Source organism: Scyliorhinus torazame, chromosome 18 (genome assembly GCF_047496885.1).
Source record: "Scyliorhinus torazame isolate Kashiwa2021f chromosome 18, sScyTor2.1, whole genome shotgun sequence".
NCBI classification, from domain to species: domain Eukaryota; kingdom Metazoa; phylum Chordata; class Chondrichthyes; order Carcharhiniformes; family Scyliorhinidae; genus Scyliorhinus; species Scyliorhinus torazame.
In genome coordinates, this window is record NC_092724.1 from 87764192 (window position 1) to 87836280 (window position 72089).

The 72089-nt window shown below is 48.8% G+C and overlaps 1 protein-coding gene across 1 annotated transcript; it reads right to left on the reverse strand.

Moving 5' to 3' along the window:
- Positions 1–12361: 12361 nt before the first annotated feature.
- On the reverse strand, positions 12362–40993 carry LOC140395350 (galanin receptor 2a-like). Its single transcript, XM_072482995.1, has 2 exons — positions 40531–40993; positions 12362–13930 (listed from the first exon to the last, which is right to left on the reverse strand). The coding sequence occupies exons 1-2, from the start codon at positions 40881–40883 to the stop codon at positions 13183–13185; spliced, it is 1101 nt and encodes a 366-aa protein (XP_072339096.1). The 5' UTR covers positions 40884–40993; the 3' UTR covers positions 12362–13182.
- Between the last annotated feature and the right edge of the window lie 31096 nt (positions 40994–72089).

The following is a 72089-nucleotide window of genomic DNA, read 5'->3' on the forward strand; positions in this document are numbered from 1 at the left end:
CTGGTAATGTGGCGACCAGAACTGCACGCAGTATTCCAAATGTGGCCTAACCAAAGTCCTATACAACTGTAACATGACCTGCCGACTCTTGTACTCAATACCCAGTCTGATAAAGGCAAGCATGCTGTATGCCTTCTTGACCACTCTATCGACCTGCGTTGCCACCTTCAGGGTACAATGGGCCTGAACTCCCAGATCTCTCTGTACATCAATTTGCCCCAGGACTCATCCATTGACCGTATAGTCCGCTCTTGAATTGGATCTTCCAAAATGCATCACCTCGCATTTGCCTGGATTGAACTCCATCTGCCATTTCTCTGCCCAACTCTCCAATCTATCTATATTTTGCTGTATTCTCTGACAGTCCCCTCGCTATCTGCAACTCCACCAATCTTAGTATCATCTGCAAACTTGCTAATCAGACCATCTATACCTTCGTCCAGATCATTTATGTATATCACAAACAACAGTGGTCCCAGCACGGATCCCTGTGGAACACCACTAGTCACCTTTCTCCATTTTGAGACACTCCCTTCCACCACTACTCTCTGTCTCCTGTTGCCCAGCCAGTTCTTTATCCATCTAGCTAGTACACCCTGAACCCTCTACGACTTCACTTTTTCCATCAACTTGCCATGGGAAACTATCAAACGGTACCTTTATGTCATAACAACCTTTAATTTAAACACAGAATTAACATCAAAGAAAATAGTTTTACAATGAACAGTTAAACAGTTCTTAAATAAATGAAAAATCTTTAACTTACTATCTACATCTGCCAGTATATATATTGCAACTAAGCAACAGTTCAAAATCCACTCATAAATAAAGTTAGAAATTAGGGTTACTTGTTGTTTTTAGTAGCCTTTGGAGGGAGATCCTTTCAGGAACAATCTGAAAATCCTTCTGTCTTGTCAGACCAAATCCGAAAGTGTGGAAAGTGTGAAAATAGGTAAGTCCCTTGGCCCGGATGGGATTTATCCTAGGATTCTCTGGCAAGCTAGGGAGGAGATTGCAGAGCCTTTGGCTTTGCTTGTTATGTCGTCATTATCTACAGGAATAGTGCCAGAAGACTGGAGGATAGCAAATGTTGTCCCCTTGTTCAAGAAGGGGAGTAGAGACAACCCCGATAACTATAGATCAGTGAGCCCTACTTCTGTTGTGGGCAAAGTCTTGGAAAGGATTCTAAAAGATAGGATTTATAATCATCTAGCAAGGAATAATTTGATTAAGGATAGTCAACACGGTTTTGAGAAGGGTAGGTCATGCCTCACAAACATTATTGAGTTATTTGAGAAGGTGACCAAACAGGTGGACGAGGGTAAAGCAGTTGATGTGGTGTATATGGATTTCAGTAAAGCTTTTCATAAGGTTCCCCATGGTAGGCTATTGCAGAAAATACGGAGGCATGGGATTGAGGGTGATTTAGCGGATAGGATCAGACATTGGCTAGCTGGAAGAAGACAGAGGGTGGTGGTTGATGGGAAATGTTCAGACTGGAGTTCAGTTACGAGTGGTGTACCACAAGGATCTGTTTTGGGGCCACTGCTGTTTGTCATTTTTATAAATGACCTGGAGGAGGGCGTAGATGGATGGGTGAGTAAATTTGCGGATGACACTAAAGTCGGTGTAGTTGTGGACAGTGCGGAAGGATGTTGCAGGTTACAGAGGGACATAGATAAGCTGCAGAGCTGGGCTGAGAAGTGGCAAATGGAGTTTAATGCAGAAAAGTGTGAGGTGATTCATTTTGGAAGGAGTGACACGAATACAGAGTACTGGGCTAATGGTAAGATTCTTGGTAGTGTGGATGAGCAGAGAGATCTCGGTGACCATGTACATAGATTCCTGAAAGCTGCCACCCAGGTTGATAGGGTTGTTAAGAAGGCGTACGGTGTGTTAGCTTTTATTGGTAGAGGGATTGAGTTTCGGAGCCATGAGGTCATGTTGCAGCTGTACAGAACTCTGGCCGCATTTGGAGTATTGCGTGCAGTTCTGGTCGCCGCATTATAGGAAGGATGTGGAAGCATTTGACAGGGTGCAGAGGAGATTTACCAGAATGTTGCCTGGTATGGAAGGAAGATCTTATGAGGGAAGGCTGAGGGACTTGAGGCTGTTTTCGTTAGAGAGAAGAAGGTTAAGAGGTGACTTAATAGAGACATACAAGATGATCAGAGGATTAGATAGAGTGGACAGTAAGAGCCGTTTCCTCGGATGGTGATGGCTAGCATGAGGGGACATAGCTTTAAATTGAGGGGAGATAGATATAGGACAGATGTCAGAGGTAGGTTCTTTACTCAGAGAGTAGTAAGGGTGTGGAATGCCCTGCCTGCAACAGTAGTGGACTTGCCAACATTAGGGGCACCTAAATGGTCATTGGGTAAACATATGGATGATAATGGAATAGTGTAGATGGGCTTTCGAGTGGTTTCACAGGTCGGCGCAACATCGAGGGCCGAAGGGCCTGTACTGCGCTGTAATGTTCTATTGTTCTATTGATAGCAAACTGTCAAAAACTACAGTCAAACCTGGATCCTTCCATTAATTACATCATCTGCATCCCATTAAGATGTCCCATGACCTGCTTAGCTAGGGCTAAATACAATCCCTCAGATTATCTACATCTCAGCGGGTAATTATAGGCCAGTGAGTTTAACTTCGGTAGTCGGGAAGATGCTGGAATCTATCATCAAGGAAGAAATAGCGAGGCATCTGGATGGAAATTGTCCCATTGGGCAGACGCAGCACGTGTTCATAAAGGGCAGGTCGTGCCCAACTAATTTAGTGGAATTTTATGAGGAAATTACCAGTGCGGTAGATAACGGGGAGCCAATGGATGTGGTATATCTGGATTTCCAGAAAGCCTTTGACAAGGCGCCACACAAAAGGTTGCTGCATAAGATAAAGATGCATGGCATTAAGGGGAAAGTAGTAGCATGGATAGAGGATTGGTTAATTAATAGAAAGCAAAGAGTGGGGATTAATGGGTGTTTCTCTGGTTGGCAATCAGTAGCTAATGGTGTCCCTCAGGGATCAGTGTTGGGCCCACAACTGTTCATAATTTACATAGATGATTTGGAGTTGGGGACCAAGGGCAATGTGTCCAAGTTTGCAGACGACACTAAGATAAGTGGTAAAGCAAAAAGTGCAGAGGATACTGGAAGTCTGCAGAGGGATTTGGATAGGCTAAGTGAATGGGCTAGGGTCTGGCAGATGGAATACAATGTTGACAAATGTGAGATTATCCATTTTGGTAGGAATAACAGCAAAAGGGATTATTATTTAAATGATAAAATATTAAAACATGCTGCTGTGCAGAGAGACCTTGGTGTGCTAGTGCATGAGTCGCAAAAAGTTGGTTTACAGGTCCAACAGGTGATTAAGAAGGCAAATGGAATTTTGTCCTTCATTGCTAGAGGGATGGAGTTTAAGACTAGGGAGGTTATGCTGCAATTGTATAAGGTGTTAGTGAGGCCACACCTGGAGTATTGTGTTCAGTTTTGGTCTCCTTACTTGAGAAAGGATGTACTGGCACTGGAGGGTGTGCAGAGGAGATTCACTAGGTTAATCCCAGAGCTGAAAGGGTTGGATTACGAGGAGAGGTTGAGTAGACTGGGACTGTACTCGTTGGAATTTAGAAGGATGCGGGGGGATCTCATAGAAACGTATAAAATTATGAAGGGAATAGATAGGATAGATGCGGGCAGGTTATTTCCACTGGCGGATGAAAGCAGAACTAGGGGGCATAGCCTCAAAATAAGGGGAAGTAGATTCAGGACTGAGCTTAGGAGGAACCTCTTCACCCAAAGGGTTGTGAATCTATGGAATTCCTTGCCCAGTGAAGCAGTAGAGGCTCCTTCATTTAAATGTTTTTAAGATAAAGATAGGTAGTTTTTTGAAGAGTAAAGGGATTAAGGGTTATGGTGTTCGGGCCGGAAAGTGGAGCTGAGTGCACAAAAGATCAGCCATGATCTCATTGAATGGCGGAGCAGGCTTGAGGGGCAAGATGGCCTACTCCTGCTCCTAGTTCTTATGTTCTTATGTTCTTATGTTCAGGGAACCTCCTTTCTATGAACAATATTCTATTATCCATCTCTCTGTACACAAGTAAATTGGGCTGGATTCTTCGCTGCCTTCCTCCGGTAGTGGATTTCCCAAGGCAATGGAGAATCTAATTTGGGGGGACAAATGGGATCAGCACCAGCTGCCGATCTGTTTCTTCTTCCCCGGACGACCCCTCCCCCCCCCAACCTTAGCGGCGGCATCGAGGCTCACACCCGACGTGGCAGGAGGATGAAAATATGTCAAATTGACCCATTTTCACCCTATTAATGGACTTGGTACCGGATTCTCCAGCCCTCTGGGTTAGGATTCACATGGGTGTGGATTAGCACTAGTATTTCCCAGCTTGACCCTGATGCGGTGGGCCAAGGGGATAAGTATTTAAGGTAGATGCCCCCCAAGTTATTTGGAGCTCTCCCTCCACCCCACAATACAAATCCTGCCCCACCCCAGAGACAGTGAAAAAAGATCACTAGTTGAAAACTCATCTGTCCCTAACAGCTGCTGCCTTGGGCAGATGAAATAGCAGCTGTAACTTTATAGAAAGCAAAAAACCCACATCATCAGGGTTTAAATCCCCTCAGATTCTTTGATCTATAAGGCTTCTGTGCACTTCAAAGAGAAAAGGCTTTTACCAGGTTGTAATTGACAGCTTCCAGGAAGCCATATGTCTGGATTGTTAGTTTTATTTCCCTTCACCCTTGAAAGGGTTTCAAGAACCTTGCTTTGTACCTGACCGCAATGTTTATAAACATCTAGGAGTTAATTGCTTTCACTAAGGGCAGCACGGTGGCACAGTGGTTAGCACTGCTGCCTCACAGCTCCAAGGCCTCAGGTGACTGTCTGTGTGGAATTTGCACTTTTTCCCCTTGTCTGCATGGGTTTCCTCCGGGTGCTCCGGTTTCCTCCCACAGTCCAAAGATGAGCAGGTTGTGTGGATTGGCCATGCTAAATTGCCCTTTGAGTTCAAAAAGGTGGGGTTATGGGAATGTGGTGACGGCATGGAACTAAGTTGGGTGTTCTTTCCAAGGGTCAGTGCAGACTCGATGGGCTGAATAGCCTCCTTCTGCACTGCAGTGATTCTATGATTCTACTTCCTCCTTTTTCAGCAGAAAACACTTACCTGCTTTTTATGTGGTCATGAGCTGTCAATCATAGCTGGATGATTACAAACATTGCAGTTAGATTCACAGCAGGGTACTTGAGATGAATTGAGGGTGTTGATTTGCACATGGGAGTATGATATCATTGCTATCACAGAGACATGGCTGACGGAGGAGCAGGACTGCCAGCTGACTATTCCAGGGTACAGAATCTTCAGGCGATACGGGTGATCGGGTGCGATGGTGGGGGGATGGTAAAAGAGGAGGAAATGTCACAATATTGATCAAGGAGTCAATTACTGCAGTGAGGAGGGATGGTATTTTGGCAGGATCCTCAATTGAGGCCATATGGGTGGAACATCAAAACGAAAAGAAAGTATTCACATTGCTGGGAGGATACTATAGGCTCCCAAATGTCACCACATTCCAGAGGACCATGAGCTGCTCTCCCCTTTTGAATGGGAGCTGCTGGTTGGCTGGGTGGCTGGTTCGTGATGCAGAGTGACGTCAACATCAACGGTGTGTATTTAAATGCCATATCAGCTGAGAATATTCAGCCTCGCCTTCTCAACCTCGCCTGAGGTGTGGTGACCCTCGGGTTAAATCACCACCAGTCATCTCTCTCTCAAAAGGGGAGAGCAGCCTATGATCCTCAGGGGTTATTGCAAATTTCATAGGCCCCCAAATAGTCAGGATGAGCTAGAGGAGCAGATGTGTCGGCAAATCTCAGAGAAGAGTAAAAACAATAGGGTAATGATAGTAGGGAATTTCAAGTTCTCCAGTAATAATTGGAATAGGCAAAGTGTGAAAAGCTTAGAGGGGACAGAATTTTTAAAGTGCATCCAGGGAAGCTTTCTGAGCCAGCATATAGAAATCCCTACAAGAGAGGGGACGGTACTGGGCCTAATTTTAGGGAATTAAGCTAGGCAGGTGGTAGAAGTGTCAGTGGGGTAGCATTTTGATGACAGTGACTATAACTCGGTAAGATTTAAGATAGTTATGGAAAAGGACAAAGATAGACTGGAAATAAAGGTTATGAATTGGCGGAAGGCTGATTTTAATAGGATATGATGTGGAGATGCCGGCGTTGGACTGGGGTGAGCACAGTACGAAGTCTTACAACACCAGGTTAAAGTCCAACAGGTTTGTTTCGATGTCACTAGCTTTCGGAGCGCTGCTCCTTCCTCAGGTGAATGAAGAGGTCTGTTCCAGAAACACATATATAGACAAATTCAAAGATGCCAAACAATGCTTGGAATGCGAGCATTAGCAGGTGATTAAATCTTTACAGATCCAGAGATGGGGTAACCCCAGGTTAAAGAGGTGTGAATTGTACCAAGCCAGGACAGTTGGTAGGATTTCGCAGGCCAGATGGTGGGGGATGAATGTAATGCGACATGAATCCCAGGTCCCGGTTGAGGCCGCACTCATGTGTGCGGAACTTGGCTATAAGTTTCTGCTCGGCGATTCTGCGTTGTCGCGGGTCCTGAAGGCCGCCTTGGAGAACGCTTACCCGGAGATCAGAGGCTGAATGCCCTTGACTGCTGAAGTGTTCCCCGACTGGAAGGGAACATTCCTGCCTGGTGATTGTTGTGCGATGTCCGTTCATTCATTGTCGCAGCGTCTGCATGGTCTCGCCAATGTACCATGCTTCGGGACATCCTTTCCTGCAGCGTATGAGGTAGACAACGTTGGCCGAGTCGCACGAGTATGTACCGCGTACCTGGTGGGTGGTGGTCTCACGTGTAATAGTGGTATCCATGTCGATGATCTGGCACGTCTTGCAGAGATTGCCATGACAGGGTTGTGTGGTGTCGAGGTCACTGTTCTGAAGACTGGGTAGTTTGCTGCAAACAATGGTTCGTTTGAGGTTGCGCGGTTGTTTGAAGGCAAGTAGTGGGGGTGTGGGGATGACCTTGGCAAGATGTTCATCGTCATCAATGACGTGTTGAAGGCTGTGAAGAAGATGACGTAGTTTCTCCGCTCCGGGGAAGTACTGGACGACGAAGGGTATTCTGTCGGTTGTGTCCCATGTTTGTCTTCTGAGGAGGTCGGTCCGGTTTTTCGCTGTGGCCCGTTGGAACTGTCGATCGATGAGTCGAGTGCCATATCCCGTTCGTACGAGGGCATCTTTCAACGTCTGTAGATGTCTGATACGCTCCTCCTCGTCTGAGCAGATCCTGTGTATACGGAGCGCTTGTATAGGATAAGACATGGCCTGGCCAAAGTGGATGGGGAGCTGCTACTTGTAGGAAAAGCAACATCAGAGCTGTGAGAGCCATTCAGAAAGGAAATAGAGAGAATACAGGGCCAGCATATTCCTGTAAAGGGAAAGGATGGGACAAAAGAGAACCCTGGTGGTGAGATTCACCAGCCGCATTTGCCCGCCAACTAGAAAATCCCGCCTGAGGTCAATGGATTTTTCCATTCTACGCAGCTCACCCGTGGCATTCTTGCAGCAGACGGGGTGGGATTATCCAGCCCTGGATGTCAAGAAATATACAAGATTGCATAAGTAAAAAAGGGAGGTATATAGCATATACAGGGGTCTGGACCAGGCGGTGTATACCTGGAAGGTGAACGCTGCTTCCGACTGGAACGTTGTGGTGGATGCACTATCTGAGCCTGTTTCAGTGCTTGTTCCCAATTGAAGACCTCCAACACCCGTGTCTCCATGTCAGAATTCGTATCCACGATCTTTCCATTTTGACTCTAACCTCTACTGGTATTGGATTTGGTTTGACTGTAACTTTCCTCTACCGAGGACCATTAGAACTGGTCGTCTGGACTGTAAGTGATCGAGGTGCTTTCTCATGATGCGACCTTGTGCCTGAACTTAATCTACCGGCCCTGTCTGGCGGATTGTTCCTGAGATCCACTGGGTACCACCTGAAAAGTTTCGAACATAAACTGCGTCACAAATGGTCTGGACGGTTTGCGTCGAATATTGCAAAGCCCTTGCAGCTCTTGGCTGTCTTGTACATTTCCGCCTACATCAGGGAAAGCTACTCTAAGACGGGTTCGAAGCCTCCGGCCTATTAGCAATTCAGCCGGCACCACCCCGGCCACAACATTCGGAGTGGTCCTACAGCAGAACAGGAACCTGGCCAGGCCCGTATCATCAACCTCAAAGAATGCTTTTTCAGCCCTCGTTTGAAGGTTTGGACCGTCCATTCTGCCAATCCGTTGGAAGCCGCGTGATACGGGTCCATACGGATGTGCTGTACCCTGTTAGCCTTCAGGAATCCCGAGAACACCTCACTGAGAAAAGGCATTCTATTGTATAAAAAATATATAAAATATGTAGAGGGACTTCGGCGAGGTATCCCCTCCGGATAGAACATAGAACATAGAAATATACAGCACAGAACAGGCCCTTCGGCCCACGGTGTTGTGCCGAACCTTTGTCCTAGATTAATCATAGATTATCATAGAATTTACAGTGCAGAATCATAGAATCATAGAATCTACAGTGCAGAAGGAGGCCATTCGGCCCATCGAGTCTGCACCGGCCCCTGGAAAGAGCATCCTACCCAAGGTCAACACCTCCACCCTATCTCCATAACCCAGCAGCCCCACCCAACACTAAGGGCAATTTTGGACACTAAGGGCAATTTATCATGGCCAATCCACCTAACATGCACATCTTTGGACTGTGGGAGGAAACCGGAGCACCCGGAGGAAACCCACGCACACACGGGGAGGATGTGCAGACTCCGCACAGGCAGTGACCCAAGCCGGAATCGAACCTGGGACCCTGGAACTGTGAAGCAATTGTGCTATCCACAATGCTACCGTGCATCTTTAATGCTAACCTGGTGGGATGAGAATGCAAGTCAAATCTGTGCTCCCAAAGGCCTATACAAAAGGGCTACCAGAGAGTAGATTTGGTCCTTTGAGCAGGTCGAAGTTATTCCTGTTGTCAGTGTGCAAGACAATCTTGGACTAGAGAATCTTTTTATCCATAGTATATTTATTCAAAACATAGAAGAAGGCACCAATTCACTTCTGCAACATTTACATACGCAATTGAACCAGGAGGAGGAGGTGGTGACTGCTCACAGTTAAATGCAAGCTTGTCACGACTGAGGTCACCCAGGTCTTATCTCATTCTCATATAAGCCATCAGTCATCCCTCAGCTAGGTTCTATCAGATATGGATACTCACCCTCAATCCCCAGCCATGAGATCCGATGCCATTAACTTAAATGCCCTCTCTATTGTAACATTCAATGACCTATCTTAATGTTGAATCAAAACAGATTTGTGCCCGAATTTATGTTGCCGATGAACTCCCACAGATAGCCCAAGTAGAACTGATACACAGCATTCCCTTGAACAAATGCAGATCGTTGAATTGACTGATCCAAGTTCTTTCACTGTATTCGAGAGTGACATTAGGCACAACAATTACCTCAAACAGCACATCACAACTAGCATCATGCACAATAACTGATGAGCCCCTACTCGGGCACAACCAGGCCTGGGTATGGGCAAAACAGCAACAGGATTGCAAAGACAGAGCTAACACTACAGTGATAGAACCTCACACAATAACCATTCTGGCATAATCTAAGCATTCCCTCCAATGATAATCAATCCCATACATTATTTCCTTCGCCTTTATGTTCCCAGGTTTACTGAGTGTTTTGTCCTAGCTTCCTACAATTGAGGTCCATTATTCAAACAGCTGTACAGTTCTACAGGCACCAATTCGCTTCTGCAACATCTACATATGCATGTGTAGACTGGCAATTGAACCAGGAGGAGGAAGTGGTGACCGCTCACAGTTGAATGCAAGCTTGTCACGACTGAGGTCACCCAGGTCTTATCTGATTCTCATATAAGCCATCAGTCATCCCTCAGCCAGGTTCTATCTGATATGGATACTCACCCTCAATCCCCAGCCATGAGATCCGGTGCCATTAACTTAAATGCCCTCTCTATTGTAACATTCAATGACCTATTTTAATGTTGAATCAAAACAGATTTGTGCCGAATTTATGTTGTCGATGAACTCCCACAGATAGCCCAAGTAGATCATTCCCATAGAAATCGGGCATGTCAAGAGCAAAATATTTTTTTCATAGAATTTAACAGTGCAGAAGGGGGCCATTAGGCCCATCGAGTCTGCACCGGCTCTTGGAAAGAGCACCCTACCCAAGGTCAACACCCCACCCTATCCCCATAACCCAGTAACCCCACCCAACACTAAGGGCAATTTTGGACACTAAGCGCTATTTATCATGGCCAATCCACCTAACCTGCACATCTTTGGACTGTGGGAGGAAACCGGAGCACCCGGAGGAAACCCACGCACACACGGGGAGGATGTGCAGACTCCACACAGACAGTGACCCAAGCTGGAATTCGAACTTGGGACCCTGGAGATGTGAAGCAATTATGCTATCCACAATGCTACCGTGCTGCATTTGTTTCTTTACAGGCTGTAAGCTCTTTACCTTGTCTGGGTGGCATTTGACTTCTCCCCATTTTCCCTTTGGGACACCGCTAATCTTACTCAATTAATTATGTGTTCCACTTATATCCAGTCTTCCACATATATCCAGTCTTTTCAGTAGGAAGTAACTGAATACTGTTTGGTAAAGAAACTCCAGCTAATTCACTCCCAGGGGCACCTGGACTTTATTTGCATCGACCCAGAACTAAACAGGGATTGAACTTGACAATTTGCTGATCTGTATGGTGTATTTTACATTGCAAAGTTCATTTACCATCTGAACAATGTGGACATCATGCCACTTATCAAAGGTACGTACAGGCTCTTGATTCCTCACATGTCAACTTAGCTCTTGCATTCTTTTTTTAAAAAACATTTTAATAAATTTAGTGCACCCAATTAATTTTTTCCAATTAAGGGGCAATTTAGTGTGGCCAATCCACCTAGCCTGCACATCTTTGGGTTGTGGGGACAAAACCCATGCAAACATGGGGAGAATTTGCAAACTCCACACGGACAGTGACCCAGAGCCTGGAATTGAACCTGGGACCTCGCCGCCATGAGGTTGCAGGGCTAACCCACTGCGCCACCGTGCTGCCCTTAGCTCTTGCATTCTTGACCATGAGTCAGATGATTGTGGGATCAAGTCCCAATCCAGCACACAATCTAATCTAGCCCAGCATCTAGTACAGTACCGAGGGAATTCTCATCCTCCTGTGGAGATATCTGTCTGTCTGGTCATATGGTGCTATTTGAACAGGAACAAAGAACAAAGAACAATACCGCACAGGAACAGGCCCTTCGGCCCTCCAAGCCTGTACCGGTCATGATATCAACCTTTGCCAAAACCCTCAGCATTTCCTAGTGCCGTATCCCTCTATACCCATCCTATCCATCTATTTGTTAAGATGCCTTTTGAACACGGTTAATGTATCTGCTTCCACAACCTCCCCTAGCAATGTATTCCAGGCACTCACCGCCCTCTGTGTAAAAAAAACTGCCTCGCACATCTCTAAACTTTGCCCCACGGACCTTAAACCTATGCCTTCTGATAATTGACCCCTCCACCCTGGGAAAGAGTGCCTGCCCATCCACTCAATCCATGCCCCTCATAATCTTGTAGACCTCTATCAGGTCACCCCTCAACCTCTGTCGTTCTCATGACAACAGTCAGTCTATTCAGCCTCTCCGCATAGCTAGCACCCTCCATACCAGGCAACATCCTGGTAACCCTCCTCTGCACCCTCTCCAAAGCCTCCACATCCTTCTGGTAGTGTAGCGACCAGAATTGTGAGAAATATTCCAAATGCAGTCTTACCAACAGGGAGGACATTTTTCCATTACCCTGATTAGAATTCCTCCCTTTTCAAATACCACCCAGAACAAGATAACTTGTCATCCATCACATTATTGTTTATGCGGTTATGCACCAGTCTCCACGTTTACTCACATGACATCAAGCACTACACTGCAGTGTAATTCACTGTATGTGAAGCACTTTGGGATGTTTGAGAGTTACAGGTAGGTCCTAGCTAAATGCAAGCTCTTTCTTTGTCCTTACCAGCCAATGAAGTGTGGTGGTGAGATAACCCTTTGCAAGGCAGGTGCTGTCAAGTAACATAAGCAAAGCTAGGTCAACTGATCTGAGGAAAACAGGAACAGGAAAAGGCCCACAGGCTAATCAGCCATTCAATCAGATCTAAGCTGATCTGTGGCTCAACTCCAATTAACTGCCCTCGCTTCAAATCACAATGAAACTCTTTCCGAGCAAAAATATATTATCTGTCTTGAAAATTCTAGTTCGCCCACAGAATCTATAATCTTTTGGGGGGAAAGAGAGTTTCCACTTCCCTTTGGATGAAAAGGTGCATTTGAAAGTTGTGGTGACATCCCTACTCATTCTCGGTTTGTCCAATAGAGGGAATAATTTCTTTCTATTTACCCAATCAAAATCTGCTAATATTATGAGGTGGTCAGATCACCTCGATCTTCTAAAGTCAAGAGAATACAAGCTAAATTTAGACAAATTGCCCTGGTAATTTAACACTCGAAGCTTAAGTGTGTTGTGTTTGTTTTGTGCCACTGGCTGCAATTTGATAGAGCGGGAGTAAGCAGACAAAATCCATTAATAAAGCAATAGCATTTCACAGCTATCCCCATGCCAGTAAGCTCTGCTCTGTGCCATAGCTGTGGCTTCATTGTTCTGGTGATGAATAGATAACAGTAAAATAATGCGTGCTATTTCTGAAGATTCGCACACACTTAACATTCAGAACAGGGACTTCAAACAAGTTTTCATTTTAATACATCATTCAGGATCATCAGCTGACACGGTCCATATCCTAACAGATCCCTGTATTTTTAAAAGTTTTCACAGCTACCTTTTATCTGCTTTATAATCTCTCTCTATTAATAATAGTCTTGTTTTTTGTTTGACTCTTCAGTTGCAAATTGTTCTTTTTCATGTTTCCATGTTCTCTGCATGGGAGATTTGAGAAACACAAAGCAATCCAGCTAATCAGGTCAATCTTTCTCAGCTTCTGGCTCATTTCCAGGGCCTTAGGTCACATCAAAGGCCAGGAAGGTTCTTGGTGGTGACACCTTGTGCCCTGCAGGGCGCGGCTGGGTCCACTGCCGGCTGCTTGTTGGGTTGTTGTGTTCACTGATGTGCAATGCCTCTGTCAAACCTGCCTCTGTGTGGGCCACCTGCACCACATGCACTTTATTGACAACTGTTTTCTGCAGCAGGCAATTGAAGACTTTCTTGAAGCCTTTGCGGAAATGTTTAGAAACCAAGGCATAGACAATGGGGTTGAGGCAGGAGTTGGCATAGGACATGCAGTGTGATAGGAGCCTGAAGACATAGGTGGCCTGGTTGAGTGGGAAGTGGCCAAACCAGAAACACAAGATAACCAGGTGATGGGGCAGCCAGCAGAGGCAGAACAGGACAGCCACGATGATAATCATCTTAGTGACCTTACGCTTGGCTTTCTTTGACTCAGACATGTCTTCAATAGGATCCACGGCAGTCCAGAGATATCTGATGGTCCTGGTATAGGCCAAGCTCAGGATCAACACTGGGATGATGTAACCAAAGATGAAGGTGGAAAGGTCCATAATCTTGCGTCTGTAGTCATCCCAGACTGGGAAGCAGAGCGTCATGTCTCTGTAATGGACCACTTGGTAGTAGCTGAGGTAAGGGCCCGCAAACAGAAGTGACATTCCCCAGATGATGCAGATGGCAGTCAGAGCATTTCGAGGAGTCCGTAGCTCCCGAGAGCGCAGTGGGTAGCGAATCGCCAAATACCTGCAAGATAGGAGGTCAGAAACCATGGGTTTAATCAAACCAGAATTTCACACAAAAGACTATCGTGACAGATTTAAGGGATTCAATTTGCATTGGTTGCTAACAAAGGGGCCAATAGTGAATTGACAATCAGTTTCCCACTGCAATACAAGACAAATTTCACCCTCTTATAGTGGAAACAGACTGTGACGGAACCAGGGAATTGTGTTAAATATATTCCTGATAGTGCACCATGCACAATATTACAAATTTGGGCATCTGTGCAAAGGGGGATCCCACTTCCACATATTCCAGTTAATTCAGAACTCTGCATTCCAAGGTCTCTACCACCAGTCCTGTACCATTGCCCTTGCCAAACTCCATTGGATTTCATCTGCCCTTGCAAATTGGTTGCCCTGGACTTCAAATACCCCCATCCCCACACTCCACCCTTTCTCAAAGAAGTTCTCAAAGGATGGCATGGCGGCATAGTGGCTAGCACTGTTGTCTCACAGCGCCAGGGACCCAGGTTCAATTCCGGCCTCGGGTGACTGTGTGGAGTTTGTACATTCCCCCTGTGTTAATAAAGAACAAAGAACAATACAGCAAAGGCACAGGCCCTTCGGCCCTCCAAGCCTGCGCCAACCATGGTACCTGCCTAAACTGAAACCGTCTGCACTTACGGAGTCCGTATCCTTCGTAGCGGTCGCAAGGTTCCGGGGCCAAGACTGATCCAGGGTGATAGAGGCGAGCTGCGGAAGATGTTGGGAGGTCCCGGGCTGATCAGCGGTGGCGGAGGTATCAGCAGGCAGCGAACGGCCCGACGAACAGGGGTCCTGAGGCGCGCCAAAATGGCGGCGAAATTGGCGGCACCCACTGCGGGCATCGTCAAAGATGGTGGCGCCCACAGGCCGCACATGGCTTGTGGTAGAAAAGATGGCGGCGCCCACAGGACGAACGCGGCGGGCGGCGTCAAAGATGGCGGTGCCCACGGTCCGCGCGTGGCTTGTGGTGGAGAAGATGGTGGCACCCCTGGATCACACGTGGGGGGTGTAGTAATGCCGGGTCTGGAAAAAGCGCCGACTGACCGGGCCTGGCAAACGGAAACGAAGTGGCCCTTCATCCCGCACCCGTTGCAGGTCACGCTCCGCGCCGGGCAGCGCTGCCTGGGATGTTTGCTCTGGCCACAAAAATAACACTTGGGCCCCCAGAGTTGGCTGGCTGCCACGCGGCGCAGGCTTGCGGTGTACTCGAGTCGGCAGATGGTGGGGCCCACGATGGTGCCGTGCGGTCGGAGGTGTAGGCCCCCAGATTACGGGAGGCCACTTCCAGGGAATTGGCAAGCTGCACAGTCTCTGCAAGATCGAGAGTACCCCCTTCCAATAGCCGCTGGTGAACGTACGTAGACTTAATGCCCGTGATATAAGCATCTCTGATTAGTAGTCCGGTGTGTTGGACTGCCAAAACTACCTGGCAGTCACAGTTCCTATCGAGAATCTGTAGAGCCCGCAAGAAATCATCCAGAGTTTCCCCCGGAAGTTGCCGTCTCGTGGCCAGGAGGTGCCTGGCGTACACTTGATTCACCGACTTAATGTACTGTCCCTTTAGTAGCGTCATCGCTTCTGTGTAGGTGGGCGCATCCCGAATGACGGGAAAAATTGGATGGCTCACCCGTGAGTAGAGGACTTGGAGCTTCTGTGGGTCCGAGAGTTCTTCAGTGGCTGTTCTGAGGTAGCCTTCAAAGCAGGCTAGCCAGTGCTCGAAGGTGGACGTGGTGTTGGCTGCGTGAGGGCTCAGCTGCAGGTGATCAGGCTTGATTAGAAAGTCCATCTTTTAAAATCTTGTGCAATAAATTCATGTACCGTCAATTACCACAAGACGGGAATGGTGAAGCAATCGAGGCTTTATTGCACAAGGTGTTGTGCCTCCTACAGCTGGAACCAGAATAGGAGCAGCGCAGGAGGGCATACACTTTTATACGTCGCCTGCTGGGAGGAGCCATCAGGCTGGGATTTACTGTGGTACCTGTAATACAGTGGCAGTACGGTAATACGTGCAATGTGTTACCAGTGGTGTTTACCACAGGACATTTGCTGTTCATAGTATATATAAATGATTTGTAGGAATTTCCGGGAGCGGGAGAGAGGGAGCTGGAGTAGAGCTTGGGAATCAGGTAGGTGCTTAAACTTACCCCCAGGTTCCAGCGGCCTTCATTTCCTGGAGCGGGAGTGAAGCACGATCAATTACACAAAGATGAGAGTAGGATGTAATCGAGGCTTTATTGCACTGAGATGTGTGGCCTCCTACAGCAGCTGATGAAATGGCTGCTGTACTGGGAGCACACATATTTATACTCCGCCTACTGGGTGGAACGTGCAGGCAGGGATCTACCCCTGTACCTGTAGTACAGGGGCCTTACAGTAAAGCACCTATATCAACATCCTATGTATACAATATATACATCAGTGGTATCTACCACATTCACCCCCTATTTAAAAAAATGAGTCCGGCGGGGGTGGTGGAGAACTATATACAGAAAGTTGTGTTTTGAAAGTACAGATAATATTACAAATTCAGGCGGTCCGGTGCCTTGATCTGTCGCTGAGAACACCGCAGTGCTGGTGGCGACTCCAGCGGTGGCTTGGCCTTCGGTGACTCCGGGAGCGTGTCGAAATCCTCTTCATCCCCAGGTGTGAGTAAGGGGAGGACGGATTGTCCCAGAGCGGGGGCTGCGGTGGGGTGCGCCGGGGGGAGGCAGGGTGGCGCCGGGTCGGAGGGGGGTGTGTGTGTGTGGAACCAGCTGGTGCCAGGTCCCTGAGGGAGACTGTGTCTTGGCAGCCGTCGGGGTACACTACGTAGGCGCACTGCGGGTTGGCGTGAAGTAGCTGCACCCTCTCAACCAACGGGTCCGGCTTGTGGAGTCAAACATGTCTAAGGAGGAGAACGGGTCCTGGGGCTGCCAGCCATGTCGGGAGTGAAACCCCGGAGGTGGACTTCCTGGGGAAGGCAAAGAGACGTTCATGGGGGGTTTCATTCATCGCGGTGCACAGGAGCGACCGAATGGAGTGAAGTGTGTCCGGGAGGACCGCCTGCTAGCGGGAGGCCAGGAGATTTCTGGACCTTAGGGCCTGCTGGACGGCCCTCCAGACCGTCCCATTCTCCCTCTCCACCTGCCCGTTTTCCCTGGGGTTGTAACTGGTCATCCTGCTCGAGGCAATGCCCCTGTTGAGCAGGTACTGGCGCAGCGCATCGCTCATAAATGAGGATCCCCGGTCGCTGTGGACGTAGGCGGGGAAACCGAACAGAGCGAAGATGGTGTTGAGGGCTTTGATGTTGGTGGCAGACGTCGTGTCGGGGCATGGGACGGCAAAAGGGAATTGGGAATATTCATCGATCACACTGAGAAAGTACGTGTTGCGGTCGGTGGAGGGGAGGGGCCCTTTGAAGTCCACGCTGAGGCGTTCAAAGGGGCGGGAGGCCTTCACCAGGTGTGCACGGTCTGGCCAGTAGAAGTGCGGTTTATACTCCGTGCAGACCTGGCAGTCTCTGGTGATAGTCCTGACTTCCTCGATGGAGTAGGGCAGATTGCGGGCCTTGATGAAATGGTACAAACGTGTGACTCCCGGGTGACAGAGATTGTCGTGCAGGTTCCGGAGTCGGTCCACTTGTGCGTTGGCACATGTACCTCGGGACAGGGCATCGGGGGGCTCATTGAGTTTACTGGGGCGATACAAAATCTCGTAGTTGTAGGTGGAGAGCTCGATCCTCCACCTCAAGATTTTATCGTTTTTGATCTTGCCCCGCTGTGTGTTGTTAAACATGAAGGCAACCGACCGTTGGTCAGTGAGGAGAGTGAATCTCCTGCCGGCCAGGTAATGCCTCCAATGCCGCACAGCTACAACGATAGCTTGGGCTCTTTTTCGACGGAGGAGTGCTGAATTTCAGAGGCATGGAGGGTGCGGGCAAAGAATGCCACGGGCCTGCCTGCCTGGTCGAGGGTGGTGGCCAGAGCGACGTCTGGTGCATCAATCTCGACTTGGAAGGGGAGCGTCTCGTCGACCGCGTGCATCGCGGCCTTGGCGATGTCGGCCTTGGTACGGTTGAAGGCCTGGTGAGCCTCGGCCGTCAGAGGGAAAGCAGTGGATTGAATGAGTGGGGGGGCTTTGTCCGCATAGTTTGGGACCCACTGGGCGTAATACGAAAAGAACCCCAGGCAACGTTTGAGGGTCTTGGGGCAGTGGGGAAGGGGGAGTTCCATGAGGGGGCACATGCGATCGGGGTTGGGCCCCAGAGCTCCGTTCTGGACCACAGAGCCGAGGATGGCTAAGCGGTTCGTGCTGAACACGCACTTCTCCTTGTTATGCGTGAGGTTGAGAAGAGTTGCGGTGTGGGAAAATTTGGCAAAGTTGCCGTCATGATCCTGCTGGTAATGGCCGCAGGTGGTGACATTATCCAGGTACGGGAAAGTGGCCCGCAGCCCGTACCGGTCAACCATTCGGTCCATCTCCCGTTGGAAGACCGAGACCCCGTTGGTGACGCCGAAGGGAACCCTAAGAAAGTGGTAAAGGCGGCCGTCTGCTTCAAACGCAGTGTGTGGGCGGTCCGCCTTACGGTTGGGGAGCTGGTAGTAGGCCGATTTCAGGACTACTGTCGAGAAGACCCGGTACTGTGCAATCTGATTGACTATATCAGAAATGCGTGGGAGGGGGTACGTGTCGAGCTGCGTGTACCGATTGATGGTCTGACTGTAGTCAACGACCATCCTGTTTTTCTTCCCCGTTTTGACCACTACGACGTGGGCTCTCCAGGGGCTGTTGCTGGCCTCGATGATGCCTTCCCGAAGCAGCCGCTGGACTTCAGACCTGTGAAGGTCCTGTCCTGGGCGCTGTACCGTCTGCTCCTGGTGGCGACGGGTTTGCAATTCGGGGTTAGGTTTGCAAAAAGGGAAGGTGAGTCAACCTTAAGGGCCGCGCGGCCGCACACAGGAAGGGGTGGTAGGGGGCCCGCCGAATTTCAGGGTGAGGCTCTGGAGGTTGCACTGGAAGTCCAGGCCGAGTAGCAAGGCAGCGCAGAGGTTGGGGAGGACGTAGAGCCGGAAGCCGCTGAACTCCACGTCCTGGACAGTAAGAGTGGCGATGCAGTACCCCCGGATCGCCACAGAGTGGGACCCGGAGGCCACGGAGATTCTCTGGTTAGCGGGGTGTACCGCAAGGGAGCAGCACCTTACCGTATCGGGGTGAATGAAGCTCTCAATGCTCCCGGAGTCCAGCAGGCAGGAGATCTCGTGCCCGTTGACCTTCACTTTAGTTGAAGCAGTCGCGAGGTTGTGTGGTCGAGACTGGTCAATCGTGACCGAGGCAATGCGCGGCTTGTCGTTGGCGGTTGCAGGCGATGAGCGGCCGGATGAGGTGCCCGACGGGCATGGGTCCTGAGTCGGGCAAGATGGCGGCGCCCACGGGCCGCATGTGTCGTGGGGGAAGCAAGATGGCGGCATCTGTTGGTCCTGGGAGGAACAAGATGGCGGCGCCCACGGGCCGCACGTGTTGCAAGTCAGGCAAGATGGCGCCGCCCACTGGCCGCACATGATCCTAGGAGGGTAAGATGGCGGCGCCCACTGGCTGCACGTGGGGGGTGCCGGGAAAATAGCGGCGATTGAGCGGGCCTGGCACACTGCAGTGAAATGTCCCTTCTTGCCACAGGCCTTGCAGAGGGCGCTCCACGCTGGGCAGCGCTGTCGGGGGTGTTTTGACTGCTCACAGAAGTAGCATTTGGGCCCACGGGTTGGTTGGCTGCCCCACGGCACAGGCGTGGGATTGGCTGAGGGCGGTCGCTGATGGGGTCCACGATGGGGCCGCCGTCTGCGGAGTCCACGATGCACGGGGGGGGGGGGTCACGCGGTTGGGAGAAAAGGCCTGAATGTTGCGTGATGCGACCGTAAGTGAAAGCGCTAGTTTTTTGGTCGCCTCGAGGTCGAGCGTGGCCCCCTCTAAGAGGCGCTGGCGGATGTAGTCAGACCCGATGCCCGGAACAAATGCGTCTCTCATTAGCAAATTCGAGTGTTCCGTGGCCGAAACGGCCTGACAGTCACAGTCTCTAACTAGGGGGAGCAGGGCGCGCCAGAAATCTTCCACCGACTCACTGGGAAGTTGACGCCGTGTGGAGAGGAGGTGCCTGGCGTAGAGTGTGTTAGTCCGCTGAGCGTAGGTTTCCTTCAGTAGCGCCATGGCCTCTGCGTAGGTCGGCGCGTCCTGGACAAGTGGGAAGACGTTGGAGCTCAGCCGTGTGTAAAGGATCTGGAGCTTTTGTGCTTCTGGAATTTCGTCTGGCGCAGACCCGATGTACGCTTCAAAACAGGCTAGCCAATGTTCAAAGTACTTTTTGGCATTGTCTGATTGCGGATGCAGCTGCAGGCGATCCGGCTTGATGCGGAGGTCCATCTTCTGAAAACTTAGTGTAATAAATTGATGCACGATCAATTACACAAAGATGAGAGTAGGATGTAATCGAGGCTTTATTACACTGACATGTGTGGCCTCCTACAGCAGCTGATGAAATGGCTGCTGTACTGGGAGCACACATATTTATACTCCGCCTATGGGGTGGAACCAGCAGGCAGGGATCTACCCCCGTACCTGTAGTACAGGGGCCTTACCGTAAAGCACCTATATCAACATCCGATATATACAATATATACATCAGTGGTGACTACCACAGGGAGAGAGAGAGGGAGCCGGAGTGCAGCTTGAGAATCAGGTAGGTGCTTAAGCTTACCCCCAGGTTCCAGCGGCCTTCATTTCCGGGAGCGGGGGAGAGTGTGGTAGTCACCACTGTTGTATTATATTGTATATACTGCACTGCATATGAGGGTATTACGGTAAGGCCCCTGTACTACAGGTACGGGGGTAGATCCCTGCCTGCTGGCTCCGCCCAGTAGGTGGAGTATAAATGTGTGTGCTCTCCGGACTGCAGCCATTTCGGCAGCAGCTGTAGGAGGCCACAAATCTCTGTGTAATAAAGCCTCGATTACTCTCTACTCTCGTCTCGTCGTCATTGATAGTGCATCAGAGAGGGAGCCGGAGTACAGCTTGGGAATCAGGTAGGTGCTTAAACTTACCCCCAGGTTCCAGCGGCCTTCATTTCCGGGAGCGGGAGAGAGAGAGGGAGCCGGAGTACAGCTTGGGAATCAGGTAGGTGCTTAAACTTACCCCCAGGTTCCAGCGGCCTTCATTTCCGGGAGCGGGAGAGAGAGAGGGAGCCGGAGTGCAGTTTGGGAATCAGGTAGGTGCTTAAGTGTTTTATTTTTACCCGTATTTAAGTTGGGCGGTTGCTAAACCCGAGACACTACACTTGTAGTGTCCCCCACTCTTCCACCTCCTCTAACCTAAGGGGGTGAGTGAATATCAGGTAAGCTCTTTCTTTCTTTTCTTATATCCGCAAGTTATCTAGGAGGGGTGGCAGGGAAGGCAGTGCAGTGTTCCTCCTGCAGAAAGTTTGAGGTGAGGGACGCTGTCAGTGTCCCTGCTGCTATCAGCTGTGGGAAATGCACCCATCTCCAGCTCCTCAGAAACAGCGTTAGGGAACTGGAGCTGGATGAACTTCGGATCATTCAGGAGGCAGAGATGGTCATAGATAGAAGCTTCAGGGGTGTAGTTACTCCGAAGAATGAAGATAGATGGGTGACGGTGAGAGGGGCTGGGAGGAAGCAGTCAGTACAGGGATCCCCTGTGGTCGTTCCCCTCAGTAACAAGTATACCGTTTTGGATACTGTTGAGGGGGACGGCCTACCAGGGGTAAGCCACGGTGACCGGATCTCCAGCACTGAGTCCGTCCCTGTGGCTCAAAGGGGAGGGGAAAGAGCAGGAGAGCCATAGTTGAAAAAAAAATGAAATGAAATGAAAATCGCTTATTGTCACAAGTAAGCTTCAAATGAAGTTACTGTGAAAAGCCCCTAGTCGCTACATTCCGGCACCTGTTCGGGGAGGCTGTTACGGGACTCAATAGTTAGAGGGACAGATAGACGGTTTTGTGGCAACGAAAGAGACTCACGGATGGTATGTTGCCTCCCGGGTGCCAGGACCCGTGACGTCTCGGACCGTGTTTTCAGAATCCTTAAGGGGGAGGGGGAACAGTCACAAGTCGTGGTACACATCGGTACCAACAACATAGGTAAGAGAAGGGACGGGGATTTAAAACAGGAATTTAGGGAGCTAGGGTGGAAGCTGAGAGCCAGGACAGACCATGCTGTCATCTCTGGTTTGTTGCCGGTGCCACGTGCTGGGGAGGTGAGGAACAGGGAGAGAGTGCAGATAAACACGTGGCTGCAGGGATGGTGTAGGAGGGAGGGTTTCAGGTACGTGGATGGATAATTGGAGCACATTCTGGGGAAGGTGGGATCTGTACAGACCTGAACCAGAGGGGCACCAATATCCTGGGAGGGAAATATGCTCCAGCTCTTCGGGGGGGGGGGGGTTTAAACTAATTTGTCAGGGGGGTGGGAAAACCAGCTGTAGTCCAGAAGCCAGTGTTGAGAGTAGTGAGGTACTGAGGAGGGTTTCAAGGTCGCAGGAGTGTACTGGCAGACAGGAAGGTGGGTTGAAGTGTTTCTACTTCAATGCAAGGAGCATCCGGAAGGTAGGTGAACTTGGAGTGTGGATTGGTACTTGGGACTATGATGTTGTGGCCATTACGGAAACATGGTTAGAACAGGGACAGGAATGGTTGTTGGAATTTCCGGGGTATAGATGTTTCAGTAAGAGTAGGGAAGGTGGTAAAAGAGGTGGAGGAGTAGCATTGTTAATCAAGGATAGTTTAACGGCTACAGAAAGGCAGTTCGAGGGGGATCTGCCTACTGAGGTAATATGGGCCGAAGTTAGAAATAGGAAAGGAGCGGTCATGTTGTAGGAGTTTTCTATAGGCCCCCAAATAGTAATAGAGATGTGGAGGAAGAAATTGCAAAACAGATTATGGAAAGGTGTGGAAGTCTCAGGGTAGTTGTCATGGGTGACTTTAACTTTCCATATATTGATTGGAACCTCTATAGGTCAAACAGTTCGGATGGGGCAGTTTTTGTACAGTATGTGCAGGAGAGTTTCCTGACACAATATGTGGATAGGCCGACAAGAGGGGGGGCCACATTGGATTTGGTACTGGGTAATGAACCGGGCCAAGTGTTAGATTTGTTTGTGGGAGAGCACTTTGGAGATAGTGACCACAATTCGGTGTCTTTCACTATTGCAATGTAGAGGGATAGGGCCATACGGAAAGGCAAGGTTTATAATTGGGGGAGAGGTAATTATGATGCGATTAGGCAAAAATTAGGGAGCATAAGATGGGAACAGAAACTGTCAGGGAAAGGCACAAATGAAAAGTGGAGCTTGTTCAAGGAACAAATACTGTGTGTTCTTGATAGGCATGTCCCTGTCAGGCAGGGAGGAAATGGCTGTGTGAGGGAACCATGGTTCACAAAATAGGTTGAATGTCTTGTCAAGAGGAAAAAGGAAGCGTATGTAACGATGAGAAAACAAGGTTCAGCTGGGTCACTTGAGGGTTACAAGGTAGCAAGGAATGAGCTAAAAAAAAGGGCTTAGGAGAGCTAGGAGGGGGCATGAGAAGTCCTTGGCGGGTCGGTTCAAGGAAAACCCCAAGGCTTTTTACTCTTATGTGAGAAATAAAAGAATGACCAGGGTGAGGTTAGGGCCTGTCAAGGACAGGAGTGGGAACTTGTGCATGGAGTCAGAAGAGATAGGAGAGGTGTTGAATGAATACTTTTCTTCAGTGTTCACCAAGGAGAGGGGCCATGTTTTTGAGGATGAGAGTGATACAGGCGGGTAGGCTGGAGGAGGTAGATGTTCTGAGGGAGGATGTATTAGCAGTTTTGAAAAACCTGAGGGTCGACAATTCTCCTGGGCCAGATGGGATATGTCCTAGGATTCTTTGGGAGGCAATGGATGAGATTGCAGAGCCTTTGGCTTTGATCTTTGGGTCCTCACTGTCCACGGGGATAGTGCCAGAGGACTGGAGAGTGGCAAATGTTGTTCCTCTGTTCAAGAAAGGGTATAGGACATACCCTGGTAATTATAGGCCGGTTAGTCTTACTTCGGTGGTCGGGAAGTTAATGGAAAAGGTCCTGAAGGATAGGATTTATGACCATTTGGAAAGACGCAGCTTAATCCAGGATAGTCAACACGGATTTGTGAAGGGTAAGTCTTGCCTCACAAATTTGGTTGAAGTCTTTGGGGAGGTAACTAAGTGTGTAGATGAAGGTAACTAAGTGTGTAGATGAAGATAGAGCTGTTGATGTCGACTGCATGGATTTTAGTAAGGCGTTTGATAAGGTTCCCCATGGTCGTCTCATGAAGAAAGAAGGTGTGGGATAGAGGGAAATTTGGCCAATTGGATAAGTAACTGGCTATCACATAGAAGACAGAGGGTGGTGGTGGCTGGAACATTTTCAGACTGGAGACCAGTTACCAGCGGTGTACCACAGGGATCAGTGCTGGGTTCTCTGCTATTTTTGATTTTTATCAATGACTTGGAGGAGGGGGTTGAAGGGTGGGTCAATAAATTTGCTGATGACACCAAGATTGGTGGAGTAGTGGATGAGGTGGAGGGCTGTTGTAGGCTGCAAAGAGACATTGATAGGATGCAGAGCTGCGCAGAAAAATGGCAGATGGAGGTTAACCCTGAGAAGTGCAAAGGGCAGCACGGTAGCACAAGTGATTAGCACTGTGGCTTCACAGCGCCAGGGTCCCAGGTTCGATTCCCCGCTGGGTCACTGTCTGTGCGGAGTTTGCACGTTCTCCCCGTGTCCGCGTGGGTTTCCTCCGGGTGCTCCGGTTTCCTCCCACAGTCCAAAGACGTGCTGGTTAGGTGGATTGGCTATGCTAAATTACCCGTAGTGTCCATAAGGGTTGGGAGGGGTTATTGGGTTGCGGGGATAAGGTGGAAGTGAGGGATTAATGTGGGTCGGTGCAGACTCGATGGGCCGAATGGCCTCCTTCTGCACTGTATGTTCTATGTAATCTATGTAATCTATGATTCATTTTGGTAGGAAAAATTTGAATGCGGATTACAGGGTCAACGGCAGGGTTCTCAGGAATGTGGAGGAACAAAGAGATCTTGGGGTTCATGTCCACAGATCTCTGAAGGTTGCCACTCAAGTGGATAGAGCTGTGAAGAAGGCCTATAGTGTGTTAGCGTTTATTAACAGGGGGCTTGAGTTTAAGAGCAGTGGGGTTATGCTGCAACTGTACATGACCCTGTTGAGACCACATTTGGAATATTATGTGCAGTTCTGGTCACCTCACTATAGGAAGAATGTGGAAGCATTGGAAAGGGTGCAAAGGAGATTTACAGGAATGCTGCCTGGTTTTAAGGATAGGTCTTATGAGGAAAGATTGTGGGAGCTAGGGCTTTTCTCTTTGGAGCAGAGGAGGATGAGAGGCGACTTAATAGAGGTTTATAAGATGATGAGGGGGATAGATAGAGTGGACGTTCAGAGACTATTTCCTCGGGTGGATGTAGCTGTTACAAGGGGGCATAACTATAAGGTTCAGGGTGGGAGATATAGGAGGGATATCCGAGGTAGGTTCTCAGAGAGTGGTTGGGGTGTGGAATGGACTGCCTACTGTGATAGTGGAGTCGGACACTTTAGGAACTTTCAAGCGGTTATTGGATAGGCACATGGGGCACACCACAATGACAGGGTGTGGGATAGCTTGATCTTGGTTTCGGACAAAGCTCGGCACAACATCGAGGGTCGAAGGGCCTGTTCGGTGCTGTATTGTTCTATGTTCTAGGAAAATGTAACTGGTCTGATTAGTAAGTTTTCAGACGACACAAAGGTTGTTGGAATTGCAGATAGCGATGAGGACTGTCAGAGGATACAGCAGGATTTAGATCGTTTGGAGACTTGGGCGGAGAGATGGCAGATGGAGGTTAATCTGGACAAATGTGAGGTAATGCATTTTGGAAGGTCTAATGCAGGTAGGGAATATACAGTGAATGGTAGAACCCTCAAGAGTATTGACAATCAGAGAGATCTAGATATACAAGTCCACAGGTTACTGAAAGGGGCAACACAGGTGGAGAAGGTAGTCAAGAAGGCATACGGCATGCTTGCCTTCATTGGCCGGGGCATTGAGTATAAGAATTGGCAAGTCATGTTGCAGCTGTATAGAACCTTAGTTAGGCCACACTTGGAGTATAGTGTTCAATTCTGGTCGCCACACTACCAGAACGATGTGGAGGCTTTAGAGAGGGTGCAGAAGAGATTTACCAGGATGTTGCCTGGTATGGAGGGCATTAGCTATGAGGAGCGGTTGAATAAACTCAGTTTGTTCTCACTGGAACGACGGAGGCTGAGGGGCGATCTGATAGAGGTCTACAAAACTATGAGGGGCACAGAGTAGATAGTCAGAGGCTTTTCCCCAGGGTAGAGGGGTCAATTACTAGGGGGCATAGGTTTAAGGTGCGAGGGGCAAGGTTTAGAGGAGATGTACGAGGCAAGTTTTTTACACAGAGTGTAGTGGGTGCCTGGAACTCGCTGCCGGAGGAGGTGGTAGAAGCAGGGATGATAGTGACGTTTGAGGAGCATCTTGACAAATACATGAATAGGATGGGAAGAGAGGGATACGGACCCAGGAAGTATAGAAGATGTTAGTTTAGATGGGGAGCATGGTCAGCGCAGGCTGGGAGGGCTGAAGGGCCTGTTCCTGTGCTGTACTTTTCTTTGTTCTTTGTTCTTTGTTCTACTGCTACCCTCTGTCTTCTGAGCCGAAGCCAGTTCTGTATCCAGCAAGCCAGTTCTGTATCCACTGTGTGGGTTTCCACCGGGTGCTCTGGTTTCCTCCCACAGTCCAAAGATGTGCAGGTTAGGTGGATTGGCCATGCTAAATTGACCCTCGGGGTGGGGCTGCAGGAATAGGGTGGGGAATTGGGCCTAGGTAATGTGGTCTTCTGCAGGATCGGTGCAGACTCGATGGGCCGATGACCTCCTTCTGCACTGTAGGGATTCTATGATTCTAAGTTCTCCAATCATACGTTGCAGTTTACGGCCTCCCATTCTGGATTACCATTTTCCTCCTAATTCTTCTGGCTCTATCACTGGTACTTGAAAACGCACTCAATCTTCCTCGGGCTCCTTGAAATCTTTCCACAAATCACTTTACCTTTTCCTGCTTGGGTGGAACATTTTAGAGAGCCAGGTTGGTGCAGAGTAATTTTCACTTTGGGATATTGGTGAAATCCTGCAACCCATTACAGTCAAAGAGAAGGAGGAATGTGTAACCAGTGGTCAATCTGCACCCACTAAGTTTTTTGCCAACTCAAAAAGTGAAGATTACTGCAGGTTCCAAATTATACGAGTATTGGGGTAAATATAGCAGCGATCTGCAGGCTTATCTGGAATAGTAATCTCCCCCACCCCTTATAAATGCTGAGAAACTATAAGATCTCTCTGCAAATATGTCTCCGGAGTCCCTTAAAATCATCATTCGGGAAATTACCCATCCCAATCAAGGAAAATTCTGATTGATCCCTCCTCCAAGTCCATGAGCTATGGCAGGGTCAACAGCCGAGATCACTGATGGGCCTGGTCCCTGCAAGACTGTCCGAATTGTATCCCCAAGGAATTCCTAGAAATCTGATGACCTTGAAAATCCTCGGGATCTCCTCATGGGAAAACCTCTCAACCTTCCTCCCAGGCTCTGGAAACTCAGTTTGAAAACCATTGGGGATGGGACTGTGAGATTGGAATAGAGATTGACACAGGGATTGATACTGGAACTGAGATTGTGACTGGGATTGACACCAAGACTGAGACATCTGGGATTGACACTGGTATTGGGTGAAGTTCTCCATTTGGGAATTATGAAGTTGTCAATAATTAAATCTTGCAATGAGTCACATATATAATCTAATGCCTAAAATATCCTTGACAAGAGGGAAAAATCCTTTATATCAATGCTTCCACAGGAGAGATTCAAATGATACAGTTGCAAAAAATGGGACAGTCTGTGGATAGAACTGTTATTGAAACCCTGCCATCTTTGCACATTCGGGCTCTCCTGTTTCCTCCCACAAGTAGGTGGATTGGTCACGCTAAATTGGCCCTTAGTGTCCAAAGGGTTGGGTGGGGTTATGGGAATAGAGCAGGGGAGTGGGCCTAGGCAGGGTGCTCTTTCAGAGGGTCAGTGCAGACTCGATGGGCCGAATAAACTCCTTCTGCACTGCAGGGATTTTTTGATTTCTGAAACCACCTAAAGAGGCAAGTGATTCAGAAGGGAAACCGAGACAACTAAACATTGCGTTGGGCTGAATCGTGTCTCGAGCGTCTGATATTTTCCGATGAGATCTGTTGTGCTGAAATCAAGCTGTGCTCAATTGGAAGCAGATACTGCAATGTTTTATTAGTGTCAAAAGGAGAAACTTTCAGGCATCTTCACGATGCATGTTGATGATATGGGGGCTACTGTGGAATTTGAGAAATGTGTTATTAATAAGATTAAAGTGGAATTGAAGATTGGATATCATGGCCATGGGGCTTTCAAATATATTGGTTTAGAGATTAAGCAGGTCTGAAGTTAATAAAAACAGAAAATGCTGGACAATCACAGCAGGCCTGACAGCCTCTGTGGAGAGGGGGCGGAGATAACATTTCGAGCCTGGATGACTCTGCCAAAGCTCTGACAAAGAGTCATCCAGACTCGAAACGTTAGCTCTCTTCTCTCTCCACAGAGGCTGTCAGACCTGCTGAGATTGTTCAGTATTTTCTGTTTTTGTTTCAGATTCCAGCATCCACAGTAATTTGCTTTTATCTAGGTCTGGAGTAACATGGAATCAGCGATCCAATTAAGAAAATGTTAATCGAGCCAGGCCATCACAGAAAGATAATGTCAAGTCTAAAAAAGTTGTGAAGCCTGATTGGTTACACACTCAGACAAAGTCCTGAAAGATGTGCTTGTTAGGTGAATTGGACAATCTGAATTCTCCCTCAGTACACCTGAACTGGCGCCCAAGTGTGACGACTAGGGGATTTTCACAGTAACTTCATTGCAAAACTTTATTTTCTCCCCTTTTTCATACAATGGGTGGGCAGCACGGTAGCATAGTGGGTATCACAGTTGCTTCACAGCTCCAGGGTCCCAGGTTCGATTCCCGGCTGGCTCACTGTCTGTGCGGGGTCTGCACGTTCCCTCCGTGTCTGCGTGGGTTTCCTCCGGGTGCTCCGGTTTCCTCCCATGGTGGATTGGCCATGCTAAACTGCCCTTAGTGTTAAGTGGGGGTTACTGGGTTACGGGGATAGGGTTCAGCAGGGTGCTCTTTGTAAGGGCAGGTGCAGACTCGATGGGCCGAATGGCCTCCTTCTGCACTGTAAATTCTATGATTGCCATGTTAATGAAAGCCTAATTGTGACACTAATAAAGATTATTATTATAAGGCCAATTTTGGAACTAAGTATGACAGTGATGGCACCACAAAGTCGAGGATGTTTTATGGGCAAATAATTAATTTTAAAAAGTAAGTATGGAGAAATGTGTACTCAGGTTTCTATCCTTGGATGATTCAAAGAACATGAAATGAGTTAATTTCAGTGATGCCTCCCATGCTCATTTTCTGTTAACATAAGAACATAAGAACTAGGAGCAGGAGTAGGCCATCTGGTCCCTCGAGCCTGCTCCACCATTCAATGAGATCATGGCTGATCTTTTGTGGACTCAGCTCCACTTTCCGGCCCGAACACCATAACCCTTAATCCCTTTATTCTTCAAAAAACTATCTATCTTTATCTTAAAAACATTTAATGAAGGAGCCTCTACTGCTTCACTGGGCAAGGAATTCCATAGATTCACAACCCTTTGGGTGAAGAAGTTCCTCCTAACCTCAGTCCTAAATCTACTTCCCCTTATTTTGAGGCTATGCCCCCTAGTTCTGCTTTCACCCACCAGTGGAAACAACCTGCCCACATCTATCCTATCTATTCCCTTCATAATTTTATATGTTTCTATAAGATCCCCCCCTCATCCTTCTAAATTCCAACGAGTACAGTCCCAGTTTATTCAACCTCTCCTCGTAATCCAAACCCTTCAGCTCTGGGATTAACCTAGTGAATCTCCTCTGCACACCCTCCAGTGCCAGTATGTCCTATCTCAAGTAGGAAACCAAAACTGAACACAATACTCCAGGTGTGGCCTCACTAACACCTTATACAATTACAGCATAACCTCCCTAGTCTTAAACTCCATCCCTCTAGCAATGAAGGACACAATTCCATTCGCCTTCTTAATCACCTGTTGCACCTGTAAACCAACTTTTTGCGACTCATGCACTAGCACACCCAGGTCTCTCTGCACAGCAGCATGTTTTAATATTTTATCATTTAAATAATAATCCCTTTTGCTATTATTCCGACCAAAATGGATAACCTCACATTTGTCAACATTGTATTCCATCTGCCAGACCCTAGCCCATTCACTTGGCCTATCCAAATCTCTCTGCAGACTTCCAGTATCCTCTGCACTTTCTTGGTGTTCTTGGTGATATTCAAGTGCAACAGGATTGCTAATATGAATTTGTTAACAGATTAGGCCACTATTCACTACAACAGGGAAGATTAAAGGGAGGGTGGGGGGATTCTAAGAGAGACTTCCAAAATTACTAAAAGGTTTTGAGAAAGAAAATGAGGGGTCTTTGCACCGGTCAGCAAATAAAAAAAAAAGGGACGTAGATTCAGAATTATTACAAGAAGGGGTTGGAGTGAATGTGCACTCCTAGGGTACTGTTTGTTCAGAAAGGGAGACAGAATCACCTGTTATCTCAGGGGCACAGTGGGAAGGGGCTGAGTGTAAATGAACATAAGAACATGAGAACTAGGAGCAGGAATAGGCCATCTGGCCCCTTGAGCCTGCTCCGCCATTCAATAAGATCATGGCTGATCTTTTTGTGGACTCAGCTCCACTTACCTACGCGCTTACCATAACCCTTAATTCCTTTACTGTTCAAAGATCGATCTATCCTTGCCTTAATAACAATCAATGAGGTAGACTCAACTGCTCCACTGGGCTGGGAACTCCACAGATTTACAACCCTTTGGGTGAAGAGGGGCGTCATTCTCCGACCCCCTCGCCGGGTTGGAGAATCGCCGGGGGCTGCCGTGAATCCCGCCCCCGCCGGTTGCCGAAGTCTCCGGCACCGGATATTCGGCGGGGGCGGGAATCAGGCCGTGCCGGTTGGCGGGCCCCCCCGCTGGATTCTCCGGCCCGGATGGGCCGAAATCCAACCGATAAATTGCCTGTCCCGCCGGCGTGGATTAAACCACCTTTTGAACGGCGGGACAAGGCGGCGTGGGCGGGCTCCAGGGTCCTGGGGGGGGCGCGGGGCAATCTGACCTCGGGGGGTGCCCCCATGGTGGCCTGGCCTGCGATCGGGGCCCACCAATCCGCGGGCGGGCCTGTGCCGTGGGGGCACTCTTTCCCTTCCGCCTCCGCCACGGTCTCCACCATGGCGGAGGCGGAGGAGACTCCCTCCACTGCGCATGCGTGGGAAACTGTCAGCGGCCGCTGACGCTCCCACGCATGCGCCGCCCGGGGATGTCATTTCCGCCCCAGCTGGCGGGGCAACAAAGGCCGTTTCCGCCAGCTGGCGGGGCGGAAATTCCTCCGGCGTCGGCCTAGCCCCTCAATGTTGGGGCTCGGCCCCCAAAGATGCGGAGCATTCCGCACCTTTGGGGCGGCGCGATGCCCGTCTGATTGGCGCCGTTTTGGGCGGCAGTCGGCGGACATTGCGCCGTTTCGGGAGAATTTCGCCCGAGTTTCCTCCTTAACTCAGTCCTAAATCTGTTGACCCTTATTTTGAGGCTATACCCCCTAGTTCTAGTTTCACCTGCCAGTGGAAACAACCTCTCCACTTCTATCCTATCTATTCCCTTTATAATTTTATATGTTTCTATCAGGTCCCCCCTCATTCTTCTAAATTCCAATGAGTATAGTCTCAGTCTACTCAGTCTCTCCTCATAAGTTAATCATCTCAACTCCGGAATCATCCTAGTAAATCTCCTCTGCACCCTCTCCAGTGTCAATATATTTTTTCTCAAGTAAGGAGACCAAAACTGTACACAGTACTGCAGGTGTGGCTGGAGTTGATCTCATGGGTGGGAGACAGCTACAAAATGGTTAAACATCTCAAATGCAAGAAGATCCAAGCAAATATAGGTCTGTTATAGAGCACCGTCGACAGACAAGTAGGAGGACAATTTATTGAAAAGGGTGTGTGAGCGCAGCAAGATTGCTTTACTGGGACATTTTAATCAACCAAAGATAAACTGAGAAAACCCAAGTGAATTCAGTCAGAGTTAATTAACATATTGCCTGACTGCTCGGTGTGTAAAGAAAGGCAGGAGAAGCAATGTTCATCCTCATGTGGTGTTTGTTAATGACATTGAAAATGGAAAGGAATTAGAAACTGGAGTATCCCAGGAGACTAGAACAGCAAAATCATCCAGTTTTATCACAATCCAAATTCAGACACAGCAAATTCCCAGGAGACTTGTTTGTAACTTTAAAAGGGCTAAGTTCAATGAAGTGAGGGTGCAGATAGTATCACAGAATGGTTACACCAGGAAAAGAGGCCATGGGCAGCACATTGGCACAGTGGCTAGCACTGTCGCCTCACGGCGCCAAAGTCCCAGGTTCGATCCTGGCTCTGGGTCACTGTCCATGTGGAGTTTGCACATTCTCCCTGTGTTTGCGTGGGTTTCGCCCCCACAACCCAAAGATGTGCCGGGTAGGTGAATTGGTCACACTAAATTGCCCCTTAATTGGAAAAAAATGAATTGGGGTCTCTAAATGTATTTTAAAAGAGGAAAAAAAAGGCCATTCGTTATATTGTGTCTGTGCCAGCTCCCTGCCAGACCAACTCACAATTGACTGAAGTTATGATGATTATAGTTACATGGGACCATCATGACTAAGAGACTGTGGCCATGATAAATTGCCCTTAGTTACCAAAAAGGGGTTATTGGGTTACGGGGATAGGGTGGAAGTGAGGGCTTAAGTGGGTTGGTGCAGACACGATGGGCCAAATGGCCTCCTTCTGCACTGTATGTTCTATGTTCATTCAGTACACTCATGGCTCATCTTCTGCCACAGCTCCGCTCTCCCATCTGGTCCCCTTGGATCCCTGAGAGACCAAAAATCTAGATATTTCAGCCTTGAGTATACTCCAGGATGGAGCACCATAACCTCTCTGGTAGAGAATTCCAAACATTCATTACCCTGACAGTGAGGAAATGTCTCCTACTCTCACTCCTAAATGATCGACAACCTCTCATTTCATTGCAGCGTTTACATAAGCCACTTGTGACACTAATAAAGATTATTAGATTATTAGTGTCTAGCTTGTCAAACCCCTTAGGAATCGTGAATGTTTCACTGAGAAAACCTCTCATTCTGCTAAACTCAAGAGAGTATGGGCCCAATTTACTCAGTCTCTCAACCATCTCATCCCAGGAGCCAAGCTAGTGAACCTTTGATGTATTGCCTCCAATGTGTATTCTGCTTTAAATATGGAAACCAAGCCACACTCAACAATCCAGGTGTGGTCTCACTAAAGCCCTACACAATTGGAGCAAGACTTCTTTATCCTTATACTTCAATCCCCGTCCAGTCAAGGCCAACATGTCATTTGCTTTCCGAATTGCTTGTTGGGTTTCTTGTACATGCAAGTCTTTCTGAATATCAACATTTTGAAGATTCATGTATTTTAAAATATATTATGCTTTTCCATTCTTACCCCCAAAGTACTACTTTCACACTTCCCCACATAATACTTCATCTGCCATCTTCTTTTCATCTCACTTCTACATCTCTTTCCAGCTTCTTTGTGTCCTCCTCATGCTTACAGTCCCACCTAGCTTCAACAACACTGCAGTTATGCACAAGTGGAATGAATGCATTTTAAGGAATGTTGCAGAGGGGAGCTGTAAGTGCATACCGGAAACCAGTAACTTCAAACTAAACACAAATGTGATTTCCTCGTGCGCAAATCACAAAAAGCTAGCATGCATGTTCAGCAGGCAATAGAGAAGACAAATGGAATGTTGGCCATTATTTCAAAAGGAATGGACATTAAAAATAGAGAGGTCCTGCTAAAATTGTACAAGGCACTGGTTAGACCACACCTGGAATACTGTGAACAATTTTGATCTCCTTATCTAAGGAAAGATATCATCAGAGGCAGTTCAGAGAAGGTTCACTAGGTTGACCCCAAGTATGGAGGGATCTTCTTATGAGGAAGATTGAGTAGATTGGGCCAGTCCTCAGTGGAGTTTAAAAGAATGAAATGTGACCTTATTGAGACATATAGGATTCTCAGTGGGCTTGACAGGGTAGATGCTGAGAGGTTGCTTCCCCTTGCGGGAGAGTCTAGGAGCAGAGGGCATAATCTCAGAGTAAGGGGTCACCCATTTAAGACAGAGATGAGGAGGAATTTTTTATTTCAAAGGGTAGTAAATTTGTGGAATTTTTACCGCAGAGGGCTGTAGAGGCTGGGTCATTAAGCATGTTCAAGGCTGAGGTGAACAGATTTTTAATCAGTAAGGGAATCAAAGGTTATAAGGATAAGGCTGGAAAATGGAGTTGAGGATTAAATCAGATCAGCCGTGATCTCATTGAATGGCGGAGCAGGTCCGATGGGACGAGTGGCCTACGACTGCTCCTGCATCTTATGGTCTTATGGGCTTGGTATCATTCTGGTAACTCTGTGCTGCAGCCCCTGACAGGTCAAAATATCCGTCTTGAGGTACAGTAACTAAAACTGAATACTGTTATTGCGCAGCAAAATCACAATTATTTAAAAGTAGCTTCAGATCTCAAGATTTCATCACCCAAAATGCACAGGGATTATTCCCCATTGCTGGGACAAAGTAGAGGGAATGTCATCCTGCATTTGGAAATGGGATTTTCCTGACCTAGGTATGTTTGATGCTGGCAGTAGGTGCTTGAAACAGTTGTGTACTCATATTCAGTGCTAACATATATCTTGCTGAACTCAGAATATTGAATTGAAAACAAACTGCACTCAGCTACTGTACTGACTACTTCTGTACAAACCGCAATGAGAGCTCCGCTGCCCATATCCTAACTTGCACCAAATTATGTTTACCCATCACCCCTTTGCTGTGCACAATGCTTCGATTTAAAAATGTATCTCTTATTCTTCAAATTCCCCCACACTCCTCCATATCTCCATAACTTCCTCCAGTTCTACAACCTTTAGAGATCTCTCTACTGCTCCAATTCTGGCCGCAAATGTTTCCCTGATTTACATTGCCACAAAAAAGGTGGATATGTTTCCCGCTGCCTAGGCTACACAGCCTGTTATTCCCACACTAAACATCCTAGGGGTTACCATTGATTAGAAACTGAACTGGACGAGTCATTTTAATACTGTGGCTACCAGGGCAGGTTGAAGGGTAGGAATCCTACGGGGAGTACTCACCTCCTGACCCCCACAAAGCCTGTCCACCATCTACAAGGCACAAGTCAGGAGTGTAAAGGAATACTCTCCATTTGCCTGCATGAGTGCAGCTCCAACAACACTCAAGAAGCTCAACACCATCCAGGACAAAGCAGTCCGCTTGATTGCTCCTCCTCCCACAAATATTCAAACCCTCTACCACCAGCCTTGTGTACCGTCTACAAGGTACACTGCAGTAACTCATCAAGGATCCTCAGACAGGACCTTCCAGATTCACAATCACTACCATCTAGAAGGACAAGAGCAGCAGATACATGGGAACCCAACCACCTCCAAGTACCTCGCCACCCTGACTTGGAGATATATCGCTGCTCCTTCACTGTCGCTGGGGCAACATCCTGGAACTGCTCCCTAACAGCACTGTGCGTGTATCTGCACCTCAAGGACTGCAGTGGTTCAAGAAGGCAGTTCACCACCACATTCTGAAGGACAACTAAGGATGGGCAATAAATGCTGGCCTAACCAGCGACACCCACATCCCGTAAATGAATTAAAAAATAAATTTAAAAAGTAAACCTCTTCATTTCCTCTGTTAAGACATTCCTTAAAACCCGACCCTTTTGTCCAAGCATTTGGGCACCTACCCTAATATCTTTCTATGTGATTTGGTGCCACATTTTGGTTGGTACTGCTTCTGTGAGGCACCTTGGGACATTTAACTACTAAAGGTGCTGCATAAATGGAAGTTTTTGCCAAAACATAACTAGATTATAAGTGCCAGGGCGGCACAGTGGTTAGCTCTGCTGCGACACACCGTCAGGGACCTGGGTTCAATTCCAGCCTCGGATGACTGTGTGGAGTTTGCATGTTCTTCTCGTGTCTGTGTGGCTTTCCTCGGGTACTTCAGTTTCCTCCACAGTCCAAAGATGTGCAGGTTAGGTGGATTGGCCATGTTAAATTGCCCCTTAGTGTCGAGGGATGTGCAGGTTAGGTGGGGTTACAGGGATAGGGCGGGAGGGAAGTGGCACTGGTGGGAAGCTTTTTAAGATGTTCAGTGCAGGCTTGTTGGGCTGAATGGACTCCTTCTGCACTGTGGAGATTCTATACCACATGCACACGATCAGTGGGGTGGCAGTATCAAATCATTGGGGATTTATGGAAAGGAGAAGAACAAATTACATCTAGTTCCTTGTTACAATTACTTGTACTTTATAGGTTTAGATCAGTCTGAATGAGAAAATGGCCTGGGGAGGGGGTACTACATGTCGAAAGGAAAGAATCTGCAAATCTGCCCAGATTACAGAGTTTAAAAAGTGATTGGGAAAGATAGTGATGCGGACAGTGTATGAAGAAACATGTGCCTTGCAGTGTGGGTAGTTATATAAGATGATATATTAATAGTGGTAATTACAGTACAATGAATAAAAAGGAATTACTGTGCTGGTAGAAACAGTTCCGACACCAGTACGAAGGTTTTATATTTCTGTATTTAATTATCAATAAATAAATGACAGTGTACAATGACAGGAAAGAACACATTCAGTGGTAAAACCAGATTCTCACACAACTGGCCCAGTAAAACGGGATTCTCACACAACTGGCCCGGTAAAACCAGATTCTCACACAACAAGCCCGGGTCAACCAGATTCTCACACAACAGGCCCGGGACAACCAGATCCTTGCACAACAACTGGCCCGGTAAAACCAGATTCTCACACAACTGGCCCGGTAAAACCAGATTCTCACACAACTGGCCCGGGACAACCAGATCCTCGCACAACAACTGGCCCGGTAAAACCAGATTCTCACACAACAACTGGCCCGGTAAAACCAGATTCTCACACAACTGGCCCGGTAAAACCAGATTCTCACTCAACAGGCCCGGGACAACCAGATCCTCGCACAACAACTGGCCCGGTAAAACCAGATTCTCAGACAACTGGCCCGGGACAACCAGATCCTCGCACAACAACTGGCCCGGTAAAACCAGATTCTCACACAACAACTGGCCCGGTAAAACCAGATTCTCACACAACTGGCCCGGTAAAACCAGATTCTCACTCAACAGGCCCGGGACAACCAGATCCTCGCACAACAACTGTCCCGGTAAAACCAGATTCTCACACAACTGGCCCGGTAAAACCAGATCCTCACACAACTGGCCCAGTAAAACCAGATTCTCACACAACTGGCCCGGGACAACCAGATTCTCACACAACTGGCCCGGTAAAACCAGATTCTCACACAACTGGCCCTGTAAAACGAGATTCTCACACAACTGGCCCGGTAAAACCAGATTCTGACACAACTGGCCCGGGACAACAAGATTCTCACACTACTGGCCCGGTAAAACCAGATTCTGACACAACTGGCCCGGGACAACCAGATTCTCACACAACTGGCCCTGTAAAACCAGATTCTGACACAACTGGCCCGGGACAACCAGATTCTGACACAACTGGCCCGGTAAAACCAGATTCTCACACAACTGGCCCGGGATAACCAGATTCTCACACAACTGGCCCGGTAAAACCAGATTCTCACACAACTGGCCCGGGGCAACCAGGTCCTCACACAACTGGCCCGGTAAAACCAGATTCTGACACAACTGGCCCGGGACAACCAGGTCCTCACACAACTGGCCCGGTAAGACCAGATTCTCACACAACTGGCCCCGTTAAATCAGATTCTCACACAACTGGCCCGGTAAGACCAGATTCTCACACAACTGGCCCCGTTAAATCAGATTCTCACACAACTGGCCCGGTAAGACCAGATTCTCACACAACTGGCCCGGGACAACCAGATTCTCACGTAACTGGCCCGGTGACACCAGATTCTCACACAACTGGCCTGGATCAACCAGATTCTCACATAACTGGCCCAGGACAACCAGATTCTCACACAACTGGACCCCTAAAACGAGAATCTCACACAACTATCCCAGTAAAACCAGATTCTCACACAACTGGCCCCGTAAAACCAGATTCTCACACAACTGGCCCGGTAAGACCAGATTCTCACACAACTGGCCCCGTACAACCAGATTCTCACACAACTGGCCCGGTAAAGCCAGATTCTCACACAACTGGCCCGGGTGAACCAGATTCTCACACAACTGGCCCGGTAAAACCAGATTCTCACACAACTGGCCCGGGGCAACCAGGTCCTCACACAACTGGCCCGGTAAAACCAGATTCTGACACAACTGGCCCGGGACAACCAGGTCCTCACACAACTTGCCTGGTAAGACCAGATTCTCACACAACTGGCCCCGTTAAATCAGATTCTCACACAACTGGCCCGGTAAGACCAGATTCTCACACAACTGGCCCGGGACAACCAGATTCTGACACAACTGGCCCGGGACAACCAGATTCTCACACAACTGGCCTGGATCAACCAGATTCTCACATAACTGGCCCAGGACAACCAGATTCTCACACAACTGGACCCGTAAAACGAGAATCTCACACAACTATCCCGGTAAAACCAGATTCTCACACAACTGGCCCCGTAAAACCAGATTCTCACACAACTGGCCCGGTAAGACCAGATTCTCACACAACTGGCCCCGTACAACCAGATTCTCACACAACTGGCCCGGTAAAGCCAGATTCTCACACAACTGGCCCGGGTGAACCAGATTCTCACACAACTGGCCAGGTAAAACCAGATTCTCACACAACTGGCCCGGGACAACCAGATTCTCACACAACTGGCCCGGTAAGACCAGATTCTCACACAACTGGCCTCGTAAAACCAGATTCTCACACAACTGGCCACGTAAAACCAGATTCTCACACAACTGGCCCCGTAAAACCAGATTCTCACACAACTGGCCCGGTAAAACCAGATTCTCACACAACTGGCCCCGTAAAACTAGATTCTCACACAACTGGCCTGGTAAAACCAGATTCTCACACAACTGGCCCCGTAAAATCAGATTCTCACACAACTGGCCTGGTAAAACCAGATTCTCACACAACTGGCCCGGGACAACCAGATTCCCACACAACTGGCCCGGGACAACCAGATTCTCACACAACTGGCCCGGTAAAGCCAGATTCTCACACAACTGGCCCGGGTGAACCAGATTCTCACACAACTGGCCAGGTAAAACCAGATTCTCACACAACTGGCCCGGGACAACCAGATTCTCACACAACTGGCCCGGTAAGACCAGATTCTCACACAACTGGCCTCGTAAAACCAGATTCTCACATAACTGGCCACGTAAAACCAGATTCTCACACAACTGGCCCCGTAAAACCAGATTCTCACACAACTGGCCCGGTAAAACCAGATTCTCACACAACTGGCCCCGTAAAACTAGATTCTCACACAACTGGCCTGGTAAAACCAGATTCTCACACAACTGGCCCCGTAAAATCAGATTCTCACACAACTGGCCTGGTAAAACCAGATTCTCACACAACTGGCCCGGGACAACCAGATTCCCACACAACTGGCCCGGGACAACCAGATTCTCACACAACTGGCCCGGGACAACCAGATTCCCACACAACTGGCCCCGTACAACCAGATTCTCACACAACTGGCCCGGGACAACCAGGTCCTCACACAACTGGCCCGGGAAAACCAGGTCCTCACACAACTGGCCCGGGAAAACCAGATTGAAAAATGAAATGAAAAATGAAAATCGCTTATTGTCGCAAGTAGGCTTCAAATGAAGTTACTGTGAAAAGCCCTAGTCGCCACATTCCGGCGGAACAACCAGTTACAGTACTCCAAGGAGTCCAGGTTAATTCCATCAAACTAAAGACCTGTGCGGAGATAGACAAACGGAATCAGGACTTGAGTCGCCAGCCACGAGGGAACTGTAACCATGGCTAGTATCATCTACACAGCAACGGTATTTAGCTGACTGCCCAGCTCAGTTCTGTCAATGATTGAGCTGGTCCCCCCCTCAGAGTGCCTCAGACACAGAGCTCGTCCTTTCTGCTCCCAGTGACACCAGAGCGCCGTCAACTTTGACAAACGAACTTCTGAGAGCATGTCTCTGCCTCACTTCCAGGGGTAGTCCAGATCCATTCATGTTGCTGCCCCAAGCCCCAGCTAGTTAAGTCCCTCACCCACCAGTTACCCCCCCCCCCCCCCCCACACACACACACCTGCACACCCACCTGTCCACTGAAACTGCGGCCAAGGTGAAGCTGCTGGCATAGACTGTGAGGTAAATGAAGAAGTGGACAGCCTTGCACATGAAGGAGCCGAAGACCCAGGAATCCAGGGTGTAGATGGTGGCCTGGAAGGGCACACAGCAGAGGATGAAGCAGAGGTCGGCCACGCCCAGGTTGAGAATGAAGAGGTTGGTGGTGTTACTGTTCATCTGGCCGTTCCTCAGGAGGACGGCCAGGACCAGGCTGTTCCCCACCGTGCCGAGCAAGAAGATCAGGCAGAAGACCAGGGGCACGATCACACTCTCGGGTCTCACCTCCCAGACCAGGGAGGAATTCCAGCTCTGGCTCACATTCATCTTCCAGCTCCGTCCCAACCCCTTCCTCCAAACCCTTCAACCTCCCAAGGAAACAAAGTTTGGAGGTAGTGTGAAGCTGAAGGTGCTGTTCCTGGGCTGGCTGGCTGGGTGAGAGCTCCGCTCTCTCTCTCTCTATCTATCTGTTGTCCATGGAACTCTTTATATCTGCTACTTCTCTCATTGACTCGTTACCAAGACGACAGTAACTCGCTTCCTCACTGACGGTGACGATTGATAACTGCCTCCCGCCCCCATTCCCAGGGGACTGACAGAGTGCCCCAGAGCGAAGCATCCCAACACCGATTAAACTCCCGGGGAAGAGTCTGCTGCTGATGTCCAGAGGTTGCATGTCCTGCTTGACAAATAACAGTATTTCTGATTTGAATATTGTCATGTGTGTTCCTCCCATGCCACTGTGTTTGTGTACATATGCCACTGTGTGGTGTGTATGAAGACAGGCCACTGTGTGTGTGTGAATACATGCCACTGTGTGTGTGTGAATACATGCCACTGTGTGTGTGTATACCATGTCACTGTGTGTATATACATGCTACTATGTGTATGTGCGTGTGTATACATGCCACTGTGCTTACATGCCACTGTGTGTGTATATATACATGTCACTGTGTGTATACATGCCACTGTGTATATACATGCCAGTGTGTGTGTGCATGTGTGTGTGCATATACATGCCACTATGCGTGTATACATGCCACTGTGTGTCTCTATGTATAAATGCCACTGTATGTGTGTATGTGTATACATGCCACTGTGTGTGTATGTGTATCTGTATGTGTGCATACCATGCCACAGTGTGCGTGTGTGCCATGCCACTGTACGTGTGTGTATACCATGTCAGTGTGTATGGGAGTGTGTGTGTGTGTATGAATGCATGCCAGTGTGTCTGTATACCATGTCTGTGTGTGTGAGAATACATGCCACTGTATATACCATGTGTGTGTGTGAATACATGACAGTGTGTGTGTATACCATATCTGTGTGTATGTGTGTGAATACATGCCACTATGTGTGTATACATGCCACTATATGCGTGTGTGTATACCATGTCACTGTGTGCGTGTATACATACCAGTGTGTGTATACATGCCACTGTGTGTGTGCATATATCATGTCACTGTGTGTATACATGCCAGTGTGTGTGTACACACGCCACTGTGTGTGTGTATGTGTGTATACCATGTATGTGTGTGTATATGCGCATGCCACTGTGTGTGTATATACCATGTCACTCTGGGTGTTGGTGTATGTGTGTATATATACATGCCACTGTGTGTGTGTATAGACCATGTCACCCTGGGTGTATGTGTATGTGTGTATATATACACACATACACAATACACAATAGGGAGATAGAGGAGTTGAACACCTGGCTACAGGGGTGGTGCAGGAGAGAGGGTTTCAGATTTCTGGATAATTGGGGCTCATTCTGGGATCGGTGGGACCTCTACAAATGGGATGGTCTACACCTGGACCAGAGGGGTACCAATATCCTGGGGGGGAAATTTGCTAATGCTCTTCGGGAGGGTTTAAACTAGTTCTGCAGGGGCTTGGGAACCTGAATTGTTGCTCCAGTATACAGGAGGTTGAGAGTAGTGAGATCATGAGTAAGGTTTCAAAGTTGCAGGAGTGTACCGGCAGGCAGGAAGGTGGTTTAAAGTGTGTCTTCTTCAATGCCAGGAGCATCCGGAATAAGGTGGGTGAACTTGTGGTGGGTTGGTTCCTGGGACTTCTATGTTGTGGCCATTTCGGAGACATGGATAGAGCAGAGACAGGAATGGTTGTTGCAGGTGCCGGCGTTTAGATATTTCAGTAAGCTCAGGGAAGGTGGTAAAAGAGGGGGAGGGGTGGCATTGTTAATCAAGGACATTATTATGGTGGCAGAAAGGATGTTTGATGAGGACTTGTCTACTGAGGTAGTATGGGCTGAGGTTAGAAACAGGAAAGGAGAGGTCACCCTGTTAGAGGTTTTCTATAGGCCTCCGAAAAGTTCCAGAGATGTAGAGGAAAGGATTGTAGCCATGTAAAATGGCTGCGTTCTGATTAATCTAGCCAAAACCCAGTTTAAAACGGCTAACCCGAAAGACTGCTGGGAAAAGCAGCCAAGAAGACACAAGCAGGCAGCTGCAGACGGTTTTGCATATTCGGCTCTGGGAAGGTAGCCCAGATGGATACACAGGGCTATCAACAGCCCATCAACCCAGGTATTCACAATTGCATTCAGGACTGTTTGCAATCAATCTATTCAGACATCCACAGTTAAATCGGCTATCCCCGGGAACAATTGCAACATATTAGCAATTGAATACCGGGCCAGACCTGTCGGCGCCTGCAGTGGCTGAAACAAAGACAGGTGAGCGACCACCCCCCGATCGAGGAATCGCCTCACCATTGGACACATCGACCCCAGAGATTGGGGACAGAATCCAATCACTTAGGACTCAGGGTCAAGGGCCGCCCCAGGAGGCGGGAAGCCCCTGGGCCCTATAAAAGTAAAGGTCCAAGTTCAGCTCTCTCTCATCTTCGCCTGCTCGAGACCTTCGCAAGACCAGCCACCGGCAAGTGTAAGTTTGAATCCAACGATCGCTATCCGGTAGAGACATCTAGCCACCGACCTGTAGCAGCCTTTTGAATCCCGCGGGCCAGATTTGATTGGACAAGCCATTCGTTTCCCTGACCTGGTGGGCTCTTCCTAAGTTAAGTATTGGCCAGTAGTGATAGGTTTGTTATATATAGAAAGTAGTATTAGGGTATTAATATTGCTTGTATATAATAAATGACCATTGTTTTAATCCTTACTAAGCGGTGTGCTGTGTTATTAATCATAACCTGAACTTGGACCACGTGGCGGTATCATAAAGATACCTGGCGACTCATGAGCAAAGGTGACCTAAACAGAGCAAATAGACTAAGGTTAAAAAGAGCAACATAATTGGCGACATCCTGACGGGACCCGACTTAGAAGTGGAAAACCACTCCGGGAGAACCCCAACATTCTGAATTAGAATCCAATCGGAAACAAAAAAAAAAACCCACAAGTGTTCAAGCGGTTCTGGTTAATAATTCACAATTCGGAAGTATGTGTATGCATGCGTAACTAACAGGGTTATAAGGCAAAACTGATAGATTTTTTTGTTGCGTCAAAACTATCAGCAGTTGGTATTTCGGAAATTAGCGCAAGCCGTACTCGCATCTACCACACCACCTTAGCCCCCTGTTCCAAATTCGAACGTAACGAGCAGATAAGAGAGAGCCATGCAGGCAATGCAAGCGATGCAGCGCCTCATAAACCCCGAAGATTTTGCTGTCACACCAGTCAGCAGCGTAGGAGCGGGACAGTGTCCCGTTTGGGAAGTGGAAATCCGCAAAATTCTGCAGGGCAAAGGATGGCCCGCGTGGAGCGGTTTCTGTAATAACGACGACTCAGGTCCTGGAAGTATAGGGCATACTTGGTGGGAGAACCTGAGTGAGATCCACAGAAAGAGTTTAGCAAAAGCGCGCAAGCCGATGGCAATTGTGACCTGTCTGGCACAATTGCGAGGCACAGAGGAGGTCGTCAGGACACTCCGCAAGGAAATAGAAGGCATACATCGGATGAGTAAAATCGATGTATGCGAAATTGAGAAAGAGAACCTGGAGTTAAAAGGGAAATTAGCAGCAAAGGACCAAGAGGTGGTTGACGCCAAACGGGGTCACCAATCTTGTCTGGCGCACTTGAGTAGTTTCCAGTCACAATATGAAAAGGCTTATCAGGCGTGCAGTCCTGGTAAAGAAAGAAACAGAAAACCAGTTAGAAACGCTCCAGAAACAATGCAGTGATCTCAAGGCGGCCTTGAGAGCGCTCCACGCCACAACCACGGAACAAAGGCAGAGTACTTTGGACCATGCAAAGTGCCGAAAGCAGATTGCAGACTTGAAAGCACTGCTTTCTGTCCAAAAGGGATTTCAAGAAACCTTTGGGGAAAGTTTAGACCAGGAAGACGGCCCTGATTGGGAAGAATTGCAAGAGACAGCGCAGAGATATGTTCAGGGAGCATGTGCGCAGGGAAAACCCCAAAGGAGGAAAGCACCCCCACCCCCCACACAACAGATAATACAGGCTCCCATGAACCCTGTAACAACCCACCGCACCGCCACAGTAGACGAGGCGGAGGTCTTACATTCCACCCCCCCTCACAGTGACCCATTTACGGGACGTGTGTGCCAAAATCACACCGTTCCTCCCCGCTTCAGACCCACACCAATTCTTTGCCACCGTCAAACACCAGGCGACCATGTACAGCTTGGATGAGAAAGAGCAGGTAAAGCTCACGGTCCTCAGCTTAGACCCATCGGTCGCAGCAGCCCTTCCCGACCCACAGAATGTAGGAGGAGGCACCCTTGCAGAAATGCACGCAGCGATCCTGGATGCGATCAGGTACAACCGGGGCGACCCCGGAGACGGTCTAAATAAATGCAGACAGAAAAAGTCTGAACACCCCACAGCGTTCGCAGGACGCTTGTGAATTCACTTTGAAGCCGTTTTCGGCAACGTAGACCGTGACCATTTGTCCCCAGACAATATGGCCAAATGGACCCGCACCCTTATCTCCCATGCCACAGAGGCAGGACAAAAAGCCTGTACGAATTATGACCCCTCAGAGGAAGCCCACAATGAGAAATGGGTTTTAAAAAGATTGTCCCGCGCCTGGGAGCAGTCTGTACAAAGCAAACCCACAGTTAAAATTCCTGAAGAACAGCAGACAGAAGCAGACAAACTCGCAGTTAGGAAACCCGAGGAAGAGCAGGCAGACATGCATCCAGTTAAAACGCACCAGAACCCCGCATGGGTAAACGAGGGAAGGAACAGCCCTCCACAGAAACCACCGGAATGTTACAATTGCGGACAGTTAGGACATTACGCACGAGAATGTCAAGCCCCCCTGAAACACCAACGGGATAAGCCCACAAATGCCCCCCAAACCAGCAAAGAAACCAACAGCCCCGACCCCCCACCCAGGGAACCACACCCAAGGGAACAATGCACCAGAGAGCCTGCTCCACCTTATGTGCCTCAGGGGTCATGTTACAACTGTGGGCAGCCAGGACACTTCGCCCGAGATTGCAGGAGACCCCCACCAGCTAGACTAGCCCCCAGATATGAAAGAGAACACCACCCACAGCAGCTACAAGGTCCCAGCTGCCCCATGCAAACTGTGAGCGCTTACCCACCACCTCTCCTGGCAGCGTTACCTCAGCAAGGCCACTTCATTTTTGTTTCACTCCTCCTTCCTTTCTTCTTTGGTCACGCTGCACTCCCTCCATATGCTAATTACACCCCAGCCCAAATGTGATTTACGATGTCCCGTATTCTGATGGAGCCTGCAGAATGTTTTATGTTGTCTGTCTGTTTGTTAAATGTTGTTCGTCCTACAGGAGAATTTTCTCACCGCCCCACACCCATTCACCTGAACTTTTTAACTTTCCCACTGACACCCACCGCGGCCACACACCCATTCGGCCGATACTTCTGAGGACTTGCCTCAGACACCCACCAGACCAGACGCCCGATTGTAGCTACTCTTCTGATTGGATGGTAGAATCAGAACAGTAACCCCACCATGATGACTACATTTTTGTCCGTTCTTTGGTCGCTCAGGCAGTGGAGAAACGGCGTGAGACCCGCCCTGCCTGGGGACCTCCCCGTTGGTCAAAAACGCTCGGGTAGGGAAGATACGGTATTGGTAGCCGTCCTACCCGGGGACTCTACCCAAATCGTACCCGTCGCGGCCCACACGCACCCCATTCGAACTTTACTTTCAAAAACAGTTTTATTTTATTTAGACAACCTTTGGGTTGCTGCCACATGCTATTTACATCCTAGAGCATTTGGATGATAAAGTTAGCACTGGTCCACCATTGGGAAGTGTGCCGTGTCCAAACATTTGTTTTGAAAAAAAAAATGGGGAGAGAGTCACATGCTGTGACCAATTATCAGGGTTTAATTGGCCCCAAGAAGGACAGACACACTAACACACCAGATATTAAACCGCAGTATTTACACACACTATGCTTGTCTCACAGAACTCCAGAAGCTCCAAGTCCGGAGAAAACCAGTAAACAGGAAAAGGAAAAGAAAGAAGACAGCCATGAGGACTCCTTTCTTCGTGCTCAACATATTTATTATGGACTTTTGGTTGCGCGGGAACGCGGACCCCATCACTCCAAACCCCTTTACTGTTAACACTTCACGGCCCAGTAGTACCGAGGGCCCAGTCATCAACCACGCTGATTATCCTGGTATGCCAAGTTCATAACTTGGTACTCCCTATCGTACATCATTGAGGCACTGTTGGCATTAGCTATACTCAGTTGTGCAGTACAGACCATGCGCCTCCGCAAGTGGAAAAGGAGAGCGTATCGCGCTCGAACCCCGGTCTATCGGATCCAATCCCTGATATTCGGCTACAACCAGACCCCAGACCCTCGCGATATATGAATAATAAAACATGCACTGGCAGTTTTTCCTGTAAATAAAAAGAGAATATGTGGAAATGTATGATCCTGAGCTTGACTGCCAAGCCAGGAAAGAATATATTAAATGTTGTAATTGTTATTGTATAGAGAGATAAGACTGTAAGTTTGAAGAATTGTTCAGGTAAAATTAGAGGTTCCCAGTTTATTTTTTTTCCAGACACATGCCCCTGCCTGACATAGCGCCCTCAAGAATTGTTTAGGTAATTTTTTGTGCATAGCTAGGGTCAGAGTAGTGGCCATGTGGGAGGTGCCCCCCCCCCCCAGTCGGGAAACGAAGAGGACAAAATTTATGTGATCCTTCACGCTTCGCGTTAGGATCACAAGGCGGGAATGTAGCCATGTAAAATGGCTGCGTTCCGATTAATCTGGCCAAAACCCAGTTTAAAACGGCTAACCCGAAAGACTGCTGGAAAAAGCAGCCAAGAAGACACAAGCAGGCAGCTGTAGACAGTTTTGCATATTCGGCTCTGGGAAGTTATCCCAGATCGATACTCAGGGCTATCAACAGCCCATCAACCCAGGTATTCACAATTGCATTCAGGACTGTTTGCAACCAATCTATTCAGACATCCACAGTTAAATCAGCTATCCCCGGGAACAATTGCAACATATTAGCAATTGAATACCGGGCCAGACCTGTCGGCGCCTGCAGTGGCCGAAACAAAGACAGGTGAGCGACCACCCCCCGATCGAGGAATCGCCTCACCATTGGACACATCGACCCCAGAGATTGGGGACAGAATCCAATCACTTGGGACTCAGGGTCAAGGGCCGCCCCAGGAGGCGGGAAGCCCCTGGGCCCTATAAAAGTAAAGGTCCAAGTTCAGCTCTCTCTCATCTTCGCCTGCTCGAGATTCGCAAGACCAGCCACCGGCAAGTGTAAGTTTGAATCCAACGATCGCTATCTGGTAGAGACATCTAGCCACCGACCTGTAGCAGCCTTTTGAATCCCGCGGGCCAGATTTGATTGGACAAGCCATTCGTTTCCCTGACCTGGTGGGCTCTTCCTAAGTTAAGTATTGGCCAGTAGTGATAGGTTTGTTATATATAGAAAGTAGTACTAGGGTATTAATATTGCTTGTTGTATATAATAAATGACCATTGTTTTAATCCTTACTAAGCGGTGTGCTGTGTTATTAATCATAACCTGAACTTGGACCACGTGGCGGTATCATAAAGATACCTGGCGACTCATGAGCAAAGGTGACCTAAACAGAGCAAATAGACTAAGGTTAAAAAGAGCAACAGGATGGCAAAGATGATTCTGGATAGGAGAGAAAGAAACAGGGTAGTTGTTATGGGGGACTTTAACTTTCCAAATCTTGACTGGAAACGCTATAGTTCGAGTACTTTAGATGGGTCCGTTTTTGTTCAATGTGTGCAAGAGGGTTTCCTGACACAGTATGTAGATAGGCCAATGAGAGGCGAGGCCATATTGGATTTGGTACTGGGTAATGAACCAGAACAGGTGTTAGATTTGGAGGTAGGTGCGCACTTTGGTGATAGTGACCACAATTCGATTACGTTTACTTTAGTGATGGAAAGGGATAGGTATATACCGCAGGGCAAGAGTTATATCTGGGGGAAAGGCAATTATGATGCGATGAAGCATGACTTAGGATGCATCGGATGGAGAGGAAAACTGCAGGGGATGGGCACAATGGAAATGTGGAGCTTGTTCAAGGAAGAGCTACTGCGTGGCCTGGATAAGTATGCAGGAAGGGAGGAAGTGGTGGAGCAAGGGAACCGTGGTTTACTAAAGCAGTTGAAACACTTGTCAAGAGGAAGAAGGAGGCTTATGTAAAGATGAGACATGAAGGTTCAGTTAGGGCGCTCGAGAGTTACAAGTTAGCTAGGAAGGCCCTAAAGAGAGAGCTAAGAAGAGCCAGGATGGGACATGAGAAGTCTTTGGCAGGTAGGATCAAGGATAACCCTAAAGCTTTCTATAGATATGTCAGGAATAAAAGAATGACTCGGGTAAGAGTAGGGCCAGTCAAGGACAGTAGTGGGAAGTTGTGCGTGGACTCTGAGGAGATAGGAGAGGTGCTAAATGAATATTTTTCATCAGTATTCACACAGGAAAAAGACATTGTCGAGGAGAATACTGAGATTCAGGCTACTAGACTAGAAGGGCTTGAGGTTCATAAGGAGGAGGTGTTAGCAATTCTGGAAAGTGTGAAAATAGTTAAGTCCTCTGGGCCGGATAGGATTTATCTTAGGATTCTCTGGGAAGCTAGGGAGGAGATTGCTGACCCTTTGGCTTTGATCTTCAATCATCTTTGTCTACAGGAATAGTGCCAGAAGACTGGAGGATAGCAAATGTTGTCCCCTTGTTCAAGAAGGGGAGTAGAGACAACCCCGGTAACTATAGTCCAGGGAGCCTTACTTCTGTTGTGGGCAAAATCTTGGAAATGTTTATGAGGGATAGGATGTATAATCATCTGGAAAGGAATAATTTGATTAGAGATAGTCAACACGGTTTTGTGAAGGGTAGGTCGTGCCTCACAAACCTTATTGAGTTCTTTGAGAAGGTGACCAAACAGATGGATGAGGGTAAAGCAGTTGATGTGGTGTATACGGATTTCAGTAAAGCGTTTGATAAGGTTCCCCACGGTAGGCTACTGCAGAAAATACGGAGGCATGGGATTCAGGGTGATTTAGCAGTTTGGATCAGAAATTGGCTAGCTGGAAGAAGACAAAGGGTGGTGGTTGATGGGAAATGTTCAGACTGGAGTCCAGTTACTAGTGGTGTACCACAAGGATCTGTTTTGGGGCCACTGCTGTTTGTCATTTTTATAAATGACCTTGAGGAGCGCGTAGAAGGATGGGTGAGTAAATTTGCAGATGACACTAAAGTCAGTGGAGTTGTGGACAGTGCGGAAGGATGTTACAAGTTACAGAGGGACATAGATAAGCTGCAGCGCTGGCTGAGAGGTGGCAAATGGAGTTTAATGCAGAAAAGTGTGAGGTGATTCATTTTGGAAGGAATAACAGGAAGACAGAGTACTGGGCTAATGGTAAGATTCTTGGCAGTGTGGATGAGCAGAGAGATCTCGGTGTCCATGTACATAGATCCCTGAAAGTTGCCACCCAGGTTGAGAGGGTTGTTAAGAAGGCGTACGGTGTGTTAGCTTTTATTGGTAGAGGGATTGAGTTTCGGAACCATGAGGTCATGTTGCAGCTGTACAAAACTCTGGTGCGGCCGCATTTGTAGTATTGTGTGCAATTCTGGTCGCCGCATTATAGGAAGGATGTGGAAGCATTGGAAAGGGTGCAGAGAAGATTTACCAGAATGTTGCCTGGTATGGAGGGAAGATCTTATGAGGAAAGGCTGAGGGACTTGAGGCTGTTTTCATTAGAGAGAAGAAGGTTAAGAGGTGACTTAATTGAGGCATACAAGATGATCAGAGGATTGGATATGGTGGACAGTGAGAGCATTTTTCCTCGGATGGTGATGTCTAGCATGAGGGGACATAGCTTTAAATTGAGGTGAGATAGATATAGGACAGATGTCAGAGGTAGGTTCTTTACTCAGAGTGTAGTAAGGGTGTGGATTGCCCTGCCTGCAACAGTAGTGGACTCGCCAACACTAAGGGCATTCAAATGGTCATTGGATAGACATATGGACGATAAGAGAATAATGTAGATGGGCTTTAGAGTGGTTTCATAGGTCGGCGCAACATCGAAGGCCGAAGGACCTGTACTGCACTGTAATGTTCTATGTTTTATGCCACTGTGTGTGTGTATATACCATGTCACCGTGTGTGTGTGTCTGTACCATGTCACTCTGGGTGTATGTGTGTATATATACATGCCACTGTGTGTGTATGTACCATGTGTGTGTGTACATGCCCCTCAATTAGAAAGTTGGGGATTAAGTCCCACTCTGGGCACCTGAGCACAAAATCTCAGCTGGCACGTTATTGCAGTGCTGGGGAAGCGCTGCACCATTTGAAATACTGAACTGTGGCTTTCCTCTCCGGTAGATCAAAACAATACCATGGCAATGTTTTGAAGATGAGCAGGGTGTCCTCTGGTGTACTGGCCAATCTTTATCCCTCCATCAACATCATCAATAGGATGATCTTGGTGCTGTTTGTAGGGGATTGCTGTGTGTAAATTTGCCTCAGTGTTCCTTACATGACAACAAAGATGACAGATCACTGGCTGTAATACATTTTCGGATGTCCTGAGGTCATGCAATGTCAAGATTTCTGATGTTAGTTTGACTAAGCCTGCACCAATTGGAACACTCAGCAGGATTAATTAGATGAGTTCTGTCAAATTAAGAATCACAGAATATGAAAATGCAGAAGGAGGCTATTTGGTCCATCAGGCCTGTGCTGGTTTTTGAAAGAGATATGTAATTAGTCACAGCTGCTAATTTCTATGTAATCTCTATTTCAACACAGGGCAGCATGGTTAGCACTGCTGCCTCACAGTGCCAGGGACCCGGGTTCAAATCTAGCCTCGGGTGACTGTCCATGAGGAGTTTGCATGTTCTCCCCGTGTCTGCATGGGTTTCCTACAGGTGCTCCGGTTTCCTCCCACAGTCCAAAGATATGCAGGTTAGGTGGGAGCCTGGTTGGGGTGCACTTTCAGAGGGTCAGTACAGACTAGATAGGGTGAATGGCCTCCTTTTGCACTGTAGGGATTCCATGATTCTTCTATGATTCTTTCACCACAGCCCTGCAATGGTTTTCTTTTCCAAGCATCCAGCCAATTCCTTTTTGAGAATTCCAGTAAAATCCCACAATTTCCGAGAGTTACCTTCCTGCGAAATCTCACAAAGGGTGAAATCGCAAACAACAATAGTACATTACAATGAGAGGTTGTTTGATAAGTTCCAGCCGTCCCAAACTTTGACATGTGTAAAGGAACAGGGCAACAAAAATCATGTTTTTAAAATAAATCTAAGAGAATTTTTGTAATGAAGTAGTAAAGCAAGAGTAATGTAAAACTTGTCACACTTACAATGCAATGCTGTTACTTAATAACAATAATCTTTATTTGTGTCACAAGTATGGGTGGTTGATGCACTAAGCGTCAAGAACCACAAAGACATGTGAGACTTTAACCAAGGCTTTAATACACTACATGGGAAGCTTACCCGACACAGACGACCCCAGACAAAATGGGTCAGGTCTCAGAAGCGGGGTCTTATACCTACTCCCGGGGGAGTGGCCAAGGCGGAGCTCTCCGTGGCCAGGTCAGGTTACATACAGGTGACCGAACCTCTACAGAGCTACAGTACAATGCACAGTACAATACCCAGGATTACAGGGCCACGTTACACACAACTATTATATAACTATGTACAATGCTAGGGAAGTACAGTGGTGTATCACCACATTCACCCCTTGTTTAGAAGGAAGTCCGGGGTGAAAATATGGAGTAGCAAACACAGTGAACAAACAGAGTAACGAACAGAGTCCATCAGGAGGTTCCGTGTCGTCAGAGGTCGAGACGAACGATGGGTTTGGTCGATCTCTTTGAACGTTGGAGCTGCGGCGCTGAGGTAGTGTCCGGCGGTATCCGTGCGGTCGGTGGTGCTGGGTCGCGAGGCGGCATGACGTCCCCCACCGCTTCGGCTGGCTCGAGGCGAGACTGTGGGATGACAGCGGCTGGCACGGAGTAGTAACAGGCCGAGGGATCGACGGGAGCAGAGAGGGAGCGGGGTGGAGGTTGCGGGGCGGGGGCGGCAGGGGCCCCAGAGGGGGCCAGGTTCTTGATGGAGACGGTCTCCTCACGCCCGTCGGGGTACGCTATGTACGCATACTGTGGGTTGGCGTGGAGGAGACGGACTCTCTCCACCAGGGGCTCCGCCTTAGAGGTCCGCACGTGCTTGCGGAGCAGGATGTCTCCCGGGGACAGGAGCCAGGACGGAAGCGATGTCACGGATGCCGATCTTCTGGAGAAGAGAAACATCCGCTCATGAGGAGTAGCATTCGTTGCAGTACACAAAAGGGACCGGATGGAGTGGAGTGCGGCAGGGAGGGTCTCCTGCCAACGGGAGACTGGTAGGCCTTTGGACTTGAGGGCTAGCAGCACGGCCTTCCAAACTGTCGCGTTCTCCCTCTCCACCTGTCCGTTCCCCCGGGGGTTGTAACTGGTCGTCCTGCTCGAGGCAACGCCCCTGGCGAGCAGGTACCGACGCAGCTCCTCACTCATGAAGGAGGAGCCCCGGTCACTGAATGTAATTGGGATAACCGAACTGCATGAAGAGGTCGTGCAACGCTTTGATGACGGTGGCGGAGGTCGTGTCGGGGCAGGGAATGGCGAAGGGGAACCGCGAGTACTCGTCGATGACATTGAGGAAGTACGTGTTGCGGTTGTGGGTGGGGAGGGGCCCTTTGAAATCAATGCTGAGATGTTCAAAGGGGTGGGTAGCCTTGATTAGGTACGCCTTGTCTGGCTTGTAGAATTGCGGCTAGCACTCCGCACAGACTTGGCAGTCCCTCGTCATGGCCTTGACCTCCTCGACTGAGAAGGGCAGGTTGCGGCCCTTGGTGTAGTGGTAGAACCACCTGACGCCCGGGTGACAGAGGTCATTATGTAGTGCCCACAGTCGGTCATCCTGTGCGTTGGCACAAGTACTACGGGACAGGGCATCAGGAGGATCATTGAGCTTACCTGGCCGGTATCAGATACTATAATTGTAGGTGGAGAGTTCGATCCTCCACCGTAATATCTTATCATTTTTGATTTTACCTCGTTGTTTGTTGTCGAACATGAACGCAACTGTTCGTTGGTCAGTAACGAGGGTAAATGGTTTTCCGGCCAGGTAGTACCTCCAGTGCCAGACAGCTTCCACTATGGCCTGTGCCTCCTTCTCAACAGAGGAGTGGCGGATCTCAGGGCCTTGGAGTGTGCGGGAAAAGAAGGCGATGGGCCTGCCCGCCTGGTTGAGGGTGGCACCCAGGGCAAAGTCGGAGGCATCGCTCTCGACTTGGAATGGTGCAGACTCGTCTACCGCATGCATGGCGGCTTTGGCGATAGCGGTTTTTAGGAGGTGGAAGGCCTGGCAGGCCTCGGGCGGGAGGGGGAATAAGGGGGAACGGAGGATGGGTCGGGCCTTGTCAGCGTACTCGGGCACCCACTGGGCATAGTAGGCAAAGAAACCGAGGCATCGCCTCTGTTCTTTGGGGCAGATGGGAACGGGGAGTTCGAGAAGGGGGCACAGACAGTCGGGATCGGGGCCGAGGACACCGTTCTCCACCACGTAGCCGAGTATGGCAAGGCGGGTGGTGCCGAAAACACATTTTGCCTCGTTGTACGTAAGATTGAGGCGTTTGGCAGTTTGGAGGAATTTAGTGAGGTTGATGTCATGGTCCTGCTGGTTGTGGCCGCAGATGGTGACGTTGTCCAGATACGGGAAGGTAGCCCGCAGTCTGTTCTGGTCCACCATTCGGTCCATCTCCCGTTGGAAGACCGAGACTCCGTTGGTGACGCCAAAGGGTACCCTAAGAAAGTGGTAAAGGTGGCCGTCCGCCTCGAAGGCTGTGAAGTTACGGTCCTCCGGGCGGATAGGGAGCTGGTGGTAGGCGGATTTCAAGTCTATGGTGGAGAACACCCGGTACTGTGCAATCCGGTTGACCATGTCAGATATGCGGGGGAGGGGATACGCATCAAGCAGCGTGTACCGGTTGATGGTCTGACTGTAGTCAAGGACCATGCGGTGTTTCTCGCCAGACTTGACTACCACCACTTGGGCTCGCCAGGGGCTGGTGCTGTGAGCAATGATCTTTTCCGAGAGAAGGCGCTTAATCTCCGCTCGAATGAATTGGCGGTCCCCGAAACTGAAACGCCGACTTTTAGTAGCCACGGGCTTGCAGTCGGGGGTGAGATTAGCAAACAGTGAAGGGGGGGGATCCTGAGCGAGGAGAGACTACAGGTGGGACTCGGGGGGGGATCAGGGAAGAACTGGGGGTTGGAGACCGTGAGGGGGGGAGGGGGCCGTTAAAATGCAAGGTGAGGCTGCGCAGGTGGCATTGGAAGTCCAGGCCGTGGATCGCGGCGGCGCAGAGGTGAGGGAGGACCATGAATTTGAAATCCTGGAACACCACGCCGTTCACTGAGAGGGTGACGACGCAGTAGCCCGAAACCTTGGCCGACTGGGAGTTGGAGGCCATGGAAATATGCCTGCGCGTGGGTAGTACCTTGAGGGAGCAGCGGCGCACGGTGTCCGGGTGGAGGAAGCTCTCCGTGCTGCCGCTGTCGAAGAGGCAGGTAACAGTGAAACAATTTACCTGAACCTCCATGGTGGATCTGGTGAGCTGATGCGGTCGGTCCTGGTCGAGGACGATGGATGCGATGGTGGAGCTGTTGGAGAAGGGTGCCGGATCCGGGGAGCGGCCTGCGGAAGAAGGTGGCGGCGCCCAGGCGTCGTAGGCTGCTGTTGGAGGCCAGGTTGCTGTTGTTGGCTGTATCTCAGTTGTTTGCAGCATTTCGGTCGAGTGCGCAGGTCCGAAAGTGACGATCGGCGGCGGGGCGGGCCCCGAAGCGACGATCGGCGGCGGACCGGAAGTGACGTGCGGCGGACCGGAAGTGAAGGAAGCCGGGCCGGGGATAATCAAAGATGGCGGCGCCCCTGCGTCGCACGTGTCGAATAGCGAGCCGGGAGCGGAGGATGGCGGCACCCAGGAGTAGCAGGCCGCGGTGTTGGACCCCGAGGCAGCGGTGGAGCGGCAGACGTTTGCAAAATGGCCTTTCTTGCCACAGGCTGAACAGGTAGCATCTCGAGCAGGGCAGCGCTTCCTGGGGTGTTTTGCCTGGCCACAAAAGTAACACTGGGGCCCAGGCATTATTTTTACTGCTGGTGTGGCTGGGTGGGCCGTGACTTGCAGGGGTTGTTGCTGGGCGGGCGGCAGGGAGGTAGCGGCCACGTAGGGAATGTGGGCAGGCGCATAGGAAGTTTGGGCAGGCGTGTAGGACGCATTATTGTCATAGGCTGCCTGTTGGGCCTCTGCCATAGTGACTGCCGCGTCCAGAGTCAGGGTAGTTTGTGCCAGTAGGAGTTGGCGAATTGGGACGGAAGCGATGCCGGCTACAAAGGCATCGAGCGCCAGGGCCTCAGTGTTCTGCTCAGCGGAGACTGTTGGCGCGTTGCAGGTGAGCGCGAGGGCACAGAGGTCCCGAACAAACACGGATAGGGGTTCACCTGGCTGCTGGTGCCGGGAGGCGAGGCGGTGGCGGGCGTAAATAGAATTAACAGTTCGTGCATACCGGCTTTCGAGCTTCACGATGGCATCGGCGTAGGTCGTTGTTCCCGTGATGAGGTCGAAAAGCCCGTAGTCGAGCCGTGAGCACAGGAGGTTGAGTCGGTCAGCGTCCGTTTTGGCGAAGGCGGAGGATGCTTCCAGGTAGGCCTCGAAACACCGGAGCCAGCAGTTGAAAAGGTGATCCGCGCGTGGAGCGTGGGGGCCGAGCGAGAGCTTGTCGGGTTGCAGAGCAGCCTCCATTACAACTGTAGTGTATTAAATTGATGCACTAAGCGTCAAGAACCACAAAGACATGTGAGACTTTAACCAAGGCTTTAATACACTACATGGGAAGCTTACCCGACACAGACGACCCCAGACAAAATGGGTCAGGTCTCAGAAGCTGGGTCTTATACCTACTCCCGGGGGAGTGGCCAAGGCGGAGCTCTCCGTGGCCAGGTCAGGTTACATACAGGTGACCGAACCTCTACAGAGCTACAGTACAATGCATAGTGCAATACCCAGGATTACAGGGCCACGTTACACACAACTATTATATAACTATGTACAATGCTAGGGAAGTACAGTGGTGTATCACCACAGTGGTGCAGTAGTATTGTCACTGGATTAGTAAACCAGAAACCCAGAATAATATCACCACGGCAGATAGTAAAATTTGAATTCAATAGAAATCTGTAATTAAAAGTCTAATGATAACCATGAAATCATTGTCGATTGTCGTAAAACCCCATCTGGTTTACTTAGGTCCTTTAGGGAGGGAAATCTGCCATCCCTACGCGATCTAATCGAAATTTGACTCCAGACCCACAGCAATGTGGTTGACTCTTAACTGCCCCTCAAGGGCAATTGGGGATGGGCAATAAATGCTGGCACAGCCTGCGATGCCCACGGACCACAAACAAATTTTTTTAAGTAGGCTTACATAACGCTGCAATGAAGTTACTGTGAAAATCCCCTAGTCGCCACAGTACGGCGCCAGTTCGGGTTCACTGAGGGAGAATTCAGAATGTCCAATTGTGGGAGAAAGCGAGCATTCGGAGGAACCCATGCAGACACGGGGAGAGCATGCAGACTCCGCACAGACAGTGAGAATGAGGTGGAAGGAGTGGATGAAGTGGCTGATGCAGATGTTGATGTGAATAAAAAGAACAATGTTATTCTTTTACTTTAATATTTTTATTCAGGACATTTAATTTTATGTATAAAACACAACTTTCCCATCCTACATTTCTCATTCTATATACCCCATAACACCCCACATGCCCCATTTTACAACTATAAAACAAAACAAAAGAGCCTCCCCCACCTTGCCCCCAGCACTCCCCACCTCGCTGCTGACAATTACCAAGTCTTAAAGAAGGTGCAGAACAGTCCCCTCCTCGAGTAGAACCTCGTGTAGAACCTCTACATAAAAGGGTGTGAGTGCCTCATCCCTTTTATAGTGTTTATGTCATGCCCCCATGTGGTGATGCCACCTTTGAGTGTCCTGAGTGAGATACATCCAGAGTGGGAATTGGAACTTGGTAATTTGGTGCAGTGAGGTAATCAGAAAAGGTAAATGGTAAGTCTAATTCTGCTGTTTTTCAGTTAAAAGTGCAGTGTGTAGATTAGTGTCTGATTGGCTGAAGCTGCTCCCACCCTAATTGCTGAGAGGCAGTTATCTGTCAGTCACTCGAGGCCTGTTTAGTGGCACAAAGGTGCACATTGCATCCTTCTCTTTGAAGCTTAAGTAGTGTGAGTCACCCTGGTTAGCTGAGGTCTGTATAAAAGACAGACAGAAAGCGCACTCAGTAAGCCTTGCGCAGGGTGAAGTCGAGACATCCTGAGTGAGATACATCCAGAATGGGAATTGGAACTTGGTAATTGGTGCAGTGAGGTAATTCTGTGCAGAGTGGGAGAAAGTGATTTTTCCCTCCTGTTTTGTTCTCTCTCTTTCTTCTGGCCTGTAACTTTTAATCTTCAGGGAGAGAACCAGAGAGCATCTGAGAACCTGGGAAGGTAAGTGATTCTTATTTATATTTATTACCTTTTCAAATTGTGTGTGGGGGGGGAAAGCTGAAGTGACATCTCAGAAAAGCTGTGACCTGATTGGCTGGTTGGAATCTACACTAAATTTAAAAATTAAGCATTGTTAAACTAATTAAACATAATTACTTAATTATAATTCAGACAGGTATCTAAGCCAGAGATCGGATTTATTTTTCAGATTTATAGTAAAAATCTAGTGCTAGGAAACATATAGTTAACAGTCACTTTAAAAAAAAATTTTAAATTTAATTTACTAATTAATTGATGCTATGTCAATTAGAGGGGTGCAGTGCTCTGACTGTGAGATGTGGCAGGTCCAGGAGGCTTCCAGCGTCCCGGATGGCTTCATCTGCAGAAAGTGCACCCAACTAGAGCTCCTCACAGACCACGTGGTTGGGTTGGAGCAGCAGTTGGATGCCCTTAGGAGCATACAGGTGGCAGAAAGCGTCATATATAGCAGTTATATAAATGTAGTCACACCCAAGGTGCAGGCAGAGAAATAGGTGACCACCAGAAGGGGCAGGCAGTCACTACAGGAATCCCCTGTGGTTGTCCCCCTCTCGAACAGGTATACCCCTTTGGATACTGTCGGGGGGGATAGCCTACCAGGGGAAAACAGCAGCAGCCAGAGCAGTGGCACCATGGCTGGCTCTGATGGTCAGCAGGGAGAGTCAAAGAGCAGAAGAAGTCATAGGGGACTCTATAGTCAGGGTCACAGATAGGCGCTTCTGTGGACGTGAAAGAGACTCCAGGAAGGTATGTTGCCTCCCTGGTGCCAGGGTACAGATCCTCACACAACAACTGGCCCGGTAAAACCAGATTCTCACACAACTGGCCCAGTAAAACCAGATTCTCACACAACTGGCCCGGGACAACCAGATTCTCACACAATTGGCCCAGGAAAACCAGATTCTCACACAACTGGCCCGGGAAAACCAGATTCTCACACTATTGGCCTGAAACAACCAGTTACAGTACTCCAAGGAGTCCAGGTTAATTCCATCAAACTAAAGACCTGTGCGGAGATAGACAAACGGAATCAGGACTTGAGTCGCCAGCCACGAGGGAACTGTAACCATGGCTAGTATCATCTACACAGCAACGGTATTTAGCTGACTGCCCAGCTTAATTCTGTCAATGCTGTGGCCATGTGGATCAGTTCGTCGGATGCCTTGCCTGTTCAGTACAAGGGAAAGGCCATCATAAAGAACTGTTCCGTTTTAGAAATAGTCCTTTTTGCTCGCGAGGGGGAGTGCTTAAGGATGGGTAGTTGATGCATTTGAGGTACAACATACCCCAAAAAGCAGGATCCTGTCCAATCAAAGGGGAACCATGGATATGCTTTAATGCCGCATATGAAATAGGTTCCATTATAGGCCGTAAAATCATCAGCTGATGTCATCCAGGGGATTGGGGATGTCTGTCCCCATGAAATGTTAGAGGGTATATTCCATACCTTGGACCAATCACAGTTAAACATGCCCTTGTTGGATATGCCTGGTATCGGTCCTTGCCAGTCAACTGTAAGGTTGCACCGACTTTGCCCCATTAACTTTCCTTTCCCTGATTTATTAAAACACATGGAACCTTGAACATTATACGAGTGGACAGTGAGGGAGGGTGGAGTCAAGGCATGATTATAGGTAGGTTGATACGAAGCTGAAAATGTCATAGCCAGCAGATCTCCATATTTCCATATCCCCCCTATGTCCCCTGCTCCCTGTTTGATTTTGTCGTAAAATCCATTCAACCGTCTCTGCGATATGAAAGGGGAGGGATTGGAGAGGTATTCCTTCCCTCGAATGGACGGGGATGTGGGTACAAACGCAACACTTGCTTACGTTCAATTTTTCGGCATAAAGATATGACATATATAAATAGGTATTGGAAGGCAGGTCTCGTTTAGGTCGTTTTTTTACTACCGAGTGGCCATTGAGGCTAAATAGTCCAGAGAGTCCAAAAATTATAATGAAGATCTTTATCCTGTGTTCTCGTCTGGGTTGGAGACTATCTTCTTGCATTCGGACAGATGTATCCAACTTGAGCGATCTTCAAGTTTGACGGAAGTTGGTGTAGTCAGCAGTACGAGGAAGGGTCCGCTCCAGCGTTGTCCTAGTTTCTTTCTGTCCCAGTTTTTCACCAACACGTGGTCTCCGGGTTTGATCACTGGATATCGAGGGACGGCTGTCCCTGCCGTTACTGGGAGATGTGCCTGTTTTACCTGTGAGTGGAGAAACTTCAGAGAAAGTGTTAATTGCTTCAAATAGTTCTGCATTTGTTCCCCCATCACGTGGAGGTCTACTCCCTTTAGGGGTTTTTCATGGGCATCCCAGGGAGTCCTCATTGGCCGACCATAGACTATCTCCGCAGCTGACAGTCCGGTCCGCGAATGGGGAGTCACTCGCATGTGAAACAGTGCCAAGGGTAATACTTTTAGCCAATTTAACCCAGTTTCTTCAGTTAATTTAGATAATTTTTCTTTTAAAGTCCCGTTGGCTCTTTCCACAATTCCTGCAGCCTGCAGGTGATACGTGCAGTGCAGTTGCTGTTTAATTACGTGTGCTTCGCACAATTTAGTATTGATCCGAGCTACAAAATGTGGTCCATTGTCTGAGCTCACCATTTTGGGTGCCCCAAAACGAGGAATGACTTCCGTTAACAACAACTTCACCACTGTATGTGCCGTACAATTAGTGGTGGGGAAGGCTTCAATCCATTTACTAAACACATCGATTATTACTAAACAATATTTATAGCACTGTGCTTTTGGCAATTCGATGAAATCAAGCTGTATACAGGCAAAAGGGCCATCTGGCAAGGGAGTGGTTCCTGGAGGGCATTTAATGCCTTTACCCTTATTATGTTTCATGCAAATAACGCATCGATCCAGCTGCGTTTGTGCTGCTGTATTCAAATCTGGGTGCCACCAAGTTTTCAGGAGTAGCTGTACCATTCCCTCCTTGCCAAGATGGGTACAAGAATGTAAATAATCAATAAGTACCAGCAATAAAGGATTCGGAATACAAACTTGACCAACGGGAGTAAGCCAGAGGTCTCGTGTCAAGGAGTGTGAACATCCCATTGACTTCCACAGTGTGCGCTCGGAATCAGAGGCCTCCCTCTGTAAATTTTGAACTTCAGTTATGTCTGGCATGCCCTTCGTTCCTAATGCAGGAACCTGGTTTAGAGCCTGATTAGCCCCACTGGGAACAATCAGAGAGGCTGATATAGCCGCAGCCTTAGCAGCCGAATCAGCACGGGCATTTCCTAATTGAACAGGAGTGTCCCCCTTTGTGTGCGCAGCACATTTAATAATTGCCAATTGTTGGGGAAGCTGAATAGCATCGAGGAGATTTTGAACCCAAAGAGCATTTTGAATGGGAGCTCCCGCAGAGGTGAGAAAGCCTCGCTGTTGCCAGAGGCGACCAAAATCGTGGGTGACGCCAAAGGCATACCTAGAATCAGTGTAAACATTAGTACTTTTATCTGTGGCCAAAATACATGCTCGAGTAAGGGCAAATAGCTCGGCTTTTTGTGCGGAGACAGGAGTCTCGAAGGCTGCCGCTTCCTGCACGTCAGTGTCGGTTACCACGGCATATCCCGACTGTGGGATGCCAGGGAGAGAAATGGAGGAACTGCCATCAACATAAAAAATTAGATCTGGATTATCAATAGGCCGGTCCGTTAAATCCGGGCGAGGCGCGGTAAGGAAGTGATTCTGAAGCAAACAATCGTGTGGCGGGTCCACAAGGTTATCGGGGGGCTGTTCGAGGAACACAGCAGGATTTAAGGTAGAACAGTAATCAAAAGAGAGGTAGGGGTTTTGCAATAGTGAAACCTCATAGCGGCTCAAGCGGGCTTGAGTCAGATGTTGGATTTGCTGAGACGTTAGGAGAGCCACAATAGAGTGCGAGGTATGCACTTGTACTGGCTGGTGAAGGGTCAGATTAGAGGCTGCCAGTGCTAACAAATGGACAGCCGTAAGAATCTGGGTGCAGGGAGGTAGACCGCAAGCTACAGGATCCAATTTTGTAGAATAGTAGGCGACCGGGCGACGCCGGTCACCGTGTTCTTGTGTTAGAACACCAGTGGCACATTCATCAAGAACATCAACGCACAACTGAAAGGGTCTGTCATACATAGGTCGTCCTGGGTCTGTAGCCAGGGCGTTTTTGAGAGTAACAAAAGATTGTTTTGCTGAATCAGGAAGTTCAAACGAGGAGCATTTTGAGAGGAGTACGGAGTTAAATCTTTAGTATGGACAGTAACATTCGGAATCCATTGTCTGCAAAAGTTCACCAATCCTAAAAAGGCTCGCACCTGCTTGGGCGATGTAGGAATTGGGGTCTGCAGTATAGGAGTAATGCGTTTCTGAGTAAGGGAGCGATCTGTAGCACTTATTAGGACACCCAAAGGTTTGACCTGCCGTGGGCCTTTATGAACTTTAGTGGGCGGGATCACGTATCCCCATGAATGGAGATGGATGAGCAGGTAAATGTGTCACACTGGTTAGCGTTGAAGTCAGGGCTGGCAAGGAGTAACTCATCAACATATTGGATGATGGTGGCGCCACCAGGAGTTGATAATGTCGCTAACTGGAAGTGCAATGCTTGTGAGAAAAGGGTTGGAGAATGAATGAAGCCCTGTGGCAGCCTAGTCCAAGTGTATTGATTGCCCTTAAATGTAAAGGCAACCAAATACTGTAATTCAGGGGAGGGGGTATCGCAAAAAAGGCATGTTGTAAATCAACAAGGGTGAAAACAGTCGCTTCCGGTGGGACATTACTAAGGATTGTCGCCGGGTTTGGGACAATGGGATGTAAGGGTTCTACTATCTGATTAATACGTCAGAGGTCTTGGACCAAACGCCATTCGGATGGTCTTCTTATCTTAGGAACTGGAAAAATCGGGGTGTTACAGGGCGATTGGCATGGTACCACAATTCCCTGTTGAAGGAACGATTGAATCATGACCGAGACTCCTTCTTCAGCCTCGGGGCGCAAAGGGTACTGTGAAATCGAGGGCAAGGGCATGTTAGGTTTAACTTTAATAACAACGGGAGGGACATTAGTGAGACCAACTTCGTGTTTGGAGGCCGCCCATAAATCTGCAGGTAGTTCAGAAGTCGTTGATTGGACTGAACGATGGTGGTGCAGTGGGCCAATGAGGACAAATGGGCGTTGAAAATATTCCAAAGTGCCTGCGGGTAGGATTTGGCTTCCATTAAAGAAAGGATCAGCTTGTCCTCGCAGTGCAGCTGCCAGAAATCCCAAGGACTTGGCACTGTAGCCTTCGTTCACAGAAAGGGTCACGTGGGGTGACACAAGTCCCGACTGACGGCAGAGGCCATGGGGTAAATTGACAAGAAAGGCAGACCCTTCTTTTCCCTTAGCGAGGCCAACAAAGGAAACGTATTGTAGAGAATCGAGAGCGTCTTGGTAAATGCTCTCCAAATCAGGCGAGCATCCTGTATGATCGTAGCAAAGAGTGACATGCAGATCGGGAATATCTAAGGGAGGTGAAAAGTGTGAGGGATCAAAATCAACCGACCACCACTGTGGAGTAGTGAAAAGGGGAAAATTTCAAAGCTGGGCCTGCAGGATAGCTGATATAGTAATGCCATTATCAAGGCAAACAATTTCCACCTGCAAGGGACACAGCAAGTCACGTCCGGCCAGGTTGACACCGAGGACGCGGGTAACTGTGAAAGGGATGCAACATTCCCGGCCCTCAAATTGAACAGAGAGCGGCTTCGTAAGCGGATAAACAGCACCTTCCCCCATGAAACCAGCAAGTTCCACATGCTTATCAGAAAGGGGAAAGCAATGTTTCTGAATTAATGTCCAGTCCAGCATAGAATGAGTCGCGCTGGTGTCAATCAGGAAGGGGATAGGCACGCCCTCTATGTAAATCGTAGCGGTGGGCTCGTCAGAGTGGTCTGTTGAGAGGACCGGAAAGTTCGAACTAGCTAGTCAGTAGGGGTTAGAGGTAGTAAAGGGTGTCTGCCGACAGGGTTGAAATCTACCTTGTCGTCGGGGTGCTGGACAATCCCTAGCGCAGTGGCCTGTACGTTGACAGTTGAAGCAAGTGACATTATATTTGGCAGGAGGACGATGTGGAGGAGCGCTGTCGAAATCCTCCATGTGTGGAGTGAAGGGGTAAGGAGCCTGTGGGCGGTAACCAAATTCAGGAGGGTCCGTGCAATCTGGGCAATAGTAACGTGAATCTGTCTGAGAGTTCTGACCTTTAGGAGCTCTTCTTTGAGCGGGACGTTGGATGAATTCGGATTCAATTTTGGGCGAAGTGTCTTTGTAACAGGTCTCACGGTTGTGGCCATTGCTCCAATAATAAGACACAGCACGTTTCAGTTGAGGTTTAGAATTGTCAGACCAGTCCATGTTATTAGTTTTAATACTGGATGCTACGCGGTCAGGCAAAACCTGCATTAATAGTGCATTAAATTGGGGAGACTGTGTGCCTGCATTGAAAGCAATGTCCCCGGAGTAAAGAGTGTACACGCCACAAAAGCGGTCAAAAATTCTGGACCATCGTCCTTAGAAGTGGGGGTACATTCAAGGAGTTTGGCGATGTCAATGGGTTTACGGAGAGCCCGTTTTAGTGCAGGGAACATTAAAGTACGCTGATCGTCCTCCGTTTGGTGTGCGGCGCTGAAGGCCGTCCACGTGTCCCCATGAAGTCCTAATTCATTATTCCATCTTTCCCCTAATTCTGGGGGAAGGGATGAATAAATCAGTGAATATTGATCACGTGCGGTAGCACCGTACATGGTCGCAGTTCTCCTCAAAAACTCAATGAACCCCTCTGGGTCCTCTTTGCAGGAGGGACATTGGGCCATGATCAAACATAGCTCATGGGGTTTAAAAGCCTGCCACACCTCAATGAATGGATCGTCATTATCACCAGCGTGGGGGTTAATAACACTCCTAATGGGATAATTTGCAGGGGGAGGTGGTGGCGGAAAAGTTTCCTCCTCCTTAGGTTGGAGTGATAAATCAAGAAAAGCCTGATTAACAGAGGTGAAGGGTTGTTCCATATTAACGGCTTGCGTATGTGACCGAGTGCGTGTTGCTACGGGGGATGCGTTAGCAGGAGTTTCATTGGCAGTGGGACCATAAAGAGGAGTCTGGACTTGTGACGGTGGAATTGTAGAATCGGTGTGTGCAGGATGAGGGTGGGGTCCGCTTCCGTATCGCCTGAATAGGGAAACATCGCCATGCCAGATAAACTGGGAGGACCCTCCTTTCGTTTAATCTGCTGGGCTAGCCCTCTTTGCCTATTGGTTGGAGATTTTTTATTTTTGCCTTGTTGTTTATGCTTTCTATCCCAAAGCTCACATGACAATTTTAAAGTCTCCCAATTTTTTGCTTCACCATCCACACAATCATCAATCCCTTTTCTACGGGCGTTGTCTCTCCAACTCATTAATAGTGATTGTTCGTGGTGCTTAGTGGAAGCTGGTGTTTGTCTGCCAAATGATTTTCTCAGCAGAAATGCAATTATCATAGTTCCAAGTGCCCCCTAGTGGTCAAATATCGTTACCCAATTTATTGTTCAGCGCTGCAGATAACCTTCGTAAATTACGTTCATGAGAAGGGTTTTCAGAGCACATGAAAAATAGAGGGAATTGCCCCCGTTTTGTCTAAACTCTGTCCCATAATGTCAATAAAATGTGCCCCTGGCAATCAAAAAAATTCCTGGTACCAAATCAAATTGCAGGGTCCCTGACCCAAACTGTATGAGAGGTCCCTGACCCAAAGTTAAACCTGTAAAACAAGCAAGAGGTCCCTGACCTAAGGCTAACCACAATTGGGATCCCTGACCCGGAGTACTCGACTAACAATTTAATAAGTACAATTTAGATTTGAGCACCGTCACCTGTTTAGTTACCTCCGTCAGGGATGAGGGGTCAAACCACTAATCCGAAAGAGAGAGAGAGACCAAGGTTAATATTACCTTGTGCCGGCGTCTGTCTCTTTCCTCCGGGTCTGGCTCGATCATTTCTTCAGTCCCCCACGGAATTCACTCAGGATATTGGTAACTGCTCACTTGCGCCAAAATGTCAAAGTCAATATTTTCCCGCTTCTGTAGTAGAAAAATTCAACACACTTGTTAAGACAGAATAACAAGCTTTATTGTCGAAAACAACTGCATGTAGTAATGGCTGAAACTTGAAGTCAGAGAGCAGTCAACAAAACTGCTCAGTCTTTCACAAGTTTCACGCTTTTGCGGAGAACCAGCTCAATATTTATACATTATCTTTATCAAGATTATGTGACAACAGTATGGTCAGGAGTTTGATCGGAAATACAAATGGAAGCAAAGACCAGACCATGTTTGGTCATATCACTCATGCCATTATTTAGTCCTTGGAGAGAACATTGAAAGGTCAGAATAGACTTGTTTCTTCCTGAACTTATCTTTGTTTTAAATTCCTACGGCCCTGGGTTATGACGAGTTAGTTTTATCAGGAATTGCCGAGGTCCGGTGTTTTGGAATGGCTCGACCTTCGCTGATCTTTTCAGACTTCAAGTTATGCAGAGTTGGGCTAAGGCCATACTAGTCTGAAAATGGTGAGGGCAGCATTCTTTACCTGGGCCTGGGGAGCTGGAATGAGTAGTTTCAGTCTTTCTTGTATTGTATCAAACCTTTTGACCAGTCTTCCCATTGACCAGTTTTCCCATCAAGCCAATACTTAATTCGTACCATATCACAGTCTGCTCCTAGTGGCAACGGGCTTGCAATCCGCAGTTAGATTGGCAAAAAGGGAGGGGGGGATCGACCTTGAGGGTCGCGAGGCCGCAAACGGTAGGGGGGGATAAGGGCCCGCTGAATTTGAGGGTGAGGCTCTGGAGGTTGCACTGGAAGTCCAGGCCCAACAGGAGTGCAGCGCAGAGATTAGGAAGGACATAGAAGCGGAAGTTACTAAATTCTACGCCCTGGACCGTGAGGGTGACTGTACAAAAGCCTTGGATCGGGACGGAGTGGGATCCGGATGCTAGGGAGATCCTTTGATTGGCAGGGTGGACAGCGAGGGAGCAGCGCCTTACTGTATCTGGGTGAACGAAGCTTTCAGTGCTCCTGGAGTCCAGCAGGCACGAGGTCGCGTGGCCGTTGATTTTAACCGTCGTCGACGCGGTGGCCAGGTTGTGCGGGCGAGATTGGTCCAGCGTCATCGAAGCGAGCTGCGGGTAGCCATCGGATGCTTCAGGTGGCGAGCATGTGCGGTTACGATGTCGAGATGTCCAGGGACCCTGTGGGGAACAAGATGGTGGCGCCCATGGTGCGCACATTGCGGGGTGGGGACAAGATGGCGGCGCCCATGGTGCGCACATTGCGGGGACGGGACAAGATGGCGGCACCCATGGGGCGCACGTGGCCGAAGAGGGACAAGATGGCGGCGCCCATTGGAGGCATATGAACCCGGGAGGAGAAGATGGCAGCTCCCATTGTGTGTCTGGCGTGGGGGAGGGGGCAATAGCGGCGCGATCGCAGAGACTGCACGGGCCTGGCACACAGCCGCGAAGTGGCCCTTTTTACTGCAGGCTTTACAAACTGCAGTGCGGGCCGGGCAGTGTTGACGGGGGTGCTTCTGCTGACCGCAGAAAATAGCAGCGGGGACCCCCGGGGTGCTTGGATCAGCGTGCGGTGCAGGCGTATTGCGAAGGCAGTGCCCCGGCTGAGGAGGTCGTCGGCGGGGTCCAGGAGGGGTAGGAAGGGGTATAAGGGTCTGCAGCGCGGCGGGAGAGGTACGATTTTACGTTACGGGATGCGACTGTCATGTAGAGCGCCAAGGTTTTCATCTCCGCCAGTTCGAGCGTGGCCCCTTCCAGCAATCGTTCTCGGATGCGGTCCGACGCAATCCACGTCACGAAGGCATCGTGCATGAGGAGATTCGCGTGTTCGGCGGCCATGACAGCCTGACAGTCTCAGTCCCGGACGAGTGGAATTAGGGCCCGCCAGAAGTCTTCGATGGACTCACCAGGTAGTTGCGAGCGGGTGGCAAGTACATGCCTGGCGAAGAGCGTGTTCGCCTTCTGCGCGTAGTGTTCTTTGAGGAGTTCCATTGCTTTTGTGTAAGTCGTGGCGTCTTGGATCAACAGGAACACGCTGGAGCTCAGTCTGGAGTACAGGACGTTTATCTTCTGAGCCTCCGTTGGCGCGGGGCCTGCCGCGTTGATGTAGACCTCGAAACATGCGAGCCAGTGAGTAAAGTCTTTCCTGGCGTCGGGCGAGTGCGGATCCAGCTGCAGGCGATCGGGCTAAATTCTGATATCCATTCTGTGGAAAATCTGACTGTAATAAATTGATGCACGATCAAGCAGGTAAAAGTTGAGTACAACTGTGATTTTATTACAGTCAGATGCGTGGCCTCCTGCTGCAGCTGGCGAAATGGCAGGGCACTGGAGGTCATGCATATTTATATAGTTCCCCGTGGGCGGAGCCAGCCGGCAGGTGCTACCGGCAAACTTGTAGTGCAGGTCCTACCTTACATCTTCTATTACAGTGGTTCACCACAGGGAGCTAGGGTGGAAGCTGAGAGCCAAGACAAACCATGTTGTCATCTCTGGTTGTTGCCGGTGCCACGTGCTAGCGAGTTGAGGAACAGGGAGAGAGTGCAGATAAACACTGGCTGAAGGGATGGTGAAGGAGGGAGGGTTTCAGTTACGTGGATAATTGGAGCACATTCTGGGGAAGGTGGGACCTGTACAAACAGGACGGTTTGCACCTGAGCCAGAGGGGCTCCAATATCCTGGGAGGAAAATATGCTACAGCTCTTCGGGGGGGGTTTAAACTAATTTCTCAGGGGGATGGGAAAACAAGTTGTAGTCCAGAAGCCAGTGTTGAGAGTAGTGAGGTACTGAGGAGGGTATCAAGGTCACAGGAGTGTACCGGCAGACAGGAAGGTTGGTTGAAGTGTGTCTACTTTAATGCAAGGAGCATCCGGAATAAGGTAGGTGAACTTGGAGCGTGGATTGGTACTTGGGACTACGGAGACATGGTTAGAACTGGAATAGGAATGGTTGTTGGAAGTTCCACGATATAGATGTTTCAGTAAGAGTAGGGAAGGTGGTAAAAGAGGTGGCGGAGTAGCATTGTTAATCAAGGCTAGTTTAACGGCTGCAGAAAGGCAGTTCGAGGGGGATCTGCCTACTGAGGTAATATGGGCCGAAGTTAGAAATAGGAAAGGAGCGGTCATGTTGTTAGGAGTTTTCTATAGGCCCCCAAATAGTAATAGAGATGTGGAGGAAGAAATTGCAAAGCAAATTATGGATAGGTGTGGAGGTCTCAGGGTAGTTGTCATGGGTGCCTTTAACTTTCCAAATATTGATTGGAACCTCTATAGGTCGAACAGTTTGGATGGGGCAATTTTTGTACAGTGTGTGCAGGAGGGTTCCCTGACACAATATGTGGATAGGCTGACAAGAGGGGGGGCCACATTGGATTTGGTACTGGGTAATGAACCGGGCCAAGTGTTAGATTTTTGGGGGGGGGGAGCACTTTGGAGATAGTGACCACAATTCGCTGTCCTTCACTATTGCAATGGAGAGGGATAGGGCCATGCAGCAGGGCAAGGTTTATAATTGGGGGAGGGGTAATTATGATGCGATTAGGCAAGAATTAGGGGGCATAAGATGGGAACATAAAATGTCAGGGAAAGGCACAAATGAAAAGTGGAGCTTGTTCAAGGAACAAATACTGCGTGTCCTTGATAGGTATGTCCCTGTCAGGCAGGAAGGAAATGGCCGTGTGAGGGAAAACGAAGCGTATGTCAGGATGAGAAAAAAAGGTTCAGTTGGGTCGCTTGAGGGTTTCAAGGAAGCAATGACTGGACTAAAAAAAGGGCTTAGGAGAGCTAGGAGGGGGCATGAGAAGTCCTTGGCGGGTCGGATCAAGGGAAACCGCAAGGCTTTTTCTCTTATGTGAGAAATAAAAGAATGACCAGGGTGAGGTTAGGGCCGGTCAAGGGCAGTAGCGGGAAATAGTGCATGGAGTCAGAAGAAATAGAAGAGGCGCTGAATGAATACTTTTCTTCAGTGTTCACCAAGGAGAGGGGCCATGTTTTTGAGGATGAGAGTGTGATACAGACGGGTAGGCTGGAGGAGGTAGATGTTCTGAGGAAGGATGTATTAGCAATTTTGAAAAACCTGAGGGTCGACAAGTCCCCTGGGCCAGATGGGATATATCCTAGGATTCTTTGGGAGGCAAGGGATGAGGTTGCAGAGCCTTTGGCTTTGATCTTTGGGTCCTCACTATCCATTGGGATAGTGCCAGAGGACTGGAGAGTGGCGAATGTTGTTCCTCTGTTCAAGAAAGGGAATAGGAATGACCCTGGTAATTATAGGCAGGTTAGTCTTACTCGGTGGTCGGTAAGTTAATGGAAAAGGTCCTGAGGGATAGGATTAATGACCATCTGGAAAGATGCAGCTTAATCCGGGATAGTCAACACGGATTCGTGAAGGTAAGTCTTGCCTCACAAATTTGATTGAATTCTTTGAGGAGGTAACTAAGTGTGTAGATGAAGGTCGAGCAGTTCATGTCGTATACATGGATTTTAGTAAGGCATTTGATAAGGTTCCCCACTGTTGGCTCATGAAGAAAGTAAGGTGGTGTGGGATAGAGGGAAATTTGGCCAATTGGAAAGGTAACTGGCTATCAGATAGAAGAAAGAGGGTGGTGGTGGATGGAAAATGTTCAGACTGGAGACCAGTTACCAGCGGTGGACCACAGGGATCAGTGCTGGGTCCTCTGCTATTTGTGATTTTTATCAATGACTTGGAGGAGGGGGCAGAAGGGTGGGTCAATAAATTTGCTGATGACACCAAGATTGGTGGAGTAGTGGATGAGGTGGAGGGCTGTTGTAGGCTGCAAAGAGACATTGATAGGATGCAGAGCTGGGCCGAAAAATGGCAGATGGAGTTTAACCCTGATAAGTGCGAGGTGATTCATTTGGATAGGACAAATTTGAATGCGGATTACAGGGTCAACGGCAGATGAATGTGGAGGAATAGAGAGATAAGAACAACAAAGAAAAAAGAAATGTACAGCACAGGAACAGGCCCTTCGGCCCTCCAAGCCCGTGCCGACCATGCTGCCCGACTAAACTACAATCTTCTACACTTCCTGGGTCCGTATCCCTCTATTCCCATCCTATTCATGTATTTGTCAAGATGCCCCTTAAATGTCACTATCGTCCCTGCTTCCACCACCTCCTCCGGCAGCGAGTTCCAGGCACCCACTACCCTCTGTGTAAAAAACTTGCCTCGTACATCTACTCTAAACCTTGCCCCTCTCACCTTAAACCTATGCCCCCTAGTAATTGACCCCTCTACCCCGGGGAAAAACCTCTGACTATCCACTCTGTCTGTGCTCCTCATAATTTTGTAGACCTCTATCAGGTCGCC

Bases quoted from the DNA above. Each gene is read 5' to 3' on its own strand.
- LOC140395350 (XM_072482995.1), bottom strand. From the start codon at position 40,883: ATGAATGTGAGCCAGAGCTGGAATTCCTCCCTGGTCTGGGAGGTGAGA. The intron at 13,931-40,530 runs GTGGGTGTGCAG...CCTATCTTGCAG, and splicing joins GCCGCAGTTTCAGTGGACAG to GTATTTGGCGATTCGCTACC.